The 72,089-nt window shown below is 37.5% G+C and overlaps 5 protein-coding genes, 1 long non-coding RNA gene and 1 pseudogene across 6 annotated transcripts in view; 1 reads left to right on the top strand and 6 right to left on the bottom strand.

The window, feature by feature from the left end:
* Positions 1-5,575: 5,575 nt before the first annotated feature.
* LOC111900533 (peroxisomal fatty acid beta-oxidation multifunctional protein AIM1-like) lies at positions 5,576-9,816 on the bottom strand (annotated as a pseudogene).
* An 8,345-nt stretch (positions 9,817-18,161) lies between these two features.
* On the bottom strand, positions 18,162-22,361 carry LOC111900507 (receptor-like protein 7). Its single transcript, XM_023896390.3, has 2 exons — positions 19,360-22,361; positions 18,162-18,448 (listed from the first exon to the last, which is right to left on the bottom strand). Exons 1-2 carry the CDS (start codon positions 22,244-22,246, stop codon positions 18,438-18,440), a joined length of 2,898 nt encoding a protein of 965 aa, XP_023752158.1. The 5' UTR covers positions 22,247-22,361; the 3' UTR covers positions 18,162-18,437.
* A 10,943-nt stretch (positions 22,362-33,304) lies between these two features.
* Positions 33,305-34,155, bottom strand: LOC128127069 (uncharacterized). Its single transcript, XR_008225123.1, has 2 exons — positions 34,018-34,155; positions 33,305-33,944 (listed from the first exon to the last, which is right to left on the bottom strand). It is a non-coding gene; the product is annotated as an uncharacterized LOC128127069 (long non-coding RNA).
* On the top strand, positions 33,938-35,503 carry LOC111900505 (uncharacterized). The gene is made up of 2 exons (XM_023896389.3): positions 33,938-34,480; positions 35,011-35,503. Exons 1-2 carry the CDS (start codon positions 34,311-34,313, stop codon positions 35,204-35,206), a joined length of 366 nt encoding a protein of 121 aa, XP_023752157.1. The 5' UTR covers positions 33,938-34,310; the 3' UTR covers positions 35,207-35,503.
* Positions 35,504-48,342: 12,839 nt separating this feature from the next.
* Positions 48,343-52,111, bottom strand: LOC111900532 (receptor-like protein 43). Its single transcript, XM_042896574.2, has one exon. The coding sequence runs from the start codon at positions 51,090-51,092 to the stop codon at positions 49,080-49,082; it is 2,013 nt and encodes a 670-aa protein (XP_042752508.1). The 5' UTR covers positions 51,093-52,111; the 3' UTR covers positions 48,343-49,079.
* A 16,815-nt stretch (positions 52,112-68,926) lies between these two features.
* On the bottom strand, positions 68,927-70,321 carry LOC122194367 (putative receptor like protein 25). The gene is made up of 2 exons (XM_052765859.1): positions 70,060-70,321; positions 68,927-69,546 (listed from the first exon to the last, which is right to left on the bottom strand). Exons 1-2 carry the CDS (start codon positions 70,319-70,321, stop codon positions 68,927-68,929), a joined length of 882 nt encoding a protein of 293 aa, XP_052621819.1.
* Positions 70,322-71,883: 1,562 nt separating this feature from the next.
* LOC128127378 (uncharacterized) overlaps positions 71,884-72,089 on the bottom strand; it is an 18,025-nt gene continuing 17,819 nt past the window's right edge. Inside the window, exon 6 of the mRNA XM_052765858.1 lies at positions 71,884-72,089. This exon is cut by the window's right edge and continues 52 nt beyond it. Within this exon, the coding sequence (XP_052621818.1) occupies positions 71,884-72,089 (206 nt within the window).

Here is a 72,089-nt window from a genome sequence, read left to right as displayed (position 1 = left end):
AACTGCTGCACCTCAATAATTGGCGCAAACACCACCCTGAACCTGGCCAAGAAATCGCTCCATGTCATCGCGTCCAACGCGGCATCATCCCCCAAAGCATGACTGATCTCCTCCCACAAATCCCTCGCTTTGTCCTTTAGAAGACAGGAAGCGAGTCTGACCTTGTCCCCCTCAGGACACCGGCTCGTACGGAATGCATTGGCAACATCAGCCAACCATATGTTGCTAGCGATGGGGTCCCTAGCCCCATGATAATCTGGTGCCCTGCAAGCCTGAACTCTCGAAATGTCAAGGTACGCGCTCCCATCAAAACCATCATCTCCGTACGGAAGGCTCCCAGCCTCTCATCCAAAATCTCCAATATACCCTCCTTGACCGTGCCAAAGATTACAGGAGTCTGATCTAAAATACTACGCGTAACCTCCACTGATATCAACTCCCTCATTCGCTCCTCGAGCTGCTCGGCTCCTGAACCCGAGCCTGATCCCTCTCCGGCGCCTGATCCGCCCGCTGGTCTCTCTCGCAACGTCACCATGCTGGAAATATACCATACCACTATCAGAATACTTATAGCTGTTGCGAGACCAAACACACACACTACCAGGTTCCCCGTCTTGTCTCGGCCTTTCCCGAATCAAGTACGAATCCTCTGCTTTCAGTAGTACGGGCCCATACTACCTCCCACATCTATCCGTACTTTCCTCAAGAATTGCTTCGACTCCACCAGCTCCCTTTTCCACTACTACTGCTCCCAGCACTATCTCATCCTAGGCTTACCCTAGGGAACCTCCGACTCAACTCAAACCAGTCCTCAGCTGCTGAAGGCCTCCTTGTGATGCCAATTAGCCATCACCTGAATACCATCACATGTGACGAGGCTCAGATAATCCTTTGAGTAAAAGACTCGTCCCTACAATGGTTGGACTCAGACAAGAGCTACGCAATAGGGCCAAATCCAATACTCTGAGATTATTCAACCCTGATCACATGTGACGTGACGTATTCACCTAATGGCTAACTCCCATCACTCAGGACCCCCACAATGCACAAAGCAAGCAGCATTCAGACAAGGGAAAATCTAACCATAACATACTCAAGCAATCATATCCACATAGCAAGAATCTGTACTAGCATGCAACACAAACTCATAAACTCAGGCATAACCTAAATAGGCTATCCTACTACTGTCTAATCAGCACTATCATGCAACTCGAAACACACATAATAGGCACATAAGGCATCCTCCCTAGATCCTTAGTCCTAATCTAGCATGCAATTCTACTAACTGATAATCATAACATAAACTTGTATGGGTATTTTGGGGTACTTACTTGAGCTCGGCTAATTTTATGCACCATACCCCTTTTCTCTTTTCAAAGTTCTTTTCTTTCTGAATTCTTTTTGTTTTTCTAAAACTGTTTTTCTTTCTCAAAACTCTTTTTACAAAACTGTCTTTCACTTTGAAAATTTCTATACCAATTCCTTAGTTTGAGTTCAGACACACCCGAGAGTGTGCCCGAATCCCTCAAATCAAGGCTCTAATACCAACTTGTAACATTCAAAAATTTCAGACTAATAATTTCTTTTAATAAAACATTACTTAAAGCAAATTCATCAATCTGAAACATAATCAGAGCATTAATTTCCAAAACACATGTTCATTATCAGAGTAAAACATTTTCAGGCTGTCTAATCTATGATGTGTGCCATGCGATCACCCTGAGCTCTTCCCTCCGCTACCGGAAGTACCTGAAACCAAAACTGAAAACCATAAGCACGAAGCTTAGTGAGTTCCCCACCCTACCACATACCATGCATAACCACATACTGTACATACTGTACCACGCCCGCTATCTTGGGCCTCGCCCGCTACAACGGCCCCACAGCTCCAGGCCCCGCCTGGCTTCGAGCCCCGCTCGGATACAGATCTGTTTCGCTTAGGCCTCGCCTGTCACTGGGCCTCGTCCGCCAACATATACTAACACATAACATATCACAACACATAAACTAATCATATGCTACCGAATCCTGCTCTAAAGGCCTCGCCTATCTTGGGCCTCGCCCATGTCCTGCAACTAGTGAGTCATGGAACCCCGTCCACACTCCTACTGGTAGTGAGATACGGGCCCAACCCACACTCACTCTTTCCCTAACTTGGGCCTCGCCCCTGTTCTGCTGCTAATGAGATGTGCAACACCATCCACCCTCTGCTATTAGTGACGTACGGGACCTCGCCCACACTCATCTCCTTACCAGGCACATACATGTATCACACAGACAACAAGTATAAAACTATCATATAAACCATTCCTTGGGCACCCGCCCGCTATCATTGGACCACGTCCTGAATATCATACTAGCATACTGTGCCTAGGGCTAACCCCCGGGTCTTCTACTCATAACTACATGGGCCGGCATTGTGGCTTTAGACCAATTCACACAAAGGGAAACTCACCTGCACTTGCTAATAACCCTCTCTAGTTGCTGCCCGGAAACTCTCTGAACTCCCGCTCCAGTAGCTTCCCGAGCTACCAATATCAATGCAACACTTAGTCTAACTGTCCCCCGAAAGTCGACTAACTCAACTCTGATCAAATTCAAAGTGCTGGTCAAGGTCAACCCTACTCACCGATTCAACCTACTGACTCGCCGTGTTCGTATGCTCAGAGTCCTTCCATTCGTGACTCGACTCGCCGAGTCTACTGATTTCCGAGTCCTGACCTGTCCAACTCACCAATTCTCCACTCGACTCACTGATTCAAGTCTCAACTCGAAGGGTTTGGGGTTTCACGTCCTGACTCGCCGAGTCCAAGAACAGACTCGCCGATTCCAAGGCAATCTTCATCCGACTCGACGAGTTGTTCATCCCACTCGTCGAGTTCCTCCTAATCTTCATGCTACTCACCGAGTCCACTCAAAGGATTCGCCGAGTCCATTTTGATCTTCATACATGCAGAGGGCTTTTGAGTCATGCATGGACTCCAAACTGTAGATCAACCCTTCCCAAGCCTATTCCTCACGTAAAGTTGCAAACTTTACATGTAGAGAAGGAGATTTAGGCTAAACACACCATGAACTAGGGTTTAAGGCAAGGAGGCTCTATAATCAACTCAAGGGCAGTTACTTTATGCTTCACAAGGCCAAAATATGCTTAGATCCGAAGTAGCAACCTCAGATCTGGTTTCTAACTCATATGAATATCTAAACATGGCTTAAAAAGCCCCAAAACTCACAACTAGAACAGATCTAAATGAAGGAAACGACTTAGTACCTTCAATAACTCAGAAAGGTTCCACAAACTCTGGATCTAAGGCCAACCCTTGAAGCTTCAATGATTTCCCCCTTCCTTCTTCCTTCAAATCACCCAAAAATGGCTTGGAAGCTTAAATGAGCAACAATGGGGCTTAGGGTTCGGTGTTCTGGGTGAGAGAGGCAGTAAAGGAACCCTAGGGGAGAGAATGAGACGTTTAAATAGGCCCCAAGTACCGGATTTAGGGTTTTCCTTGCTCAGACCAGACTCGCCGAGTCGGTCACTTACTCCTTGACCCGGATCCCGCTCGGACTCGCCGAGTTCCTCCTTAGACTCGACGAGTCGTCCCTTAAACTTAGGGTTTCCTTTCCTTTCTTGGCCGTCCTGACTTTAGGTGTTACAGAAGCGGTGGGTGAGAGTGGACACCCATTAAATGGCCATTTTATTATCCATAACCTTATACCCCCCTTATAGATCGGTTTCGTGAATGAGGCCTACTAACAGTAAGACTAGCATTTTAATTTGTATATATATATATATATATATATATATATATATATATATATATATATATATATATATATATATATATATATATTAATCTTGTAATAATATAATTGTATAGGATGAATTTTAAACTTGGAAAATTCTAGGGTTTGAAATTTAAATAATTTAAATTAAACTTTTAAGGCAAAAATTTAAATTTCAAAACTTGAAGACAAGTTTTGAACTTTTCAAAACATAAAGGACCAAATAGCAAATAATTCAAAATTAAACAATTAATTTAATGAGTATCTATATTTGACCTAATCCATTTTATTTGCAAGATAATTTACCAAATAATTTAAATAATCATCTTTTATCATATAAGGAATATATTATTCAAATAATTAGAAATTATCTTTTGTTTTGGCAAGGATAATCATAAATAAACAATAAAATTCGGATTTTATAAGTTAAAAACGATTTAGGTAATCATCCTTAAGCAAAAACAGCATAAAATCTCGAAATATCCTCTGACTCTCGGACTCGCCGAGTCACTATCTGGACTCGCCGAGTTGAGCTGACTCGCCGAGTCCAGATACTGACTCGCCGAGTCGGGTCGGGCAGAGGCCAGAAAAAATGATTTTCAGCAGATAAACAAGCATTGCATCACATACAACAGAAACCAATCAAGGCTCTGATACCACTGATGGGTTTTACACAAATAAACATCCTATATGCTCATGAAAACCCTAATGCTTCGATATAGGCTTCTCTATTGTACATGAAATGAATCCAAGACTTGCAAACTCTAGATCTAGTAGTATGAATTCGAAATTTAACATAACAAATCAGATCTAGATGATTACCTTTTGTTGATTGCTTGATTCCTTCTTGATTCTTCTTATCTTGGAGCTTAGAGTCACAAGTCTAACTCCTCTAATGGCTTACTAACACCAACTAGCAAGAAGGCAATTATGAGAGAGAAGAGAGGATGCTAAAATCGGCCCTACGGTTTCTCTTTGGATCAAGTGACTGAAAATTGCATATAGGGGTCTCTATTTATACTGCAGGCTGCTAGGGTTTCTGCTAAAACCCTAATGGACAACTTAATCACCAAGCAGCCCATGGAACCTTCTGGAATAGGGCCTATGGACGAAATTTTGATGGATCCCCAACATAATTTCGTTCCCCCTTTGATCCATAAGGTTTCCCAACCCTAAATCCAACTATCACACATTTGATAGTTTAACCCCCTTTATTTAATTAATCTCTTTTAGTCACCAAATTAATTCCTAATTAATTTATGAACAATATTAATCAAATAATATGATTTCTCTTTTAATATATTATTCTTATAATATATTAACAAATCGTAATATCTTCTCTCTCTCCATAAATTACCCTGTCAAGTTACTATGGTGAAGGCAACCAAAAAGGACCATGCACAACCGAGTCAAGTACTTACCAAATATAGTTACGGACTTAGACACTAATCCAACATGAGGTTCTTTACCCCATGGAAATATGGCGCACCACTGCCCCTGAAATCGTTAAAGGACAATGTGCATGATCCTGACTGGCTGGTCGCCATGTCACTTCTGAACGTCCTGAGGCGAACCTCCATAGCTCGATGATCCCTTCCTTCATCGACTCGAAGATGACCAGGGCCGTATCAAGGATGCCTCTTGTGATATCGGATGCGATGAACTCATGTAGCCTCTCATCCACCGGTTCGGATCCTGAACCCGAACCCGATCCCTCCCCTGAATTGCCAATTGCTGGCCTCGGACGTAGTACCACCATTTGAGTTTTTGCCATGTCCATCATTTGATTTTTAACTTATTTTTTAGTGTCTTTTTCTTCCATGGCTAACATCTCTTCTTTATCATCTTCTACCTGATTTTGAAATGCTAACACACTTAATTCCTTCCTCTTACAATAATGTCCTCGAAAGAACCTTTCATCACACCTATAACATAGGCTTTTAGACTTATTTTCTTGCAAATCTTAATCCAACGGTCTTCTATATGTGCCCAGATTATTTTCATTAGTAATGGTGTTTCCAGGAGTTATGGTATTCCTACTTTTTGACTCATTTACACTAAAAAATTCCAATTATTGTTCCCATTCTCTACACTTTCATATGCGTTTAGGATTTTATTTTTCTCTTCAATTTTACTTGCAATATCCATTGCATTGCATCGGACAGGTTTGTAGCGGATAAAATTCTTAATTCTGCCTTGATATTAGATGTTAATTCATTTACGAATTGACTTAAGAAAACCTCACCAGAGATACCTTCAAGTGGGGAAACCAATGACACAAATTTCCTATGATACTTTGTTATGGAACCTTCCTGCTTCAATGCTAGAAAATGAACAAAAAGAGAACATGTAGAAGTGGAACGGAATTGCCTCAACAGAAGGGATTTCATCTCCTCCCATCTTGTTATCGGTTTTCTCCTATTTTCCCACTGGTACCATCGAAGCACATCACCTTCAAAACAAATTACACCAACTTCAGTCTTCTCTACATTGTTGAGTCGATGCTAAACCACCAATCATATTTACTTACTCAAGGAAGGGCAAGAAAGAAAATAAACCATTACTCACTTATTCAAGAAAGGGAAAGAAAGGAAAGTAAATGTGAATAAGCAATTCGTGAGAAGCAGGGGCAATTAACTGATTTATTTTTCAGTTATGTTCTTTATATAGTCTGGAGCAGTTGTCTGGGGATCATTCAGTTAAGTTGTAGTTTATTTTCGTTGGGATACCCCTGGCATCTCGAACCACCAGAATTTCTATCTTTTTATGCAATATTTTGCACTACTAGAAAAACAGCCTTTTACGACACTCATTGCGCGTCGTAAAAGGCTCAGACGAAGCGCAAATGCGCGTCAAGGAAGGTTCTGTCATAAAGAGAGACGACGCGCTTTTGCGCGTCCTCTATAGATGATGCGCATTTATGACGCTCATTTACGATGCACGTTCACGACACGCAATGCGTATCAAGGAAGGCCTTATCATAAAGGAAGACGACACGCATTTATGTGTCGTAACCTTACGACGCGCGTGTTAATGACACGCAATGCGTATCAAGAAAGCCCCTGTCAAGGAAGGCCATGTCATAAATGAAGATGACACAAATTTTTGCTTATCATAATTTTAAATGTTTAAAAAAATATTATTTATAGATTTACTAATTTTCAAATTAACTAACACATTTAAAAGTCTCATAATGCAAAATAAAATACTTATATAACAAAACAATCCATTTCATGAAATAATTGTACTAATATTCAAAATAAATCACATTTAATTGTTATTTTATTAACATGAGTCAAACTAGAAAAACAAATCTTCCTAATCCAAATAACAACATACATAAAACACAAACTATTTTCGGAAAGGAGAAGGTAGAGAGACTGCTTCCATTCAATTATCCGTTTGACTGCAACACCACCTCATTTTTTCTCTGAGTTGAATGGGGATGCATAAATAACTGAACACTCTGACCTCACGACATCAAAATTCATTCCAAGCTACAATAATTATAGAAATGATTAGCATCACCTAAAAATAAAATCAAGGATAAAAAACAAGATTATATCCCCAACATATGAACCAAGATCTAACTAACCTTAACCCCCCATTGAAGTATGGCCTTCTCTGTTGGAGATCCAAAAACCTCAACATCTCTGCCTCCCTATTAATTAAGCACCAAACTAACATTGACATGTCTTTTATAAAGTTTACATTTTATGTGTTTTTAAAGATCACACCTCTATAACCATATCTACATCTTTAAATTGTGAGTAATCCAAAACCCCATTAACCAATGACAACGCCTTTTCACCTTGACCCTGTGGTAGCTTCTTCCTTATAACCAATCCTTTAACATTTGCTAAAAAAGTCATCAAATATATAACCAACAAGTCACATAAAAACTGGCTACAAAATATAAGAGATAACTAACTACCTTCTATTGTTTTTATTCCCTTTTGAAGAGACTCGGAGTTGACTTCCTTGAGAACAACTTTTATATTACAAAGGATAAGGGCAGTTGCTATTCCAGACCACATTAAACCTCCACCAATCACAACAACTTTCTTCACACTTCTTGGCTTTAGACCAACATCAGTAACTTTAGGTACCTGTAAATGTAAAATCAAAGAAAACCAAGTTTAGATTTGTAGAAATTTTGATATTTCAGAAGAAAAAAATAAGAGAAAAAGGTTTAAATTACCTTTGAGATTGCACGTTGTGCAAAGAATATATGAACAAGACCTTTCGACGTGTCTGAAACAACAAGCTCATTGAACACCTTCACCTCCTGAGGAACAAAATGTTTGCATTATTAGAAGTAATTGATAAACAAGTTAATAACAAAAATGGTCCCTCTGATTTCTGATTTAACCATGTTTGGTCCAAAAATGAAATCTTACTTCATTTTGGTCCTTTTTTCAAAGGTTCCAAGGACCAAAACCTTGAAAAAAGAATCGACATTGAAAAGGGTTTCACTTTTTGACTATACTAGGTAAATTTTTTAAGAAGAAAGTACAAGGACCATTTTGTAATTTACTCTAGATAAAATCAGGGTATATAAGTAACAGTTAGTATCAAATCACTTATCACTTTCAAAATACAAATCCAAACAGAAAAAAGAAGTAATAAAAATACCTTCAAAACGCCTGCATACCCTCCATGAACAATACCTTCCTCAATCACATCAAGGCAAGCTTGATGTTGGGGCAAATTGGGAAATGTATGTTTGACATGTTGTCTAGCAGCTTTAATAATCTCACGTGCTTATGAAAGGGACCTGATTTTATCTGTGTGACTAAGAGAGCAGGCCCACGGATTATAGGCCTCAGCAATGTCTAATGCCCATTTCTTAGCCACTTTCAACAATTCTTGAGGAGGGACAATAGCGTCAATTAGACATAACTTTTCCCTTCCTCAGAGAGTATTGGTTTAGATGTCTACAAACAACATTCATAAATTAATATCATCGCTTTGTTTAAATATTCATAATTAGTAGTATTTAAGGAGAGAGTAGAGAGGAGAGATGTACTCACCAACATCATATCAATTTCCTTTGATAATCCCAAAAGCCTAGGAAGTCTTTGGGTACCTTAAAAATCATATTTTCCATTATTTAGTGAAATCCCATTTGTATAATCATATTAACTAAGGTGCTGTGTTGTTATTTACCATCATTTCTAAACAGAAAGGCTAAAATGGTCAATTAATCAGGTTCGGATAACTGATTTAGTCTAAAAAAGAATCTGTCTTTGCATATACAATGTTTTATCCATACAGGACTTAATAGGGGAAAAAAGAAACATGTATTTCTTTTTTACTTGATGGATAAAAGAATGACTTGACAAAGAAAGTTAGAAAAATAAGGCTTTTCATGTCAAGTTTCAACCTGTTTACAACTTTTCCCTCATCCCCTAATTGATTTTTTTTCCTTTTCCTTTTTCCTCAAATGTGTTTTGAATTTCTCAGATATTTTTAAACATGATTCATTCAGACATACCTCCAAGGCCTAGCATAACTCCAAGAGAGAGTTCAGGTAAGCCAAGTTGAGCTCTTGGAGCTGTAACACATGCATGGCATCCCTACATTAATCAAATACATTAAAACACATTTACAATAACTAATTTTATTTAAATAATTTGACTCATAAAAACTACAAACCATTGCAAGTTCTAAGCCACCCCCGAGTGCAAGTCCTTGTACAGCAGCAACTATGGGTTTCTTGGCATCTAGGCATACCCAAAAAAGAAAAAAAAAGAAATTGTGTCAAGAAATGTAGACATAAATAGAAAATCTATAAGATAAATTGAAAGCAAAAACCTTCCATTGTGTTGGTCACAAGGGCAATAGATACATCAGGTAGTTGAGAAATGTCTCCTTCAATGACAATGGTTAAAGCTTCAACATGGATTTGAGGAACAGAATAGATTAGTAGCTTCTTGCATATATGATGGATAATGAAGTCATACCAATCTTGTGAACTTTCTGAAAAACATTGATGTCAAATCCACCTGAAAATCTTCTATTCTTGCCTTCATAAAGTAAGAGAAATGAAATTAAGTCATGGAATAGTTTGACTACAAATTTAGTAAATATATGCTTGTAACAGCCCGGGATTTCAAGTATTGTAATAATTATGTTTCTGGGGTGTTTTAAGAGGGGACTCGGCGAGTTGGAGCCTAGACTCGCCGAGTAGGATCGCAGACTTGGTCGCGGGTTCGCGACTGGACTCGACGAGTCCAGATATGGACTCGGCGAGTCTACGCTGTTCAGCGAAAACCCTAACCGTTCAGGTTGGGACGTATAAAAAAGACTCATTGGCCGTCATTGTTCATTTTAGCCTTCTGAGAAGAACCCTAAATCGATTGTGTGCATCTGGAGCAAGGATTATAGGCCATTGTTGATTATAGAAGAGTGGTTGTGCAAGGAAGAGAAGGGATTGGCTAAAGGAGCAGCAAGGGAGTCACATTCTGAGGATTGGGGACACAGAGAATACATCATCCAGGTAAGAATTCGAGTATACTCTGCTATGTTGATGTGTTTATGGAATTAGGGTTTGTGGAACCCTTTTGTGATTAGATTGAATGCTACCCTAGTCCCCCAAACGATTGTGACTCTGTATTGGGACCTTTGGAGGTCCAGAATGTCCCATGCCTGTACATTTCGGGAATTGATGAAGGTTTTGGATTGGAATCCTTATGCCTTAGGTCAATATGTATGTTATGAATCATGGGGTGTATCATGAGCACCAAAATGAGGACCTTACGTGATGGACTAGTCTAGGAAGGCCAGGCCTATGAATGGTCGGAGCAGTTCTGCCATTAGAAAGCAGTTTGAGCGGTTGCATGGCATGGACTCGCCGAGTCCGATGAACAGACTCGGCGAGTAGCTTGAAGATTTACTGGGACTCGTCGAGTTGTTCTTCAGACTCGGCGAGTTGAGTCGGGGTGGCCCCGCGATTCTTCCAGGAGGAACTCGTCGAGTAAAAAGGGGATACTCGACGTGTAGAAAGGGTGTGTTAAGGAATCGGTGAGTTAAGGGCGAGTGAACTCAGAGTCGTTGAACTCGACGAGTCTTGGGGTGACTCGGCGAGTTAGATCGCGGGTTGAGTGAAGTTCTGGGTATGGGGACTCGGCGAGTCATAGGGTTGACTCGGCGAGTAGGGTCAGTCAGGGGTTGACTTTGACCTTGTCTTTGACCAAGGATTTACCAGTGGTTCCAGGGGTATTTTGGTAATTGTTGTTATTGTTTGAGTTCAGTGCATTGGTGACTGTCCAGAGGTGGAGATCGTATTAGTGATCGGAGCAGCTTGAGCTATCTGTTCAGTCGGCAGTTTCGAGGTGAGTTATCCTCACTATATCGCTAGGGTTTATGGCACCAAGGCCGACCCTTTTTACCGGATGGAAATCCGGGTAGTTGTCATTATATGTTACAGGCCGGAAGGCATTATATGTTACAGGCCGGAAGGCATTACTATGTGGACCGGAAGGTCATGGCCTGGAAAGGCGTATGTATGCATTTAGTATGTTGACTGATTCATAGGGTAATGTTATGATAGTGACCGGCTAGACCGGTATCTTGTTAGAGTAATGCTATGATATGTAATCTGTTGATCGATTGTTGTCTATGAACTGCTATATGATTATTCGTTATGTTGTATATGCATTTTATGCTTATGGGCCGGAAGGCAATATGTTATGGGCCGAAAGGCAATATGTTATGGGCCGGAAGGCGATTATGTTGTGTGATGGACCGGAAGGTCGGCGTGGGTAGGACCAGAAGGTTTACCCAGCAGGGACGGAAGTCCCCTGAGACACATGGACCGGAAGGTCAGGGCCTGGAAAGGCGTATATGTGGTTGGTATTCTGGGGGTATCTCACTAAGTTTTCGGGCTTACAGTTGTGGTTTTATGTTTCAGGTTCTCAAGAGTCTGTGGCAAGGCAAGGGCGTGATCGTACCGTTCCACGCGTTGGTGTTTTATGATATGAACCTGGGAAATTACTCTGTTTAATAATGTATTGAAAACCTTTTTGCAACAATGTTAATAAAATGGGTGATTTTGAAAAGTTTTATTTGTTTTGAAATTTTGGATGTTACAATGCTCCTTGTAAATGCCTTCATAAAGTAAGAGAGATGAAATTTAAGTCACAGAGTCGTACGAGTTTGTCTACAAATTTAGTAAATATATGCTCCTTGTAAAGCAGAAGTAATGGATAGAAAACATTATTCTGCAAGAATTACAAGTGAGTAAAAATTAAAAATAAAAAAGAATTTAGGATATGTACCCACGATATGGTGAAGGGTGAACCTGGTTTTTTTGTGCTGTGACACAGGGGATGATTAGTAATCCTGGTGTCCTCCAACTTCTATAATATGAACCAATGCAGCGAGGGAGATCAAGGCCACTGACTGATCTATTATATTGGCACAATCTAACAACAAATTAAACAGTGGGGGCAGTATAAAACATACCTCGTGAAACAATAAACACATATTTTATAAATAAAAATAAAGTAGTTTTATGAAATTAAAGTAAATAAAAAACATATCTTTCTACATACCTTGTAAAAAGTATTGAAAAGGTTGCATAGCAACTCAAACAACACCTCTAGTGCATAGTTACTAACTTCGGGTCTCAGGTTAGATATCAAATCAGACAATCCAGACTACATTGGGATGATTTTCTAGACATCCCCTACTGTGACCTTTTTTCCTTCGTTCTTCCCATTCTGTCTGTTGGAGAGGTCGAACACCCAGATCAGTACACTTAATGATTTGAGTCGTTACTAGGAAATCACTCCCAAATGGGCGTGATGCAGGAAACAATGAAATTTGCTGCACAAAGTTATGGTTCCATTCAGGAGTTTAGAAACAAATTAACTTTTCATCACAAAAAATTTCAACAATCCCAGGATCTACTTCACCTGATTACCAAAAAAATGAAGTACATAATTTTTTAGACGTGGTATGGGAATAGGAGAAAAGAGAAACGAAATGGCTGATGCTGTTGGAGCAAAATTGAAGTACAAAATTGTTTAAATTAGAATCAACAAACAGAAACCAAAGACACATCCGGAACATTAAGATCATTCAGCTGGGACTTGTTTCGTATACCCAACGTGTAGGTTGTCAAGGTTTAAAAAAAAAATTTAAAAATAATAAACATGAGAAGGAAGGGTAGATAATTGAAAGGATATCTTCTATTGGAGCCATTAATTACCAGCAGATCTTTGACTTGTTCATTGTATATTTCAATCATTTGAACTCCAACCTCATACTTTATTACATCCATCCTTGCCTCTGTTAATTCAAACAGATCTTGTAGGGCTCTGTAGTTGACGCCCCATGTATCCTCTGTTGTCAAGTCAATGTGAGGGCCACTCTACACAATAAACAAGAGATATGTCTTCAAGGTCATCACCCATAGAGAAATCACCCACATCAGCCATGCCTCCCATGTCACCGAATTTCTGTATGAGGAGAAGTCATTATTTATATAAAAAGAAAGAAACTTCAGTAATAATATTTTAAGAAACTATTTTCTTACTAAGAAATCCATTCCTCCCATGGCAAGGTCAGCAACAAGACATAAAAAACATATTTAACTAAACTTCTGAATACAATATACATATAACATGATTAAATATAGAAATGGTGGGTAACAAAATTAGTAACAATCACCATACTTGCATCACCATCTTCATCAACCCATCACTTGCAAATGCAGGAAAATATCAAAAGTTTGAGGAGTAGATGCAGGAAAAATGGGAGGCATAAAGGAGAAATCGATAATACCATGTGAAATCTCAGCAGAGATGATGCAGATGCACAAAAAAAAATCAAAATCCTTTTTGCTTGATAGAGAAGATGAAGTTGAGGGATTAATGAGAAGTCGTGTTCCCCTTATTTGCTGAACGGATGAAGAAATAGGACCAAGGCTAGAAGCGCAACTGGACTAGGGTTTGTAAATGTGAGGAGTCGTTGTAGATGGAGTAGGGTAGAGGTGAAGAGGAGTTCAGTTACCAATTTTATGTTGAGATTATTGTGTCTAATTGTCGCCATAAAGATACGATCGAGAGAGATTGGTCCTCGATTTCTGGAAGGAAGCGAAGGTGTTACAGAGAGGGGGGGGGGGAGAATGAAGGTCGACCCATCAGGTGGAGATCTAAGGAAAGAGTGAGTGGGGTACTTCAAAATTTTGGGGGATTTTCCCCCTTTAGCTATTAATAAAGGATCAGAATCGCGTTCTTACAACACAGAACGAATCCAACATAAAACCATATTTCTGGTGGTGGCGGCTGCTAGGTTTTACAGAGAGAAGGAGGGGAGAAAATGAAGGTCATCAGCAGGTGGAGAGGAAAGAATGAGCGGGTCTTCCAAAATTTTGGGGATTTTGTTTCCTCCTTGTTTGCTAAGTCTCGCCTAAAAGGCGTGTTTCATTAAAAAAATTATAAAGCGACACCGTTACATGACGCACATTTTATGAAAGGCGCCCTCCGCATTTTTTTTTTCTAACACTAATTTTAGGGCACTCATAAATGCGTGTCTTCTATCCTTAAAATTTTGGAAAACTGACATCAATTTTTAGGGCACGTGCGAATGAGTGTCCTCTATCAGTGTGTGTCATTGTTTGCACGTCATTAAAGGCCTTTTTTCTAGGAGAATTGATTATCATTAATATGAAGTTAGTTTGTTGAATCCATAATTTTCTGTATTCCATCTTGATATTCTGTTTGATTAATTACAACAAGTAAGATCTTAGTAAATTGGTATCAGAGCAAATGGCTCTTGGACCCAGCAATACCCAGAGAATCGAAGAAGTAAAAGTAAATTTGGAAGGTATGAAGAACAACATTGAAGAATTGCAACAACAACTTTCCAGTCAATTCACAACATTGACAGCGAAAATGACAGAGGAATACGGAAAATTGAGGAGGTCGTTTGAGAATAGAGGGAAATCACCAATAAGAGATGAATCTGGTTATCACAGTGGCAATCGACCATCTCCCCCTCCAAAAAATGGTCAAGGAGGATCCAATTGGCATTTTAGGAAACTTAATATGCCCTTGTTTGACGGCACCAACCCCGATGCTTGGATCCTTAGAGCGGAAAGGTATTTCCAGTTTTATGGATTACAAGAAAAAGAGAAAATCGAAGCAGCAGTACTAGTAGCATTGGAGGGCGACACGTTGCTTTGGTACCAGTGGGAACATCGTAGAAGACCAATCCGTGACTGGGAAGACTTGAAGACGGTGGTTCTCCGACAATTCAATCAATAAAAGCAGGAACGTTGTACGAGCAGTGGTTATCCGTCACTCAAACAGGATTTGTTCTAGAATATCAACGGAATTTCATCGAATACTCAACACCATTAATTGGAGTAATAGAAGTTGTGGCAATGGGTCAGTTTTTTAATGGGCTGAAACACGAATTACAGGCTGAAGTTAGAATATTGGGCCCCAGAAGTTTGGATAAATTCAATCCTTTATACACCAAATCATCTACGTCGTCATATACAAAAAACACTCAATTATGGTCCAATCCTCAAAATCGAACTTCGTGTCTTCATCAACTCTTGGCTGTGCAATTACAGCAGCAAAACCTGTTATTACAACTTCATACCGTAAATTTGGAAGAGAGGTGAAACGACTATCGGAGAAAGAGTTACAAGAAAATAAGGATAAAGGGCTCTGCTTCAAATGTGATGAAAAATGGCGGGTAGGTCATCAATGTAAAAAGAAGGAACTCAGTATCATTTTAGCCCTAGATGAAGATGAGGATGAGGAAGACCATGAAGAAGAGGCAGAAATGAATAGCACCACAAAAGTATGTTTAAATTCTGTCTTAGGTATCACTAAACCTAAAACTATGAAGCTAAAAGGGATAATACAAAATAAGGAAGTAGTGGTCATGATAGACCCAGGAGCAACACACAATTTCATTGCTCTCAAGACTGTTGAACGATTGCAGATTCCTGTAACAAACACCGGAGGATTCGGAGTGGCTTTAGGGACAGGGGTTGCGGTTCAAGGGCAAGGAGTATGCCAAGGAGTAACTTTGCAGCTTTAAGAGTTGACTATCATTGAAGATTTTTTACCCCTAACACTTGGAAATTCAGATGTCATCCTAGGGGTCCAATGGATAGAAAAGTTAGGACCTGTTACGACTAACTGGAGGACTCAACTCATGCAATTCAAGGTGGATGGTAGAACAACAACTCTTCAAGGAGATCATTCATTAGAATGTTCCAAGGTGGCTTTAAAAAACATGATGAAGACATTACGCAACATTAAAGAAGGATATTTGATCCAATTGAACCAAGTGGAAAAACCGGATAACAATGAAAGAAGACAAATTCCAGAATTCATGACTGAATTATTGCACAGGCATCAGGATCTTTTTGAAATGCCCAAGGGGTTACCACTATCAAGAGGTTGGGAACATGCCATTCGGCTGCAAACAGGTACTAATCCTGTAAGTGTCAGACCCTATCATTATCCTCAAAGTCAAAAAAGAAGAGATTAGTAAATTGACGGGAGAAATGCTTCACGCCGGTATCATACAACCATCAATTAGTCCATTCTCGAGTCCGGTCTTACTAGTTATGAAAAAGAACGGGGGATGGCGTTTTTGTGTGGACTATAGAGCCTTGACAGTGGCAGATATTCAAATTATCGATGAATTATTAGATGAGTTGCACGGAGCCAAGATTTTCACAAAACTTGACCTTAAGTCCGGGTATCATCAGATCAGAGTCAATAAGGAGGATATCCCAAAAACAGCATTCCATACTCATGAAGGTCATTACGAGTTTTTGGTAATGCCTTTTGGCTTAACCAACGCTCCAGCCACGTTCCAATCATTGAGTAACGATGTTTTTCGACCATATTTACGTGAATTTGTGTTGGTCTTTTTTGATGACATTTTGATTTATAGCCGGTCGAAAGATCAACATTTGGAGCATGTGCAATGTGTTTTTAGCACACTCAGGGAAAATCAATTGTATGTCAATCGCGAGAAATGTAATTTTGGTCAAGAGGCTACCTACTTAGGGCATGTCATCTCCAGCCCGTTGACCCGGATAAAATACAAGCGATTATGAACTAGACTTCACCACAGAATGTGAGAGAATTAAGGGGGTTTCTTGGGCTTACCGGTTATTATCGAAATTTATATGGAGAGATGCTTCTTGGGCTTACCGGTTATTATCGTAAATTTATACACGTCCCTATGGTATACTGTTTTTTTTCAGTTTTTTATAAAGTCTTTTTTAAATAATAAGTTCTAGTCCTAATAGTAGCACATACAAATCTTTGATCATTTCCCTGTGTAGGAAAAAGCAGATTGAAAAGGTCATTAGTGTAACTTCCCCTTTTATTTACCAAGACAAAGGCATGACATCAATATCGATAATAACATCATTACAACAAAATTTTACAATGGAACAATATTCAACAACTATGGAACAATTTGAATTTTGGTTAGTGAAATGGTCCTTTTACTGTTTCAACATTGGAACAAAACTGAAACCTATTTATTAATCAAGCCATGATTGTTTTAACTTGACCGATTTACCCCTGGTGTACTGTTTAGAAAGAAATTGATTTACCTCAGGTTGAGAAGAAAATGAAAGAATGTTCCAATTATGGTCCCTAGAGTAGGGGTTCCAATTCCGGTTCCTTTGAGGTACTGCAATGCTAAAAACCAAAGTATTATTCTCCTATTCATACACATAATCAAGATAGGATTTTGATCAATATCAAGATTTTGAGCACTAGTATCCATGTCCTCCTCAAACTAAACACAGACGTACTAACTCACTTAACTATAATTTTAAACTTGTCCGATTCCGTCGGTAAACCGATGGAAGTTGTAACGGATTACTGACAGATTTAATTCTGTTGCAAAACCGTCGCAAAAGACGGCGCTAATATCCTAAAATCCATCGGAAACTGTCATTTTTTCCGATGGATTTTTTTCGTTGCTAAAATTTTGTCGCTATTGCTCTGTCTTCTAGTAATGAGACACCAGACTTGAATCAAAGCAATTGCAAGTGATCAGGGTAGCAATTGATAGATTTTTGTATCTGTCGGTGCTTTATCCGGATCGAAGTACAGAAGAAGATCGGTTGAGCAAGGAATGTGTATTGAATTGATGTCTTGGTTTGATATTGCTCAAAATTGGTGATAAAAGTATGGTTAATACTTAATAGTTAAGATATAACCGTTATCAAGCCTCAGAATCAACCCAAAAGAGATCAGATATTCGGAGTTTCTTGTTATAAGGGTTATTGTTGACTTAACGTAGAAATTGATGTTAGTTAAATGAGTAAAGCAAGCCATGAAGTTGTTTAGAAGCATGCAAGAAACACATTGACACAAAACTCGTCGAGAATATAGTCCAAGTTAGTATATCACATTTTAAAACAAGTATGCCTTTTATGTATCAAGGATACACATAAGCAACACAAGTCTTAGGTATATAAAAAATCTTACAACAAAAGTCTAACTCAAAGAAATATAATTGAAATACACATACTTAACAGTAAACAAACTAAAATCATAACTCAGAGAATTAGAACCGAAATCCACATACTTAACAATAATTAGACTAAAATCCCTTGACCTTATACATCTTCTCCTTGTCCTTCGAACTTGAAGCTATGATACTCCTGAGATACATGTTAAGGTAAGGATTATGATGGTAATTCATGGTTTCCTATCTATAGAAAATGTTGCATCCACACAGTCATGAAATGTGTACATGAGAAAATATGGTTATATAACAATATACTTTAAACATGTACCATACCATATATAACACATTCGACACAAACATGCCTTCATAAATACCATCATAAATGTACGGTAAAAGAATACCTTGTTGAAAATACAGACTAACATCACATAGTTGGACAGATAACGTATCCAAGTAAAAAATTAAAATTATTTTCCATAGTATTTTAAATTTAACATATGTAAATAATACAATCTTTGCTTAGATGCATATTTGGTTTGATATATAATTTAAGGGAAAACTTCAATAGAGAACCATTATAAATGGTTCTCCAAAGAACCAAACATTTTTTCAAGTTTTAGATCTTATTCTTTATCGAAAAAATAAAAAACTAAAAATATCTGCACAGATTCACACTGTGAATTTAACGAAACAAAAAATGTATATATTTTTTATCGAATTTGATATCATTGGAAATAGGATAAAAAGTTATGAATTCCTGTATTTTTAGTTTTTTTTATTGATTAAAAATATGCTCTTAAAGTTGTAAAAAAAGATTAGTTCCTTTGTTCCATGATTAATAATGGTTCTGTATTGAGTCTCACCCTATAGTTTAATAATGTTTTTTATAATGATGAAAACCTGAAAGTAACTGTTAACAAGACAATGTTAAGAAACATATCTCGGTTAATCTCACAAATATCTTGTAACGATTGCTTTCAAGTAACAAATGTAGTTTAAAAAAAATCCTTTTTAAAAGTATCAGAGTTTTGTAGATGACGCTCATATAATATTGTCTTGGAAAATAGCTTCAAAGTTGTAAGGTAATATAAAGGATTATTGTACCTTGGTTTCTCCTTGTGTTACGAAGTGGCCTTACCCATCTGTCCTTCCTCTTTGTGAACCGATCACTATACATTCCATATAGAAAGTTGCCAATAAAAATCCCAACAACCAGCCCACTTCCAACTCCACAGAATATGATGATCCAATCAATTCTTTCGCTTGGGAAGAGAGATCCGGACAAATTGGTTGGTGGTGGAAGTCTTGAAGCCTTTGAAATTTGACATTCCTCGGATAAAGGATGTCCACACAATCGAGAATTCCCCATGTAGGAGCTCTTGTCGAATGTATTGAACTGCTTTCCCTGGGGTATGCGCCCCTCAAGATTGTTGAATGACACATTGAAAATTGAAAGGAAGTTGAGTTGCACCAACTGTTGAGGAATTTCTCCAGATAATTTATTGTGGGAGAGATCCAAAGCTTCGACATTCTTTAGAGATTCTAGTGAGGGCAATATGCTTCCTGTAAAATGATTGTTGGAAAGATTGAGTGATTGAAGCCCTTGAAGATCTTGGAGTGATACTGGGATTTCTCCTTCAAAATGGTTACAAGAGAGATCAATAGCCATATCTATGGTTAAGATATGTTCGTACTGTGTATTGACAGTTTTGTGAATTACTCTTATTGTATAATCCCAAATGAAACCAGATGATTTGTCATTGACTTCCATAACAGATGATTTGCCAACAGATTTCATTGCATTCCAAGTTTGGAAGTACTTTTGGTCCAATTGACCACTAAAACCATTGTTAGAGAGGTCTATGATCCGCAGCTTAGAGAAGTGTGTGGAAACAGCTGTGGAACCTTGAATTGGACCATAAAGTTTGTTAGACCGCAAATCAAGAACTTGCAATTCCGGAAGAGTTCCCATCCAAAAAGGAAAGACGTCATCAAAAGAGTTAGCTCCAAGAGAGAGAACCTTTAAATTGGTACAATTTGTCAATGATCTTGGGAGCCGACCCGTAAATCTATTTTCACTCACATCAAAACTTTTCAACATGCATCCGTGCTTAAATGAATTCATAATTTTGCCATGAAAGTTGTTTCTGCTCAGATCCAAAAACGACAACGAATTGCTTAAGCTACCCAAACATGGAGGAAGTGTTCCACTTATGTTATTAGAAAACACATCCAACGATTGAAGAGATTTTAATTCACATATCATTGGTGGTATTTCTCCGTTCAGATTGTTATTTTCGGCTGCATAAACAACTGTGGTTTGTGGTGGAATTGGTAGCTGCCCTTGTACCTGATTATGACTGATGAAAAATAGTTGTAAACGTCTCCATGGGAGAAAACGAGGATGCTGATGAAAGCCAGTGATGGAGTTGTATGAAAGGACAATCTTCTGTAATGTTTCTTTGCTGTTATTCCAAATCCACACCGGTACCAGGCCATCAATTTTGTTGTCATTGAGACGTAAGTCTATCAATTTATCTTGGAAGCGCAAAAAGGAAGGAAATTCCTTCAAGTTGCATGATTCGAGGTTCAATTCAATTAGTTGTGGTAATGTGTTATTGGTGTAGTTGTTAGGGAGAAATAATGATATCTTGTTATCACCTAACCTGAGAGTATCAAGTTTGTTGAGGTGTAGGAACATGTCTATGTCTACCCTCCCTTCGAGATTATTCGAGAATAGGCTAACAAATTGAAGACTTTTGAATTTGGAAAATGAGCTTGAAATTGGTCCTTGCAATTGATTTTCTTGAAGTTGTATATATGTTAGTTTTGTGAGGTTGAAAAATGATGATGGTATATGACCAGTAAGGAAATTTCTTCCCATCACGACCACACCAAGCTCGGTTAGGTTTGCAAGAAAGGGTGGGATTTCACCTTTTATGTTCATACCAATTAGATGCAGTTCATTAAGTTTTGTTAGCTTGGCAAGCCAATTGGGCAAGCGTCCCTTTTTGAATTTGTTACCACTAAGATTCAAAACATTGAGTTTTAAAAGACTTGCCAATGAAGGAACAAAGCCTGTGAACTTATTGCCAGCAAGACTCAAGAAATTGAGTTGAGTCAAGTTAGAAAGCGAACCTGGAATGGTACCTGAGAAAGAGCAATCCGAAAGGCCCAATTTAAGCAAGCTGCTGTTATGAAATTCAGGAATGGAACCAATGAGGTTGGTATTTGATGCCACATCAAGTATTTCTAACTTTGGCATCTCAAGTATGGCTTTTGGGAATTCATTCTGAAGCAAACAATTATACAGCCCGATTGACCTCAAAGAAGAAAAGTTGGCCAAGAAATGAGGTACGGAAGAACTAATATCAACCCATGAGAGATCGAGTTCTTTGAGTCCTGTTAAGTTTTGCAGTAGATTCTCGAAGCCACTAGGAGTTTGAAGCTTTAGTAGATTCATCGACAGATCTAAGGAAGACAGTTGCATCAACTGTGAGATTTCGTTCGGGATTTGGCCACTAAACCCAGAATAAGAGAGATTGAGGCTTCTTAATTGCTTTAGATGAGCAATCTCAGATGGGATTTGAGATTCAACAAAGTTGTTCATGGCAAGGTTGAGGCTTTGAAGATGAACAAGGCTGAAGAGGGTGCTGGTAGAATTGATATGCCCGCAAAGAGAGCATTCGCTCAAGTCAAGGCCGATCACATGACCATTCTCATGGTCATTTCTGCACTCCACCCCATACCACGAACAACAATCAAAACCAGCATCCGATGCATTGCTAGTTGGCTTCCAAGACTGGAAGGTTTGAAACCATCTAGCATTGCAAAGCGCGTCATCTTGATGAATTAAGCTTTGCTTAAACTGAAACAAGGCTGAGCATTCCTCATCATGGCTAGGTGATGATCCTGTGCAGGTGAGTGTGAACAAAACGTATAAAAGGGAGATGGCTTGCAACAAGCTGAAGTGATTCATGTATGAAGCCATGAAAGAAAGTAGGTTTAATATTTTGATTGTCTATGGACGGGTAACGTTCATTATATAGACCTTCTCCAAGATTAACAACCATACCTAGATAACATGTCACGTGGTTAAGAGGGAGGGGAACCAATGAAATATTGTAGCTCAAGAATCAACTAATAAAGCTAAAAAAAGACGATAGAAGAGAAAATTATAGAATATAGACCAAATACAAGGAAAAAAGACTTTCGTTTATTTGCAAAAATTTAATAATAATCTAAAAATCTTGTATTAGTATCGTTTTTTCTGAAATCTATAAAAGTTGGAATGTTAAAAACAATTGATTTCTCTACTAATGTTTTCAGATAAATTAGTATATATTACTTTAATTTTTAGTTAAGTTGTTCCATTTGTCTAATTTTGTGCTAAATAATAACAATAATAATAATAATAATAATAATAATAATAATAACAACCTAGCATCTCTTTAGAAAAGGTTCTTAATTAACAAAAGTTCAAAATTTATTGTATGCTTAACTATTAATTATTTCATAAAAATTTTAAATGTCAATTCAAATTACAATTTACAACTGTGATGATTTAACAAATACACATGTCAAAGGTCATACGCATTAATTTCTTACCTAATAAATGATGAAAGTATTCAAAAGTTCAATATAGAATTAAAAATATATTACATTTGATGTAAAATAGTAATATAAATGTAAAATATAAATATTCTATATATAAATAAAGAGTTTGATACAAATAATAATACATATATCATATATGTATTTATTGATTATATATTTATTAATATTGATATATATACATATATGATATATTTATATATAACAATATACATAAATAATATATACCCTTAAGGATATATAAGCTTAAATACTCAAACTCACTATACTACTACGTTTTATATATATATATATATATATATATATATATATATATATATATATATATATATATATATATATATATATATATATATATATATATAAAACGACGTAGTATAGTGAGTTTTGAGTATTTAAGCTTATATATCCTTAAGGGTATATATTATTTATGTGTGTATATATATATATATATATATATATATATATATATATATATATAAAACGACGTAGTATAGTGAGTTTGAGTATTTAAGCTTATATATCCTTAAGGGTATATATTATTTATGTATATTGTTATATATAAATATATCATATATGTATATATATCAATATTAATAAATATATAATCAATAAATACATATATATATATATATATATATATATATATATATATATATATATATATATATATATATATATATATATTGTAATTGTTCAATGTTCTTATAATTCAACTTCTAACTTGATTTATTTCCACGATTTTTATAAATTTTACATTTATCTTTCTCTTATATAATTTTTATTTTCAACTATAATATATATAACCAAGTAGCTGTTCAACAAAAAGATGTGATGTAAGAAGAAGATAATAATGAAATTTCGAAAATCTTGAAAGTAAATCAAGTTAGGATTGAAGTTTAAGAACATTATAATGAATATATCAAACAAAACAATAATGAGTTTGGGTACCAAGCTTATATACCCTTTAGGGTATATTTTCTTTTCCCATATAATCAATAAATAAATAATTAAACTATATAAAAAAAATATATTTTTGAAATGGATGGCAGTCATGCGTGGCACATTTGGTAAGTGAAAGAGAGCAACAAAAACAGAAGTCTTACAAATATTTGTAAAATAGAACTGATCCATGGATCTTTTGGCGACTTGCTAGGATCTTTTTATTAATACTCGTTTTCTTCAAATTCTTTTATTAATTCGTTCTTTTACAATAAACCTAAAAAATTATCTATAGTAAAAAAAAAAAATTAAAAAATAGCCAAGTAGTAAGTCAACTATAGATGACTTCATGAAAGTCTTCTTTTTGTCCTTTTAGAATGTAGCATAGACAGGCACTAATGAGATGGAGCCCTCGACACAGGCCTCACAACGTCCCTAATTAATGTGTTGGTTTTTTTTCTTATTTTATTATTATTATTATTATTATTATTATTATTATTATTATTATATATATATATATATATATATATATATATATATATATATATATATATATATATATAGGCTGAGGTTAATAGAGAATCATAATTAACGAAGAAACCAATGAACCAATCGTGAAAGTCGTAAATTATAACGATCAACGGCCAAGGAAATATGTACACTTTTACATTGGACGCACATACACCGGATTATAGCAAAAAATCCACCCTTTAAAAAAAACTCACCACTTTTTTTCGTTTAAAAATTTTTTAGGCCATGTTTTTTATCGAAAAAACCGAATATACCGTTGTTCATAATTTTTCGTCATCTTTCCATAGAGATCCATGATAATATATAAAAAACGAACTTATTTTTTTCTAAAAAACTCACTTCATTTTCTTTGATGAAAAAAATTAAGGTCTATTTTTTTATAAAAAAAAAATTAATAAATATATCAAAATTCATATTTTATTGTACTTTTTAAACAAATATTCATATTCATGTTTAAAAAAATGATATTTTAGTTCTGATTCATATTGTGAACATGTTCAGATTCATATTGTAAACATGTTTAGATTCACAGTGTGCATAATAATAAGTCAGATTTACAGTGTGAATCTGAACTTATCGGAGTTTTTTCACACTGTGAATGTTAAAATTTGAAATATTTACAATTTAGATTCACAGTGTGAATCTACACTGATCGAGGTTTTTTTTGTGAATCTTCTCAGATTTACAGTGTGCATAATAGTAATTCAAATTCACAACGTGAATCTGACAGTACTAGAAACATAGGTTTTAGAGACGGATGAGTCCGTCGCTATTCCGTCGCTAAAGAGCGTTTGCGACAGATCAGCGACAAATTTACTCTATAGCCAATTAGAGTGTGGCTAATGCCGATTTTTTTTGCGACGACTATAGCAACGGAATGTCCATCGCAAATTGGTCACTTAATATGGTTACTTAGGACACTAGCGACAAAACGTAATACAATATTCCGTCGCAAATCCCTTGCAAAGCTCTATTTTTTTCGTCGCTAATCCCTCAAAAATTTAAGATGCGATTTTTTTTTTCATTCTATAGCTAATCCCTCGCAAATTTAGGATGTGATTTTTTTTTTCTTTCCCTAGCTAATCACTCGCAAATATATAATATGATATTTTGTTTTGGTTACTAATGTAAAGCAAAAATGACAAAAACATCAAATAATTATAAAATCTCAAACTAAACATTAACATTCAAATACCAAACACATCCAAAAATTATACAGTACAAAAATTAACATTAAAATACCAAAAGCATCTGTCAAAGTTTAACATTGATTAAGTTTTGATTTCAAAGTATAAGGTACCATAATTCTTAATTTCATCTCATATTTTGCATTTCCATATACATCTTCTCCATTTCTTGATATCTTGCGTCCAAAAGAAGGATTGGAATGGAACTGGGTTCCGATTCCAGTTTAGACCCACATAAATAGGACCACATGCTACTTACTTTGATGTCTTCCAGCTTTTTTCTAGATCAGGGATCTTTGTTGGAAGCAAATGCAGGACACGAATGGAATTAAATTCCGATTTTGACCAAAAAGTAAAAGAGGAAGGAAATACGTTGTTTGTCGATTGGTCTTCATATTTGATTTTTTGAACATTTGTGTTGAGTCTTACGGACTATCTACCACACAAAAATTAACAACACATTTAACATTTTTATAAAAAAAGGATGCAATATTTTGAATTAGGAAGGAAATTACAAAACTAACCTTTGTGGTCTTTAGGTCATGCCATGTGCCCTTCTCTAATTGCATACAACCGCCTTTATCAGCAAAATTTTATACCACCGGGAACTCTGAAAGTTGATTCCTCAGAAATAGGGAAAAAATGCACACATTATTTAAAGTTTATATCCATGACAGATTATTTTATAAAACTTAAAAAAAGTACCTACCATCGATCATTTCGAGGAGTTGGAAATACATTAAACCTCATAAACAGTATAAGTGACAAATAACTCATTTTTATTCCAATTATCTTCTTTCATTTCAAAAGTCAGTTGTTGACTTAAGTAGGAAGAAGTGGAAGTGGTTGTCTTGAATCAGAATCTACACAATGACAGCCTGAATAAAATTAAAAACAAGTGTTATAGATTTCATATACAAGTACATGTTGTTGCTTTTAACAGGTTCCAATTCCAACACTGTGTTTTCTTCATCCTTAACTTTTGAAAGAGGGGAAAAGAACTGGATATACAAAAAGAAGCAAAAGTTTGTAGAATGTTTATGAAAGAAATGGAATCTATTAAAGGAACTGGAATCTCCAATTCCAACTCCACCGGAATCCACAAACCATTTACCTGGTGCATTAAAATGAAAACAATAGAAATTCCTAACATGGAATTTATAGTCAAAGTATGACCATACAAAGCAGCAGATGCAAAGCTTGTGAAGATTGTTGTAACAATTTATGAATATTTTTTTTTAAATTGTATCTGCATCACACAAACAAATAGTATTATTACTAAAAAATAAATAAGTTATATTTTGGGGTTTTGTACAAGAAATATAATTTACTTATTTTACCTGCATATTTGAAGAAAAATGAGGATAAAACTCGTTGCCCTGCATTGTTTATAATCAAAAGCATGGTAGCTTTTGAATGTCCATGCAAAATATCAAAGCTTTCAGGCCCTAAAAAATAAAAAAAAATAGGACATAAATTAATTGTTTTGCATTCTTTTGTTGTTCAAAAATAGGACATAAATTCTGGTTAGTAGATTACATGTAAATAGAGTTATCGATTAGTCAGCTCAACCATTTTTTTATATGTAAATGGAGTTCTCTTTTAGGTCAAAATATAGGAAGGATTTGACAGTGTTCCACAAAAGCCTAAACTCGGACCATAAACTGATTCGGTATATGAAGTTATCTCAAATCTGCATATGCATAGCCTAATTCAGTATATAAAAAAATGAAAGTGAAAAAAAAAAACATAAACTAGTGTAAAGAAGCAGAATAAAGTGTCTTACAACTGATTATTTATGTTGATTCACTGGAGAGATCACATATTCACATACCCTCCAAAGGTATAATTACCACCAATGTTTATGTAGATATAATAATCCATCAAAACCTACATTTAACACAAGCTCTCATAAAGCCTTTTTGAATCACACTACCCTTCTGAAAATAGAAGTCCCATCTGCAAGAATAAAAGAATTGACACTTTAAAGTGCTTAAAGAATTACAATTTAAAATGGAGACGTCGATTTTTGTGAGCGATTGGCGAGGGCCAAGAAAAAAAGACATGCGATTTTTAGTAATCTCTCGTTCTTCCATCGCTAAGAGCTTTTAATTTGTGACAAATTAGTGAGGGAATATTTTTTTGTCTATAAATTCTTACAAATCCATTGTTGGTCTCTCGGTAATGCCTCTCTAAAATTCTATAATTATTGTTGTTGAAATATTTGTGCATTCCCTCGCTGATCTCTCGCTAAGCCGTCATTGAATAGCTACAGACAAAATCCGTCACTGATTCCGTAGCTAAAGGTCATATTTCTAGTAGTGTGAACTGTTCGAGATTTTTCATATTATGAAAGTTAAAAACTGAAATATTTACGGTTTAGATTCACAGTGTGAATCTACACTGTTTGAGGGTTTTTTTTTAAAAAATCGGTGTTGATGTTTATTAATAGAGTACAAAAAATTAATTTTTTGTATAATTAGTTTTTTTTTGGATAACAATAAACTTAAATATTGAAAAAACTAAAAAAAAAAAAAAAATTAAGTGAGTTTTTTTCGAAAAAAAAATGTTAGTTTTTTATATATCATCATTGATCTCTATGGAAAGAAGACGAAAAATCGTGAACAACGGTATATTCGGTTTTTTTTTTTTCGATAAAAGACTTAGCCTAAAAGTAATTTTAAATGAAAAAAGAAAGTGAGTTTTGTTATATCCCGGTACACGTGGGTCCACTATAAAAGTTTACAATCCTTCCTTTTGTCGTTGATAGCTTTAAATTCTGACGCTTTGGATTGGTTCCGTGGTTCCTTGATTAATAATGGTTCCTTGATTAGCTTCCACAAATAATCCCTATAATCTTGCTAGCATTCAATTTTAACCTAATTTATTTTCTTATATACAACCAATGTCTTCCATAAAAAAGAATGAACTGAAACGAAAAAGAAGGGTTTTATTTCCCCGTGTTCATCACCTGGCTAACAGATCGGGCAAAGATCGGGGAGAAGCATCGGGGTATTCCGATTTGACTATAAATCATTCATCTAGATTTGGAATACAAGCTTTGTTTATATCGCCGAGGGGGTACAAAGCGCAAAACCCTAATTTGCTTACTAATACTCAGTCCCGTGAATTTACTCTCAAATCTTAATCTGTTCTGATTCTATATGTTTCATCGAATTCTTCCTATGACGATCGCTTTGTGTTATCATCATCTATACTATGGCTGTGAAAGAGAAAAAATCACCAAAATCAAGCCTCAAACTTCATAGCAGCCACGTTTCTCCTCTAAAGTTTGAGAAATTATTTGATCCAGAAGCTTTTTGGGACAAGGTTTGCTTTCTGAATTCAATCTATTTTCGTATTTCTCATAAATTTATGTATCAAATATGATCGTCACAATGTATTTCCATCCTTGATCATGTTACGTTGTGGTAAAATTTCACATGTCAACCTTCGTCTATAGGAGAATTTGATTTGCGATTTATTTCTAGGTTCCATGTTCTGTTGGTTTCCATGAATAAAATTTATGACACCTTATTAATTATGGTTAATTGTATCTGCAAACCAGACAAGTGGCATCTCGCCGAGAATCGTAGTCAAATTGGATAATGGGCATAGACAAGTGAACGCTAGAATCTAGATGCAAGATTATGACACCTAATTAATATAGGGTTTAATGTTTGCGCTAATAAATTTATATGGTTATTCTGGTACATAACAAATTGAGAAGGAAAATAAGATGATCATAACTATGAGTACGAATAGGAGTTGCATGAAGCTTCTTTATGGAAATTAAAAAGCAAAAATTTTGTCACACCCCCGAACTGTCAGAAAAACAACGGCGGAAACGTCCGGGGGCGGCGACGTCATACGTAGTATCACAACAATCATATCATAGCAATCAAAGTAAACACAACCATTACATTACAATATAAATATTTACATATGTTTGAAAACATAGTTTGTACATAACATTATATAACAAAAGATAAAGACGAGACTCCAAAAATGCTCCGTCTTCTCCAAAAGCTGGTGTGGTACCTGTCCATCGTTGCCCTGAGAATACAAGCGGTTCTGAAAACATATCAGCATAAAGCTGGTGAGTTCATAAGTATGTTTTTGTATTGAAAACTAGTCACTGAATTTGTATAAGTGTTTTCTTTCCATTATAAGTAAATATCGTTTGTATCGAAAACCATTGTTACCGAGTTCTGAAGTATGTATACATGCTTACCAAGAAAATCCAATATTTTCTAACATGTTTGTTGGTTTATGTATGAAAAGTACGTTCTGTTCGAAAACCCTGGCTACCACCAGTGTGTAATGTATGATTGTTCGTAAAACCCTGGAATACCATCCAAAATGTATGGTAGTTTTATTACTTGAAATAAAAATATAGAAGAATGAAATCTCGTAAACCATGATTAGTTTATACTTATTATGAGTCGTATAACCATACTAATTTGACCCGTGACCTCCTTGACGTTCTTCAGGCGTCGTACGGTTTACAAAAATTTTCACCCCAGGCGTGCCCGCCTAACGGTAGCTAGCAGTTTAGGTGTGGGATTGTCGGTCCCGAATAGATCTATCCACAAATTTCACGCTCTCCCTCCAGGAGACTTTGGTTATACTACCGGTGAGGATTTATTGGTACCCCGAGGGGCAAAACGAAGATAGTCTCACAATCCTGTATTAACTCATTTACGTTTTTGTTCGGTTGTTCTCGAGTTCGAAGTCGTTTGTAACAGTGTAGAGTATAAATAATTATACATAAAATAATTATTTAGAATAATACTCTAGTTTTGTATTCGTAGTAACGGATAAACTAAATCTAACATAGTTTATATGTTGACTTGTATGAACTTTGAATCTGTAAGACTGGTAATGAAATCCCAAACTATACCTATTATAGTTTGATGGTTTGTTACGTTCACATAAGGTTTTGAAACCATGCAATAATAAATTGAAAATACCCCTTATGCTCCGCATAATACAAAAGGGATAATTGTATCTATACGTTTAATATAAAATCATTGTAATTGCATCAGTTTTTTTTAAGTTATGAAAATCTTTATGTTTAGCTTGTATTCCCCCCCCCCCCCCCTGAAAACATGAAAAACTCGAAAAAGTGTAGGGGTATGAACTCACCTGCAGTGAGTGGAACGGATGGAAGTGTCGGGTAGGATGCTAGGTGTCAAGTGAGGACTTGAACACACACTCGGATCCAATGAAGTGATACATAATGGTATCTCATTAGTTATTTAATCACTAATTAAGTAAGTAAGGACACTTTGATGCCTAAAAACACTTTGATTCAAGTGTTAGGAGTGTTAGGAGTTGCATCTAAGGAGATTATAGCTTCACTTTGGAGTTTACTCTTCAAATGGTAGCCCTTAGGGGTGTTTACGGTTTTTGAACCATTCCCCCATGAGTTTACGGCCCTAAACTCATGGCTATGGTGTGTTTGTGTGCTTCAAGGTCTTATATCACTTAAGGAAGTAAGCTAGACTCAAATCTAGGGCATAGGAAATGACTAGGGCTCCAAATGGACCCTTTTATGGAGTTTACGAGCGAAGGACCATTTCCTTTTCGGTTTACGGCTGTAAACTCTAAGAGGACTTGGTTTCTTTGATGTTTAAGGTCCCTACTTCAATGGTGGTTGGTTCTAGGTTGAGTTCTGGGCATAAGGAAGGAAGAAAGGTAACTTTGCACCCTTAAAGGGAGTTTACGGCCCAAGAACATCCCTTGCCGTAAACTCTCATTCATCCTTGTTTCTTGATGTTTTCTAAGCCTTAAACATGCTAAACCTAGTGTACAATGAGTTAGGATATGAGTACTTACGATCTAGGAGCTTGAATGGTTGTTTTTGGCCAACTAAGAACACTTGAAGATCAACCCAACTAGAATGATTTCATGGATGGAATGATGTAAGATTACTAAATTAAGTGTTGTAAGAACGAATTTAGGGAGAAAACACTTACATTTTTTATGCTTCTTGATCAAAAATTGGAATTTAGTAGAGAGAGAGAGTTTCTAGAGTGTGAAAAAGGGAGAAAGGAAGGCTGCTCAATCCTTATATAGGGTGAGTTTACTGCCCAAGAGCTTACTGCCCAAAAGAGTTTACCGCCCAAGAGAGTTTACCGCCCAAAAGAGTTTACTGCCGTAAACTCCATGTTTACGGCCGTAAACTCCATCTTATGGAGTTTATGGTATGATTTTGGTGTTAGGGCTATAGTGGTTGCTTTCTAACACTTGTTCCTTAAGTGTACTGGCATCGGAATACTCAAATAGACCTTAATAAAGCTAAATGGTAACAGAAATGAATTTGACTTTCAATGAAGCGTTAGACTGTAGAAATTATACATACGAAAAATTTGGGTTCTCACAAATTTGCTATCAAGTATCAATGTTAGTTGACTCTACTTTGGCTAGTATCTATTTATATGCCTTCAATTTAACCTGAGTTACCTTATAAGCACTAACTGTCTATCAATCTTGGTATGAATGAATGAGAGGATATATCGGGGATAGATTTTTGGGAAAATGGCAAAAAATAGCAACATTCTTTTTTTTAATCCATGATAGCAACATACTTATATTAATGTTTATCAATAACAGACTTGCTTTATTAATTACTTATATTCATGTTTATCAATAACAGTCTTGCTCTATTGGAATGGAATCACGAATTCCAATTCTATTGGAATGGAAAGACGAATTCCAATTCTGTTGGAATCACAAATGTTGATGTTTGAAGAACAGACCACAAAAATGAAACGGACCACATTATTCTTTTAGAATGTATTAGTCGTTGTTAGATTTTGATGTTTTCTTTCCCGTTTTGATTGTTTTTTAGTTTTATTCCTTAACAGTAAATGTAATTCTTAACAATTATTACCCGTATTCTATAAGAAATAATGTGTTTTTTGTTTTTATTCTTCAATTGATTATTCAAGGATTTGTTATTCTACAAGAAGTTTTTAAATTCATGATCAAGAAATAGGTTCAAGAATATTTTTATTATTTATGGTTCAAGAATATTTTTATTTTTGAATATAATCATAAACATATTCTGTCAGAATGTCAGAATTAAAAAAATTATAATACGTAAAATCGGATTTTTAAAATTAATAAAATCTATGATCCCTTAAAAAATGCAATTTTCCTTTATTAAATTAATTGACTAAATTACCCTTGTAATTAATTAAGATGATATTTTCAATTATATTTAATTCAATAATATATATTAATCACTTTCTATAAAAAGTAAATTTGATTGACCCACATTTATGCATACAATAACACAATAATTACTTTGAATAGAATAACCTAGGCCTATATATATATATATATATATATATATATATATATATATATATATATATATATATATATATATATATATATATATATATATATATAGGTTCTATAGTAAACAAAAAACCCTAAAAATCATAAAAATGCATATTTATCAACATACAAAGTTAATCGAGCACAACCGATTATAGAGAAACATATAACACGTATTGAATTCCAACATTTGCTTATACCCTTACAGACTCATGGTGAGCAGTTGGCACCTGAAGCTGTCCTATTTGCCTAAAATTGTGAAATCGGAATCAAACGTAAATAGTCAAGTTTTAATATTCTGAAAGACAAAACTGTAAAATTAGTCCTTGTGGTTTCCTAAAAACTTTGGATAGGGCCCAAAACGTTTTTAACTTGCATGGAAGGTCCAAAATCAAGAAATTCCTGCGATTTTAGTCCAAAAAAACTTGAAAAGACGGTTATACCCTTATTTATTTACTTTTATATTTTTTTACATTTTATTAACATTTCAATAACAAAAATATTAATAATAATAAAAAGAAAATAAGTAAAACTCTCCTCTCTATCTTATCTCTCTCTCTCTCTCTCTCTCACACAAACACATACTCGCAGGCGATCAAACCCAAAAGGCTAGAACATCTTCGGCGTATCCCATCCTTCGATGTATGTTATCGTTAACCCCTCCCTTTCTCTTCAAAACCCACAGACATATTTCACACACAGACACTAGTTTCTTCGTTTTTTTATATTTGTGATTGTATATGAAACCAGTTTCAAATTTCAATCTGAAGCCTGAAAATTACACATACATACGCACCGTTGGTAACTCCTCAAAACTCGAGGTTTCTCTAATAATCTTGCATCCGGTCTCATCCTAATACCTCCCTTATCAGCAAAAGAACGAAGGAAAACTAACTCCATAACCTCTACTCAGTTGACTTGTGTGGTATTAGAATACAATGGTTGGTGGTTTTTGACACCGGTGAACATAACCCACCGTTGGTAACTCCTCAAAACTCGAGCACCATTGACCGATCCGATCTTTGCTTCCCTCTCTCCCCACCGCTCAATCACCCTACCTGGAATCTATTTTCCAGTTTCAAAATTGGAATCCGCAAAACCCAAAACACATTGCATCTGATTTCAAATCGAAACTTACCTCTTTTTCTCTGTAACACACATCAAATTTCTTTTTCTTTTGATCCAATGTGACCATCTCAGTTCTCTATGCAAATTATATTTTCACTGAACCTGAAAAACTTCTCCAGAAAGGCGATACATAGTTCAAAGTTTAATTTGACCTCCTGAAGGGGAAGGGGGTTTCATTGGAGTTGTGTTTAGGAAACCTGCAGTGGGGTTCACTCATCAGGAGGTTGCACAATTAACAAGAGGATGCCGACAATGGGGTTGGGAGGTAGATTCTTGAAGATGAAATGACAAAAAAACTTGTAGATGTCTGACAATTGGGTTTTACCATCGAGGTTTCGTGATGGCAGGTTTCAATCATCAAGAGGTGAATCCATTGGTTCAAGAAGGAGAGGGGGAATAGAGGCGATGAGAAGTAAGATACTTACCGGCGATGAAGGGTGGCGAGAAATATGGGCGGCTTCTCGACGGGAAAGGTGAGTGAGAATGGAGAGCAATTTTGACGCCGATGACTTTTTGATGAGTGAGAGAGGGAGAAAGAAATGAGTCGGGGTGTTGTAGCTTGTAGGGCCCATTTCTTTATTATTATTATTATTATTATTATTATTATTATTATTATTATTATTATTATTATTATAAAACAATTAAAATAAATAAAGAAAATTTTAAAAAGAAATTAAAAGGGCATAAAAGTCATTTCAACTCTTTTAGGGACTAAACCAAAGAAAATTTTTGATTTTGGACCTTCAATGCAACTTGAAAACTTTTTGGACTCTATCCAAAGTTTTTAGAAAACTACAGGGACCAATTTTACAGTTTTGTCTTCTGAAAACTATAAGAGGGATATTGAAGAGTATAAGTATTTATCTTTATTTGTTATTCATTTATTTTCAAATCAAGGGTTAATACCTGAACTTCACTTTAATAAGAACTCCGTCATGTTCATCTGTGAAAACACAAAAATCAAATCAATAAAGTCGCTGATGAATGTATCATAAAATTCCAGGGGTATTTTGAAGATGAACAAGGCTGATGAGGGTGCTGGTAGAATTGATGTGCCCACAAAGAGAGCATTCGCTCAAGTCAAGGCCAATCACATGACCATTCTCATGGTCATTGCTGCACTCCACCCATACCACGAACAACAATCAAAACCAGCGTCCGATGCAATGCTTCTGGGCTTCCAAGATTGGAACGTTTGAAACCAACCAGTAGCACAAAACTCATCATCTTGATGAATTAAGCTTTGCTTGAATAGATACAAGGTGGAACATTCCTCATCATGGGTTAGTGATGATCCACTGCAAATGAGGGTGACCAAAAAGTAGAAAAGGGAGATTGTTTGCAACAAGCTGAAGTGATTCAAGTATGAAGCCATGGAAAAAGGGTTTGAAATATTTTAATTGTCTGTGGACGTGCAATCTTCTTTATATAGACCATTTGTATGTTGTTCAACCATAAATGAATAAGACATGCACTATCTAGAGAGGAATGAAGCATGACTCGCCATAGTGGAAAGATAATAAACATATTGCTTTTGCTTTAGCTAGGTAAATGAAGAATCAACTGCTAAGCCAAAGAAAAAAACTGGGGAAAGAAAATATGGACCAAATACATGAAATGATGATATATTATTATTTATTTTGGTTATTATAAAAATATGTTTTTAAGCATTTGGTATTTTTTTTTTCTTAAACTTTAACAAAATTTTCTTTTTCAGCAATTCGTGGCCTAGCTTTAATAATTGCATTTATGGATAATGTCATTAAATAGTAACCAAGTTTTAAATTTGTTCCACCTAAGCACATCAAATCTTTTCTTGAACTAGCTTAATTAACCACCCAAGTTTTTTAATTCCACTGTTATGAACCAGTATACCTTTTTGTTTCATTTCTATGTAGTTTGAAAATAGAAATACCAGCTACCTTTCTTATGGATCTTGTTTCACAATGGTCCTATTCACTTTCTTAGGGATGAGAAATAAAGGTTCACATTGGTAAAATGAAGCACAAATAGTGGAGAAAACTTTTCCATTTAGTTTTTATGTGTTGATAGTTCCTTGATTCTAGCTTGTACGCTTTAGCTATTTATAGATTTTATATGTAATGTTCAGGGTTAGGAGTAAGTAGAGGGTTATAAGAAGGGGATCAATTATTCTGGTACTGAATGTTGCTCATCCGGCTCTTAAAGAAGGTACTTTTGACTTTTTGTTACTATTTCATGACATAGTTGCTTGTTTTTATTATAGCATGGGTTGGCCTAATCTGATTGTGGACATTAATTATTTGGCCTTTTGACATATAATTCTAAAGGGGAAAATCAACTTTCCCCTTTTTTTGAACAACAAAAAACAGCTATTAAAAAAAGCCTCTACCGGTTTGTTGTTTACATTTGGGTTTTTGTTTTGGATGAAAATTATTTGATTCACCGGAAACCCCCGAACAACACCCCTATATATTCATGACCATTCTTTGACAGATGAGGAAAGCTGGTTGGACAAATGTGACTTTATACACTCGGTGTACATTCAAAGATGGATGAAATTGCTTCTTACCCTTATTTTTATGTAGGTTGGGCTGCTTTTGCTATCTTTTCTTTTCCATTTTTAAAATATAAACTTAAATTAATCCCCCTATTATTACTATTATTATTATTATTATTATTAATCTCTTATGAATTTGATATTATTTTGATTTTTAACTTTTCTTCCTAGAATATATTTTAACCCAAAACACTTAGAAGTCAAGAACATATTACACACGTGTGAACACCATTATTCTGGTTTACCATCATAGTCAATCCACTTGTAGTGTGAACTTTAATGGCGGTCCACAAACCAAGAAAACAAGATACAATGGTCATGTATTGTTTTCCTCCAAGTGTTCTTGCTAGAGCTACAGGAACAACCACATGCAAACCGTTGAACTTTAGAGGTATTAACAAAAAAAAAAAAAAAAAAAAAAAAAAAAAAAATTTGCTCCAGTCTTCTGGACGAATAAATCGGGACCAGTACGGCAGGCGTCTACAATTACTCATTTTTTTCAAAAACTTTTCCCAAAAACAAACCAAATAAGCTTTATGTTTTTTCCAAAAATTCATATATTTTTTTCAAACATCTATTTTTAACTTTTTTGTTGTTAATTGTATAAAAACAAGCTAGTTCTAACATTAATCCATCCGGTTCCAACACTAATATGAGTCCACATGCTCACCAAGTATATTAAATTCTTCATTCATCATTACCCCATAAACTCATGAGATTCCACAACTCAATTGAAGTTTTTGTGGCCCTAAGCATAATAATGCAAAATTTAATATTATATTTGAAGCATCAACTTCTGAAGTATGATCTTTATATAAATAAATAAATAACACATTTCAGAACATGTGAAAAATCTAAAAATATAAATATTTGGACCAACTGATTATATTGATCTATATATTTACTAACTAAGTATTTTAACTATTTTTTTATAAGAATAAAAATAGAACTAAAATCAATAATATTCAATAGTCATATTATTTTGAGAAAAAACATCATAAATGGTCCCTGTGGTTACCCAAAATCTGAAGTTTAGTCCTCGTGGTTTAAAAACCTCATAAATGGTCACTGTGCTTTCAAAACTTTTGACGATTGGTCCTTATTGCTAACTTCATTAAATTTTGTCTGTTAACTGAAGGGCATTTTCGTCATTTCACTACCACAGGGACGATTTATGATGTTTTCACTTATTTTTTTTAAAAAAGAGAATAATATGCAGATGGTCCTCTCTCTCTCTCTCTCACACACACACACACACTTTCTCTCTCTCTAGTAAACCAACCCACCCACCTTTGTCTTTCTCCCTCATCTCCAAGAAATGACGAAGAGGATGAAGAAATGACGAAGAGGAGGAAGAAAGGAGATTAGACTATGATTTAAGCTGATTTGAGATGATTTGAGCAGATTTGGAGAGTTTAGCCCCATTAGAGGATGGTTATATGGAGTAATTGGTCCCTTCTCGTGTTGGTGCTGTAGATCTGTACCCAAAGAGGTCCAGAGACCCTTTTCCCTTGAGCTTTATGGGTATTAATGGAGGTTATGAACTTAGGATGTCATTTTAGAGGCCATATCTTCAAATAAGGCTTTTGAGCATTTGCATGTGCACCAAGATGTTAGATTTACGTGATTATAATGCTTTGGGAAGCTGGATCTATGGTTTAGAGGAGCGGATCTGACCTCAAGTGGTCAGTTCAGCTTGAGCATGGCATGAACTCGCCGAGTCCTTTAGCCGACTCGACGAGTAGGACGAGGGTTTTCCCGATAATCACATAGTTGGTGACTCACTGAGTTGGGGAAACGACTCGGTGAGTCAGAGGGAATCTAGAGGACAGAGTGCGCGATGGTACTCGCCGAGTCAGGAGCCGGACTCGGCGAGTTGGGTCGAGACATTTCACAGATTGTGATCAGTGATGACTTGCAGAGTTGAGGTTGACTCGGTGAGTCGAATGAGGACTAGGAGAGTAAAGAGCATGTGGGGACTCGCCGAGTCACAGTTGCACACTCGGCGAGTTTGGCCAAGGTTGACCGTTGACTTCGTTGATTTTTAGGGATTAGTCAACGTTTGGACTTTAGAGTCATCGGAAGGGTAGGATAGTCTTTTACCCTTCCTAGAGGATGTATTGAGAGGAAGAGATTAGCCTAGCCCTGAGAGTCGTATTAATTAGAGTATTTATTTCATGTGATTAGGCAGGGGCTAGACCAGAGTTACCGTGTCAGAAATTTACTGAGATATCTGAGGTGAGTCTTCTCAATATACTTTACATTGAGTAGGTAAACAGAGTTATGTGATACAGTGTTTGTATGCTATATATATATATATATATATATATATATATATATATATATATATATATATATATATATATGTTATGTGTTGCACTGCATTCTTCTATGTGATTTATGTTGTGCATGCTTGCAGAGTTAGAACCTGAGGGTTCATAGAGTTTGGGTGCACGGACACACAGAGTTATAGCCTCGAGTGGCTAATATGTGTTATATGTGGTATTTTGGGGAACTCACTAAGCTTTGTGCTTACAGTGTTCTGTGTTATGTGTTTCAAGTACTAGTGAGGATCGCGGGAAGGCGCCGGCTTGATCAGTACACACACGGGATTTTTATGCTATGAGATCTTGGGATTGTTTTGTGTTATGAATTGAGTTTTCAAACAAAGATGTTTTTATGAATAATAAATGAATTATGTTTTATAAAATGCGAAAAAATGTTTTGGAAATTTACGTTGTTACAAGTTGGTATCAGAGCCTTGGTTTAAGGAATTCGAGTACACTTTCGAGCGTATTTGAACTCAAACTGAGGATTTGAAAAATATTTCAAAAGAGAACCAAGTTTTCTAAAAAGAGTAAAAGATCTTTAGAAAACGCAGAGCAGAGTCGTGTGTACGATCAGTCCGCGCCCGAACGATGATTTCCCGAAATACTCTTATGTTATATGTTATGAGATTGATATGATGTATTCTCGTGCTAGAGTGGGCTAGGTATTCCTATTAGGACTAGAGTGGCCTGATTTGTGATGCCTTAGCCTAGGGGGAGGTGAGCTGCTATGAGATGCTTGAGAGTGAGTAGGTAGCAGTGAGGAGCTTATGAGAGATCTGTAGAGAGTGGATTATGCATAATAGAGTACTTGGGACTTGGGATCCTAAGAGGAGGACTTGGGGTGTATACTGATACGGTGCGGACAGTAGTATTGGGCCCGTACTACTGAAAATACCGGGGCGGTGTACAGTTCAAGTAAGAATCTTCAGGATGCCAGGGATCAAGGAGGGATGAGTTATCGAGTGCGAGTATGCTCGAGTGAGTTTCTAATATATCGTATGTTGTATTTCAGAGGCATATCATGGTGAGGACACGTCATATGCCAGAGAGCAGCGAGACTAGTGATGAGGAGATCCGCCGGATCATCCATGAGGAGGTGGCTGCGGCCATCAGGGCAGAGATACCAGAGATGTTCGGGTCTATTAAGACCACATTGATTGAGACTTTTGACGAGCGTTATGCCGCTCTTTCTGAGGTTGCTGTTGCAGTGGCCACTGCAGCCGTCGCTGCTGCTAGGCCGCAGGGGGGTGACTCGTTGTTGTTCAAGGAGTTCAGCATCACGAAGCCACCAGAGTTTGATGGGACACAGGATCTGATTGCAGCGATGAAATGGGTATATGACATTGAGGGGTGTTTCTATACTTGCTCGTGCCCAGAGCACTTGAGGGTTCGGTTTGCGCTGAACCAGCTTCCCCTGGGGGCGAAGGACTGGTGGAAGTTCGCGACAGCACACTATTCTCCAGCAGAGCTTGTTGCGGTGACCTGGGAGAGGTTCACCACCATGTTTCGTGATGAGTACGTTCCCTCGGTGGAACGAGATCGGTTGGCACAGGAGTTTTTGACCCTCAAGCAGGGTACGGAGTGTGTTACGGTTATTACCAGGATGTTTCATGAGAGGGCGATGTTCTGCCCTGAGCACGTGTCTTCTGAGCAGGCACGTATGAGCCGTTATTTGAGTATTTTGAGGAGAGACATTCGGGAGTTCGTGGCGAACTCCTCGTACCGGACCTTTGCCGAGCTTCAGGCAAATGCCCGGAAGAGGGAGATCGAGCTAGATACTCAGGCTAGGGAGGAGGCGGAGTCTCAGGGGAGGGATCGACGACCGGCACAATCCCAGCCGGAGCCAAGCGGGCCAAGCCCGCCGATTCCAAAGCAGGGAGCCAGAAGGGCCGCACTTGTGGAAAGTGCGGCAAGGGTCATGATGGAGTTTGTAGAGCGGGATCTTGCTACAAGTGTGGCAAGGAGGGGCATATGACCAAGGACTGCCCCAAGGGGTTTGTAGTGTGTTTTCACTGCAACCAGACCGGACACCAGAAGGCCGAGTGTCCGCTGTTGCGAGGGACAACACAGGGAGCTTCTCAGGGGTCTGCCCCTGCTACTGTTAGAGCTTTTAATAGTCGGCCGGTGAAGTCTGAGACACCGAAGGCTCGGGGGAGACCCTTCCAGTTGACTGCGGAAGAGGTCCGCGCAGCGCCCGATGTCGTGGCTGGTATGTATTCTTTTATGTATTTATTTTATGTTTGAGATTTTGTGCTTATATTATGATATGCGTAGGTACTTTTCTTGTGAGTTCTGTACCTGCTTTGGTGTTATTTGACTCGGGTGCGAGTCGATCTTTTATATCGTTGGCTTTTAGTCAGCACATCAGTATTAGTCGAGAGGCATTGAGTCGACCTCTGAGAGTCTCCATCGCCGACGAGAGAGCAGTGTATGCCACGGAGGTGATTCGAGGATGTGTACTCGAGATTTTCGGTGTAGAGTTTCCTATTGATTTGGTCCCGATTGCGATGGGGGTCGTCTGTGTCATCGTAGGCATGGATTGGTTGAGCAAATTTGGAGCAGTTATCGACTACAAGCGGCAGCTGGTGACTATACGAGACCCAAGTGGGGGAGTTCTTACGGTGTACGGCGAGGGTACCCGTCCCGATTCAGCGTTTTGTTCGGCTGCTAGAGCGAGGCAGAGTCTACAGTAGGGTTGTAGTGGTTTTGTAGCGTATGTGATGGATTCGAGAGTTGGTGCAGAGAGACCGAGTACGGTTGAGGAGGTCCCGATAGTGCGTGAATTCCCGGATGTTTTTCCCGAGGAGTTACCGGGTGTGCCTCCCGAGAGGCAGGTTGAGTTTCGCATTGATTTGATTCCAGGGGCAGCACCTATTGCCAAGGCGTCCTATCGCCTTGCACCTCCAAAGATGCAGGAGCTATCCTCGCAGCTTCAAGAGCTGCTGGGGAAAGGGTTTATACGGCCGAGCAGCTCGCCGTGGGGAGCACCGATCCTCTTTGTGAAGAAAAAGGATGGTTCGCGCCGAATGTGCATAGATTATCGAGAGCTGAATAAGTTAACGGTCAAGAACCGTTATCCTTTGCCGAGGATCGACGATTTGTTCGATCAGCTGCAGGGAGCATCTTGGTTTTCCAAGATTGATCTGAGATCTGGATATCATCAGATGAGGGTGCGCGAGGAGGATATCCAGAAGACCGCATTCAGGACTCGTTATGGGCATTACGAGTTCGTGGTGATGCCATTCGGGCTCACCAATGCGCCTGCAGCGTTCATGGATCTCATGAACAGGGTATGCATACCGATGCTGGATCGATCAGTGATTGTGTTCATTGACGACATTTTGGTGTATTCGAAGTCCAGGGAGCAGCATGAGGAGCATTTGCGAGAGATCCTCAGCATGCTGAGATCGGAGAGGTTTTACGCCAAATTCTCCAAGTGCGATTTTTGGTTACGAGAGGTGCAGTTTCTTGGTCACCTCGTTAACCAAAAGGGGATTTTGGTCGATCCGGCCAAGATCGAGGCGGTGATGAGTTGGGAGGTGCCGAAATCTCCTTCTGAGATCAGGAGTTTTCTAGGGTTGGCCGGCTATTATTTGAGGTTCATCAGGGATTTCTCTAAGATTGTTGTTCCTCTCACCAGGTTGACCCGGAAGGGTGTGGTGTTCAACTGGGGCCCAGAGCAGCAGGCCTCATTTGAGACTCTTCGCCAGAGATTGTGCGAAGCCCCGGTGTTGACTCTTCCAGAGGGGATGGAGGATTTCGTGGTGTATTGTGACGCATCGATATCTGGGTTGGGCGCGGTGTTGATGCAGAGGGGGCATGTGATCGCGTACGCATCGAGGCAGATGAAGCCCCATGAGGCAAGGTATCCCATCCACGATCTAGAGTTGGGGGTTGTGGTGTTCGCCCACAAGATTTGGCGCCATTATCTGTATGGGGTTCGGTGTACGATATACACAGACCACAAGAGTTTGAAGTATTTGATGGATCAGCCAAACCTGAATATGCGTCAGAGGAGATGGTTGGATGTGGTAAAGGATTATGATTGCGAGATCCTGTACCACCCGGGCAAGGCTAATGTGGTAGCCGACTCCCTGATTCGTAGAGCAGAGAGCGCCCCGATTCGGGATATTTGTATGAGATTGACGGTGATGACTCCGATGTTGGACACCATCAGAGGGGCTCAGACTGAGGCAGTGAGACCGGAGAACCGCAAGAGAGAGCGAGTTATCGGACAGGTGTCGGAGTTCGTGACCGATAGCAGAGGGCTTATAACCTTCCAGGGTCGGATTTGGGTACCGTTTGTTGGAGGAACACGTACCATCTTGATGGAGGAGGCACATAGATCGAGATTCTCGATCCATCCCGGGGCCACTAAGATGTTTTTGGATCTTAAAATGGAGTATTGGTGGCCCTGTATGAAGAGAGATGTAGCATGGTTTGTTAAGAGGTGCCTAACCTGTCGTAGGGTTAAGGCTGAACATCAGAGACCGCAAGGTAAGTTGCAGCCACTAGAAGTCCCAGAGTGGAAATGGGAACAGTTATCCATGGATTTTATCACCAAATTGCCGAGAACGACGAGGGGTGTCGATGCAATTTGGGTGATAGTAGACCGCTTAACAAAGAGCGCTCACTTTCTCGCCATTAATGAGAGTTCTTCTGCGGAGAAGTTGGCAGAGATATATGTGAGAGAGGTGGTATCGCGGCATGGGGTGCCGATCTCGATTGTGTCAGATCGAGATGTGCGTTTCACTTCCAGATTTTGGAAGAAATTTCATGAGGAGTTGGGTACGAGGCTGCATTTTAGTACCGCATACCACCCACAGACTGACGGACAGAGCGAGCGGACGATTTAGACGCTCGAGGACATGCTCCGAGCATGTGTGTTGGATTTTGGCAGAAGTTGGGACACTTATTTTCCCTTAGCAGAGTTCTCCTACAAAAACAGCCATCATTTGAGCATTGGTATGCCACCCTTTGAGCTGTTGTATGAGAAGAGGTGTCGGACTCCCATTTGTTAGGGAGAGGTAGGGCAATGAGTGATGGGTAGCACGGAGATCATGCTTCAGACGACAGAGCAGATACAGCAGGTCAGGCAGAGGTTGTTGACCGCTCAGAGTCGCCAAAAGAGTTATGCGGATAGGCGACGATCCGAGCTTGAGTTCCAGGTCGGTGATTATGTTCTCCTGAAGGTATCTCCTTGGAAAGGAGTGATTCGATTCAGGAAGAGGGGCAAGCTAGGGCCCCGGTATATTGGGCCGTTTAGAGTGATCGAGAGGGTGGGCAGGGTAGCGTATCACTTGGAGCTACCTGCAGAATTGGAGCGGATTCATAATACCTTCCAGGTGTCTCAGTTGAGGAAGTGTATAGCCGACGATTCGGCGGTAGTGCCGTTAGAGGACATTTAGGTGGATGCGAGCCTGAACTACGTGGAGAGACCAGTGGCGATTATGGATCGGAAGATCAAGGTTCTGAGGAACAAGGAGGTGCCGCTGGTGCAGGTTCAATGGCAACATCGGAGAGGATCCGAGTTGACTTGGGAACCAGAGCGGGAGATGCGTGAGCAGCATCCGGAGCTATTTTAGGGATGAGACTTCGAGGGCGAAGTCTGATTCAAGTGGGGAGAACTGTAACATCCGGAATTTCAAGTATTATATTTATTCGATTTAATTTCTAGATTTGTGGAAGAACTCGGCGAGTTGATGCGTAGACTCGCCGAGTAGAGACGCGAATCATTATCCGGGTGGACGGCTGGACTCGGCGAGTCGCCCCAAGGACTCGGCGAGCCCACGTTGTTTAATGAAACCCTAATTCCTCGGGTTTGGGGCCTATTTAAAGGGCCTTATGGCCGTTATTTGCGGCTACCAGACCCCAGAGAGAAACCCTAAGTGAGCTAGAACGTTTGTGAGAGGAAAGAAGCTATTTCTTGATCTTTGTTGGCGTTTTTGCAAATATAAGAGGACCAAGACAAGAGGAGGCTGAATAAGGTGCTAATCTAGTGATTCCAGGGCTCAGAGACTTAATTTTGAGGTATTCATTCGACCCCTCCTTCAGTTTATGGTGTAATTCTTAGAGTTAGGGATTTTTAGCCCCATTAGAGGATGGTTATATGGAGTAATTGGTCCCTTCTCGTGTTGGTGCTGTAGATCTGTACCCAAAGAGGTCCAGAGACCCTTTTCCCTTGAGCTTTATGGGTATTAATGGAGGTTATGAACTTAGGATGTCATTTTAGAGGCCATATCTTCAAATAAGGCCTTTGAGCCTTTGCATGTGCACCAAGATGTTAGATTTACGTGATTATAATGCTTTGGGAAGCTGGATCTATGGTTTAGAGGAGCGGATCTGACCTCAAGTGGTCAGTTCATCTTGAGCATGGCATGAACTCGCCGAGTCCTTTAGCCGACTCGACGAGTAGGACGAGGGTTTTCCCGATAATCACACAGTTGGTGACTCACTGAGTTGGGGAAACGACTCGGTGAGTCATAGGGAATCTAGAGGACAGAGTGCGCGATGGTACTCGCCGAGTCAGAAGCCGGACTCGGCGAGTTGGGTCGAGACATTTCACAGATTGTGATCAGTGATGACTTGCAGAGTTGAGGTTGACTCGGTGAGTCGAATGAGGACTAGGAGAGTAAAGAGCATGTGGGGACTCGCCGAGTCACAGTTGCACACTCGGCGAGTTTGGCCAAGGTTGACCGTTGACTTCGTTGATTTTTAGGGATTAGTCAACGTTTGGACTTTAGAGTCATCGGAAGGGTAGGATAGTCTTTTACCCTTCCTAGAGGATGTATTGAGAGGAAGAGATTAGCCTAGCCCTGAGAGTCGTATTAATTAGAGTATTTATTTCATGTGATTAGGCAGGGGCTAGACCAGAGTTACCGTGTCAAAAATTTACTGAGATATCCGAGGTGAGTCTTCTCAATATACTTTACATTGAGTAGGTAAACAGAGTTATGTGATACAGTGTTTGTATGCTATATATATATATATATATATATATATATATATATATATATATATATATATATATATATATGTTATGTGTTGCACTGCATTCTTCTATGTGATTTATGTTGTGCATGCTTGCAGAGTTAGAACCTGAGGTTTCACAGAGTTTGGGTGCACGGACCCACAGAGTTATAGCCTCGAGTGGCTAATATGTGTTATATGTGGTATTTTGGGGAACTCACTAAGCTTTGTGCTTACAGTGTTCTGTATTATGTGTTTCAGGTACTAGTGAGGATCGCGGGAAGGCGCCGGCTTGATCAGTACACACACGGGATTTTTATGCTATGAGATCTTGGGATTGTTCTATGTTATGAATTGAGTTTTCAAACAAAGATGTTTTTATGAATAATAAATGAATTATGTTTTATAAAATGCGAAAAATTGTTTTGGAAATTTACGTTGTTACACGAAGCCCCTAAACGAACGGGGGTCCGGGGGAAGCCCCCCTGGGAGCGGGGTCCAAGGGGCGGCAGCCCCTGGCGGGGTCCAAGGGGCGGCAGCCCCTGGCGGGGACTTCGTTTTAACCCTTTTTAATGATCCGGTTTTAGTGATAGTTTGTGACTGTTATAAACCGTTTTGACAGTTGGAGTAGTTTTTGGACAAAGAAAACTGCCTTGACAGTTTTCAGACAAATGATATACATAATCATTCTTTGGTCATTATTTTCCTGGTACAAGAACAATCACGAAATCATAACTTCATATTCTCTATTCTAGAAACTCTTCTGAGTCTTATCCGATTAAAGGTTGGGAGTACCACCCAAATACTTTAATCTGAAAGTGTTTAACACGATTCTCAGGATTTCCAAGTCTTTCCATACCCTAATTTTATAACAGGTTTGTAGGGAATAAAAGTCTTAATTCCACCTTGATATTAGATATTAATTCATTTATGAATTGATTTAAGAAAACCTCACCAGAGATACCTTCAAGTGGGGCAACCAATGACACAAATTTCCTGTGATACTATGTTATGGAACCTTCCTGCTTCAATGCTAGAAACTGTTCAAAAAGATAACATGTAGAAGTGGAACGGAATTGCCTCAACAGAAGGGATTTCATCTCCTACCATCTTGTTATCGGTTTTCTCCTATTTTCCCACTGGTACCATCGAAGCACATCACCTTCAAAAGAAATTACACCAACTTCAATCTTCTCTACATTGTTAAGTCGATTCAAACTGAAGCAAACCTTAGAAACCATCCATCGGGATCGGAACTGCCAAACATCGGAATCACATCAACTTTCATGGACCTATGGACCGTGTGATCCCTAGTCTATAAATAGGGATGCCTGTTAGTTATTTATTTGTACCTTGATATCTAGTCAGTAGGTCAATCTTTGTTAAATTGTACTTATAATCTCTATTTGAAAACTCTCGAATAAGATCACTCCCTCCTACCGTGGAAGTAGGTCACCTTGACCAAACCACATAAATACTCTGTCTTCGTGTATGTGGTGTAGGAGTTATCCACTTTACTTCCTAGCAAGTGGTATTGGAGCTTGGCGGGATATGTTGATGAATTGTACTTGTAATCTCTGTTTGATTCCTAGCAATTGTGTTGATGAAAATTGCAAATAAAATGTTATATTGGTATATTATATTTTTCAACTTAGGTATTAAAATATGTATTTTTTGGAAGATAAATACCAAAACCATACTCTTTAAAGTGTGTATGGTTAAATGAAAAACGGGTGAAAGTATGTTTCATTTGCATGCATTTTTCCTTGAGCCAAACAACGTAATGAAAAAGATAGTTTTTATTGGCCATCTTTATTTATTTATTTTTTAAAACAGATATATACAGTGCACATATATCTTATATTGTCACACCCTGAAATCTGCTAATAGCTTACATAACAGTCCATCAGGGGCGGAACACGAACAAATAAGCTAGGGGGCCAAAAGAAAACTATATATAACTTTATTTTGATTCTAAATTATGACATTTTAAAATTTTAAACAATAAAAGATTGTTTTTTATGTTAATTTATATTTATATCATATAACAAAATAAACTAACAACTACAAGATAAATTTAAATATCACCTAATAAAAGCAGAGTTTTAAAATAACAGATTATCATATACATACACATAAAATAAATAAAATAGCTATAAAATATTCTAATTTCTACATCTGACATAGTTATCATATACATATAGAGACCTAGAGATATCCACAGTGTCATAGTCAGAACACATTATCACAACTTAAAAGAATCTTGATATTGACAATGCTACACGTTAAAGAGACAGCCTAAAGTTCTAATTAATAATATTCATTTTAGTTTCATTAGTAGAGAAAGCCATAGAGCCAAAATGAGAGACAGCTAAAGCCGGAGAAAGAAAAATAGAGTGAGATTGTAAGAAGAGAGTGAGGCGGAATACATACAATGACAGACTGAGTTACCGTCGAAGAAGTGTAACGGAAGTGGCTAGACGGAGAGGGGCGGAGATGAAGAAACGAGTACATAAGCGACGGAAAGAATCAGACCCAGTGAGCCCATGAACGGCGGGCAACAACTTCCTGTGGGTTTGAGATTACTTAATTTTTGTTCTTTTTGAGATCCAGATGATACTTTGAAACTTTTTATGTATTTGATTGTTATATTATTTGATGCGATCTCTCATTCCCATTTATTCCTCTTTGATGTTATCTTTCTTTCTTTTAGGCATATCTTTTAGTTTTTAGAAATAGTCTTCATAATTTTTTTTTTAAATTTTTAGACATAATCTTCTAGAAAGTAAATTTGTTTCCTTTATTTATCCTCACACCTAATTAGTAGAGTTTGTGGAGAATACATACTTAATTATTTTGTTCAAATGAAACTTTAATTGTTGAAAAACTAGTAGTAAATAAGGTAAAAAGCAGGGGGGCCATGGCCCCTCCTGGCCCCCATTACGTTCCGCCCCTGCAGTCCATGATCGATAATGCCACCATAAACGATGAACATAAACATTGGAGATCTTACTAAATGATATATCAAAAATCTTACAATGAAACAATTGAAAACAACATAGTCTTAACATAAATATACACATACCTAAAGGTAATACAGAGTAAAATCCCTTGAAAGTCTTATGTACCTTCTCCATGCCCGTCGAACTTTAAGCTATAGCACGTCCTGAAATACATGCTAAGGTAAGGTTTATGTTTTTATGTTCACATTTTTATCTATAGAAAATAATGCATTCACGATCGTAAAACGTGCATTTCTGGAAACCTTGTACGTGCGTTTCTCCTCGTGTTACGAAGTGGCCTTACCCATCTGTCCTTCCTCTTTCTGAACATATTATAATACTTTGTATATAGAAAGTTTCCTAAAACAATGCCAACAACCATCCAACTTCCAACTCCATAGATGATGATCCAATCAATTCTTTCACATGGGAGGAGAGAAACAACCTCAGATGTATTGCTTGCCGGTGGAAGTATTGATGCCTTTGAATCTTGACATTCCTTGGATAAAGGATGTCCACACAACCGTGGATTCCCCTTGTAGGAGCTGTAGTCAAATGTATCAAACTGTTTCCCTTGGGGTATGCGTCCATCAATATGGTTCATTGACACGTTGAAAATGGAAAGAAAGCCTAGCTGCACCAACTGTTGAGGAATTTCTCCGGATAGCTCATTTTGGGAGAGATCCAATGATTCAAGATTCTTCAGGTACCCTAACGATGGAAAGATATGCCCGGTAAAATGATTGTTGGAAAGATTGAGTGATTCAATCCCTTGAAGATCTTGGAGTGATAGGGGGATTTCTCCTTCAAAATGGTTGCAAGAGAGATCAACAGCAGTGAATATGGTTAAAATCTCTTCGTACTCTCTTTTGACACCTTTGTATATTAATGTCATCGTGTATGGCGACATTGTTGTTTCCTGAACAAATGATTCTCCAATTGATTTTATAGCTAAACACGTGTGGAAGAACTTATGGTGCAATCGACCACTAAAACCGTTGTTAGAAAGGTCTATGATCCGCAACTTAGGGAACTGTGAGCAAGCAGTTGTTGAACCTGGAATTGGACCATGAAATTTGTTGGACCGCAAAACAAGAACTTGAAGCTTGGGGAGAATTCCCAGCCAAGAAGGAAAAATGTCATCGAAAGAGTTGTCTCCAAGAGAGAGAACCTCTAGATTGGTACAATTTGTCGGTGACCGTGGTAGCTGACCCACAAATCTATTCTCACTCAAATCAATACTTTCCAACAGGCTTCCATGCCTAAATGCATTCATCATTATGCCATGAAAATTATTTCGTCTCAAATTTAATTCCGCCAACGAATTGCTTAAGTTGCCTAAACATGAAGGAAGTGTTCCACTCATGTTATTAGAAGACAAATCCAACTCTCGTAGACATTTCAATTCACATAACCATGGTGCTATTTCTCCAGTCAGATTATTGTTTGAGACACCATAAAGAACTGTGGTTTGTGGTGGAAGTGGTAACTGCCCCTGTACCTGATTATACGAGATGTAAAATCCTTGTAAACATTTCCATGGGAGAAAATGAGGATGCTGATGAAAGCCAGTGATGGAGTTGTACGAAAGGCTAATCAGTTGTAACGTTTCTTGGCTGTTGTTCCATATCCACACAGGTACCATGCCATGAATTTTGTTGTGTCCGTGAAGTAAAATCCTCAATTTTTGTTGGAATCTCAAAAAGGAAGGGAATTCCTTCAAGTTGCAAGATTGAAGTTCTACGTCTTTCAATTCTGGTAAGGTGCTATTCGAGTAGTTCTTGGTAGCCACTAAAGATATCCTGTTAAAACCCAATGCGAGAGTTTCGAGCTTCTTAAGTCGTAGGAACATGTCTAAGTCTACCTTACCGCTGAAATCGTTCCACTGTAGACGAAGATGTTGAAGACTTTTGAAGTTCGAAAATGAGCTTGAAATTGGTCCTTGCAATTGGTTTTCTTGAAGGCTTAAAATTCTTAGTTGGCTGATGTTGAACAACGAGGATGGTATATGACCAGTAAGAACATTTTTTCCCATTTGGAGCACACTAAGTTTGGTTAGGTTTGCAAGAAAGGGTGGGATTTCACCGTTTATGTTCATATCAGCTATATAAAGTTCATTAAGTGTAGTCAGCTTGCCAAGCCAACTAGGCCAGTATCCCTTCTCAAATTTGTTACCTGTAAGTTCCAAAATATTGAGTTTCGAATGACTTATCAATGAAGGAACTAAACCTGTGAACTTATTCATACCTAAACCTAAGTAAGTGAGTTGTGTCAAGTTAGAGAGTGAAGTTGGAATGTGCCCTGAGAAAGAGCATTTGGTTAGGCGCAAGATTATCAAATGATTTAGTTTGCTTATGGAATTTGGTACAATCCCAAAGAAGCCTGTCAAACCTAGATTCACATATTCAAGTAAGCTGTTGTTATGAAATTCATGAAAGGAACCAAAGAGGTTAGGATTGGATGCCACGTCAAGAATTTTCAACTTTGGTAGCTGAAATATTGCTTCAGGAAATTTATTCCTAACGAGCAGTTTTTTAGCTTGATTGATCTTAAAGAAGAAAAGTTTGTCAATAAATGAGGTACAGAAGAACTAATGTCAACCCCCGAGAGATGGAGTTCTTTGAGCCCTGTCATGTTTTGCACTAGATCCTTGAGGCCACTAGGACTTTGTAGCTTTAGTGGATTCTGTGATAGATCTAAAGAAGACAACTGCATCAGCTGTGAGATTTCATTTGGGATTCGGCCAATAAACCCAGAATCAGAGAGATTGAGACTTCTCAATTGCTTTAGACAAGCAATCTCAGATGGGATTTGAGATTCATAAAAGTGGTTAAGTGCAAGGTTGAGATTCTGAAGATGAACAAGGCTGAAGAGGGTGCTGTTAAAAAAATTGCATTGCTTCTGGGCTTCTAAGATTGGAACGTTTGAAACCCAAGAACAGCAAGCTGGATCATCCTGATGAGTCATGCTTTGCTTAAACTGAAACAAGGCTGAACATTCATCATCATGGCTAATTACTGATGATCCTGTGCATGTGACTATTACAAACACCTATAGAAGGGAGATGACTCTAAACATGTTGAAGTGATTCAAATATTTAACCATGAAGGGATGGTTTAGTATATTAATTGTTTGTGACATGTTATAACATAATATAGACCATCTATGAGTTTAACATTCAGCCATATAACTAGATTAGAAATGAACATTCTGGACATGGAGATGAATTATGAGTCACCAATATCAATCATATAAAAATGGCTGTGTAAGGTGACAAAGAAACATGATGACTAACAAGAGGAAAAAGAAGGATAAATAGAAGGCAGATGAAGAATCAACAAATAAAGCCAAGAAAGAAAGACTTTGACTAAGAAATGTTGACTAAATATAACAAAACAACAATATATCATTCAATTGGTTGAATTTCCGTTGTTTGTATGCCTAGGATCATTTAATAATTAAGATAATCAAAGAAGTACCTTTCAAAGTTCAATTTACGTGATATGATGGTTTAGATCAACATTTATATTTGAAACTATTAATTAGACTATGTAATTATCTTGTGGATATCACTGTAATCCTACAGAAACTTTCACAAGATTTTAGTTGTTGTAACCTGAACCGATGGTTGGTTGTTGTTTATTCTGCCCCTCTTTTTGGTATTAATTTCAGGGAAGAGCCTATTTACCCATTCCACTATTTTGCAATTTGAAGATTAAATGCAGCACAAAATTCAGGCTATCAAAGCCCAACTTATCAATACTTCTGCAGAAGGGCAGAGGAATTTGGTGATCAAATTCAGTGGTTTCTTTAGAGATACAAATTAATGTGAATATATTCTTCCATTAAAATTGAGTTTTATATTGATTGCCATTGTTGAATTTGAATATTCTTCCATGAATGTTGTCTACTTTAATACTTTTGATGGTGAGAAAAGATACAATCAACACAACTTCAATGTGCATGTTGTTGCGCACTTTGTTTTCTATTTTCATACAAGTTTTTTGGTTTGAGTAACTAGGGTAAAGCACATTGAAATCTTTCAAGAACCTCTCCTATCAGTTTTTTGGTGTTGGTGTTGGTATTGGTGTATGTTTGTGTGTTTGTGGGGGTGGGCTTGGGAGTGGGTGGGTGTGGGTAGGTAGGGGTGTGGTGGGTTGGAGGTATATAGAGGTGAGAGTGGATGTGTTTATATTTTAGAAAAAATTTGGAATTAGAAAAATATGAAAAATAATGATTCTTGGAATTAGAAAGTTTATATATTATATATGAAGATATTACTGATTTTAGTTGGTTTAATAAAGTATAAGAGAGGGAGAGATACATATCTCCCCAATTTGGTGGAACTCATAGGCGGATCCATTATAGATCACAGGGTATCCCGGGATACCCCTAAAAAAATTTAGTAGTCTTAATTTTTTAGGAAAAATTTGTTTTATGTTACGGTTTTATATTGGGAAAAAAGTTGGGTCGCCCTCAAAAATTCCAGGTTATTTCTAAATAGTCCAAAATACAAACTAGCCCAAATGGTCCAAAATTTTTAAGCCCACACCAATTAGTTTATTGAAACAAATAGGTATTAAGCCCAATAGTTTAATGAAAAAAAATCGGATGTAAATCTAATGGTCGACTTCTCGATTGTCGACAGTCAACTCGACGAATCGTTTTCTGTTTCTCATCCGATCGTCGACATTGCAGCCTTACTCGTCTCAATTGTCGTTGTCTGTGGCCTGCTGAAGGGAGAATTCCGGCTACCTCCTCCTCTTCCATCACAATGAAACAAGTTAGTATAACCAATATACTCAATCTTATTGTGTATATAGGTTAAATCCAATTCCAATTTTTTGTCATTATGTTCTAGAAATTAACAATTAGATTTCTATTTGCTCATTTGTTGTTGAAACTTGGAATCAAGCTAAGTTTATAGTTGATATATCTTGATAATTGCTGCTAAGTTTATAGTTGATATATCTTGATAATTGCTAATTTGATTGTATGTTGTTATTTGTTGACTGTTGTTGAAACTTGAAAATTGAAATCAAGTTCATAGTTCATATATTTTGAATGTAGGTTTCTATTAAAAGTTTTTTCAAAAGACATTTAGATGTTGGAGACAACAATGGTGAAGGAACTTCCAAAAAAATAGGGCTAATGAAAGCAATAAAGTTCCACAAACCAATCAACATATGCCAAAATCACAAGAAACACAATCTAATGAACCTACTCACACACCAAAAGTGACACAATCTTTTGATTTGAACGATCTCCCTTCGGACTCGGGGGATAGGCTAAAGATTACATCTTATAATCCTAATCAAATGGATGAAATAAGGAGGGCATATTTGATTAAAGGGTCTTGTCAACCAAAGGGGCATAGTTTTGAATATAACTTATTTGTAATAAGCCAAGAAGTTTTGTTGTACAATGGTTTACTGATTTTGCATGGTTGGAGTATAGCATAAACTATAAGAAGGCATATTGTTTTTGTTGCTACTTGTTTGGGAGACGTGGTAGGGGAACAAGGTGGAAGAATTCTTTAAACATGATGATGTTGTGGCGGATGCGAAGAAACATGATGATGTTGAAGAATTCTTTGAACAAGTAGCTTTGGTGGTTATTATCGTTTGTGGGTCTTGTAAGAGAAAGATATGACAGGAGAGATGCAAAAAGAAAGAGTGGCAGCTGAAATTGGTATTGGTGAAACTGAAACATGAAGAGGGTTGATCAAGAGATTTCTCTTGTTCGAGCTGGAGATACTAGATGGGGTTCATATTTTAGAACAATTCTAAGTTTAGTGAATTTGTTTGGAGAAGTTGTTGCGGTACTTAAATATGTTAAAGAGGAAGGGTCTATTTTATTTAACCGTAATCAAGCAAAGGTTATTTTGTCGTATTTCAAAACACTTGATTTCGTGTTTCTTTTAGACTTGATGTTGGAAATTCTATGCCTCACAGATACATTATCAAAGCATCTTCAAAAAAAAAGATTAAAATATTTTGGAAGCGGTTTCGTTAGTAAAAACAATGTGTTGAAAACCGGACCGGACATCGAACCGCATGTTTTACCGGTTCGATGGTTCAACTGATCCGACCGGTTGGACCGGTCCTAAAAACCGGAAAAACCGTATATATATATATATATATATATATATATATATATATATATATATATATATATATATATATATATATATATATATATATATATATATATATATATATATATATATATATATATATAAACAAAAGAATTTGGGATAATAACTTTTTATTAGAAATTCAGATATTTATTGTTAAGTTCATACATGAAAGTGTGAGTTGTATTATGTGTAAAAGAATAAATTATATATGTGTATATGTATCTAATATAATAAATGAAAGTTTTTTGATACATGTCATACTCTCATTCAATTTGCCAAATATAATTTTGTAGTTATTTTGAATTAATTTTTTTTCCACATGTCATTTTATGAGTTTTTTTATTTTATTAAAATTCACATAATACTTTAATACAATAATTGCAATAAATATAGTAATAAATTGATATCAATTTCATTAATGAAATTTCTTTTTAATTTCCAAATTTACAAATTAAAGTTCATTAGTTTATTTTGTTTATTTATTTCAATAATTTGTTTAAATTTAAAAGATAAAAAACATTTCAATTGTAGTAATTTATTATTTTTCTTATTTTCTTATAAATTTAAAGTTGTTAAATATTTTGATCTTTATATTAATTTTTTGTTTTAAATTTACCCATGTAATACATAGGTCTTACAACTAGTATTGAATATATGTAGTGTGTGTTTGTGTTTTATATATGTATATATTAAGTTGTCGTGTAAGAAAAAAAAAAACTAAGTAAAGATATATAATATATATTTAAGATGTGTGTTGTGTAAATTGTAAAGGAGATTGTAGATGAAGTTGTATATTTAGTGTAAAGGAATATGGAAGAGTTACATTTGAAGAATCAATCCTACATCGATGGGTGAGAGAAATAGAAGGCAAAGTGAGTAAATAAAAAGAAGCATTATCAGAATTTAGTGGAACAAACGAAGTATCATCGGCGAGCTCTTTTTGGGCCGGCTAGCTCTTTTGTGTTGGATACCAGAATTTTTTTTCACTAATCCATTTTTAGAGCCGGTTTAACCAAGCAGGTTTTTTACGGTTTATAAGTAAACATGTGGTTTTTATGGTTTGGATTACAAGTGGTTTTTGGGGGATAAAAAACCAGTAACCTTGCCGATTCTCGGTTGAACCGGTCCAACCGGCCGGTCCGGTCTGGTTTTCAAAAACACTGGGTAAAAGGGACAAAAAAAGTATTACTAATTTTTAGAAAAGATTGGTTTCCAAAATTTTGGAAGGTATGTGCTTTTTGTGAAAATCATATTTGGGTTACAGTAAAACCTCTCACCATTATGGTGAAACTTGTTCCAAATGTCCTTGTTCTTCAGCTATATGTTCTGAAACCTACCTGAAACCTTTTAGACATATATCTTTATCATATTAAAGTTCAGGAAAATGTTAGAACCCATGTAGGGGTATTTTTTCATTTATTGACTTTTATACATGTTGCATAGGTGGTGTTTGAGAGTATGACTCCAAGGAAAGGAACTAGAAAAGGACTAGCTAACCTTCTTGTAACATCCCAAAAATCCTGACCAAAAATTTCTTTTTAAAACACTACTAAACCATAGTATTAAATCATTTCAAACATGCTAAAATGGTTATACAACCAATCAGAATATCTTTTCAACGCACTTATTCATTTTATCAGAGTAAAGATCACAGCTAAACTTCTCGGTGTGTGTATGCCATTCAATCATTCCGAGCTCTTCCCTCCCGTACTGGAAAATACCTGAAACCAAAACTGAAAACTGTAAGCACGAAGCATAGTGAGTTCCCCAACCTACCACATACCATACATATCAACTGATCCATACACGCCATACATAACCAAGAACATATAACCACATATTGGGCCCCCGTCGCTGCATCGGACCTCGCCCGGCATTAGGCCCCGCCTGGCATTGAGCCCTGCTCGGTTTACAAATCTGTCTCTCTTAGGCCCTGCCTGTCTCGGGGCCTCGCCCCTACACACATATATACAATCAAATATAACATACTAGAACATACATACACATACTCTAACTGTACCCTAATCTAAGACATCGCCTAACTTGGGCCTTGCCCCTAGTCTGCTACTGAAGCAGTGGAACCCCATCCATACTCCTACTAGTAATGAGATACGACCCTCGCCCACACTCACATCCTTCCTATCGCGGGCCTCACCCCTGATCAGCTAATATTGAGATATGGAACCCCATCCATACTCAGCTAGTGATGAGATATGGGACCTCGCCCACACTCACCTCCCTACCAGGTACATACAAGTATCATGTAAACAACCAGTATAATCTAACATTCGACATAAGAATCTTCCTCGGGATTTACCCGACATCGGGCTCCCGGTTCGGAAACATACTATCATCTAACATACTTCGGGCTCACCCCGATAACAGACCTTCGGTTCGGAACCTATCATACCGATACATGCAAAAATCACAAAGACCTCTAGCATCCTAACATTCCTCGGGCCTCGCCCAGCATCAAGTCGTAACCCGGAACATATTACACTAGTTGCCTAGGGCTAACCCCCGGGTCTTCCTTCTGTACATAATCACAAACATAAACATAATGGGCCGACATTGTGGCCGTAGACCCATGCACACGGTGAGGAGACTCACCTCGTATTGCTGAAGACTAGCAGAACACTTCTGACTGCTATTTGGCAACTTCTGAACCGTTGACCCTTCGGCCACCCGAACTATCAATACCCAAAATAACATTTAGACCACAATAATCCAAAAGTCAACCTCCAGTTGACTTGACTCGCCGAGTTGGTCTACCAACTCATCGAGTCCATACTCTTCCAACCCAATATAACCCTCGACTCTACTCGTCGAGTCTAGCATGAACTCGACGGTATCTAGCAAGAATGAGATGCTTAAATAGGGTACCAAGTCCGAATTTAGGGTTTTCCCAAAACCTGACCAACTCGCTGAGTTAGTCTTCTGACTCGTCGAGTAGGTCACTTAACCCGCGATCCAATTCGCGATCCTAATCGTTGAGTCACTCCATCTACTCGACGAGTCACTTCCTCATTTTGAGGTTTTCTTTCCTTTCAAGGTCTTCTGAATTCGGGGTGTTACAACTCTCCCCCATTTAAACTAGACTTCGTCCTTGAAGTCCGCCACGGTCAACTACCTTACAATCCACTTACAACTTTACCACTAGCTACACACTTCGCCCATTCAGTCCAATCCTTGAAAAATATCATCTTCAGAATAATCCGATCATTACTATCCTCGAGTACAACACTCTTACTCAACCGGTAACCCTACCGGTACTTCCAGTACACTTACACTTGATACCCAAGGGGTTCACCCCTTTACCCCGCACTGTCACTGACCTTTCCAAGGCAAATTTCCACAATCAACAACTTTTCCAAGCTCCATCAAGGACAAATCCTTTGTTGAAACTGCAATCCCGGCCATTCCCAGTACGGGCCATTACACCAATACTCACGGAATAATTCCCTCAGTTGCTCTCAACGACTTCTGAAGATACTGCGACTACCTGAAATGCTCCACACTCCGCTAACTAAGCTGTTGATGAATGCTATAGCTTACCCGCAATCTTACAATACTTCCATCACTGACTCGTTGCTGAGGAATGATGAGGCTTTCCCGTAGCCTTATATCCCGACTAATCTCGCACCTTACCAGAAGCTCTCCGACCTTGTTTCCCAAACCAGTCATCAACTCAACGCGTATACACGAACTCATGGTTGGAAAGTTTCCCTAACTCCCGACTTACCTGCTCCTCAATCCAAGCAGCTACTTAAGCTACCTTCTTCCTCACCAAGACTGCGAATCCACACCAGTCTTGCACTTACTTCTGTCCCTAGCCATAGGGTGGCTCTCCCCCACTTTGACTTGACTAGCTCCTCATAGCCCAGGACTTGGAAGAATTCCCAATTCTCTCTACCATCCTCTGGCCGCATTATGGTCAACCCACAATTATCATAGCTGATGATCTAACCGATCTATTCCCAAACGATACCTTCCCGAACTATTGAGGCACTACCGAGCCCCACACACGCATGCTACAGTTACTGCATCCTAAGTAACATGCTCTAAAGAAGACGACCTCCAACTATCATTCTAAAATCCAAGGTATGCAGATGGCATATAACTCAATCACAAGCAGGCCACAAAATTCCGAAATATCATAACCAATATGGATGCAGAACCATAATAATAAAATCATAACATAAGTTGATAGAGAAATAAAAGATACGCACCTGACACATCGGGCTGCTCACGCCTCCTTTGAAACCAACTGATACGCCCTACTCCTTGCTGCAGGCGCCTCCGCCCGGCCCTGACGGTCATTGGTGATCCTCAAGGTTGCAAGGGAAGGTGCTATCACCTGTCCCACTAAATGCAAATTCGGACATTGGGCCTTCTTGTGACCCCTCTGACTGCAATGGAAACATATCAGGTCTGCTCCCTGGGTGGTGGTAGCAATACAATCCCTGCTAAAATGACCAATTCGGTTGCACTTGAAGCAACCAGAATCACCATCGCTGCCACTCCTACACGCACCCTCGTGCATCCTGCCGCACTTGCTACAGCGGCCTCGGTCCTGAGGACCTCTCAATCTAGAATCTGATGTCTTAGGCCTCTTGCTTGATCCCATAGATATCTGAACCTCTGCTAACTTTCTCTTCTTTTCAGTCTCAAGATCAATCTCTCTTTCTCTGGCTCGAGCGATCATGTCTTCCAGCGTCTTGCAGCTGGACCAACTCACAAACTGACTGATATCGCTCCTCAACATCTCGTGGTACCAAGCCTTCTTCAGTTCCTCGTCCGCCACATACTGCAGAACCAGAAGGGCTCTCTCCCTAAACTTGGCAGTGATCTCTGCCACTGTGTCTGTAGTCTGCTTCTATTCCTGGAACTCCCAGGCTAACTATTGCACCTCAATCACCGGTGCAAACTCGGCCTTGAACCTGGCCAAGAAATCGCTCCATGTCATCGCGTCCAATGCGATATCATCCCTGATAGCATGACCAACCTCCTCCCACCAATCCCGTGCTCTGTCCTTCAGAAGATAGGAGGTGAGTCGAACCTTGTCCCCCTCGGGACACTGGCTAGAACGAAAAGCGTTGGCGACATCAACCAACCATCTGCTGCTAGCAATGGGGTCCCTAGCCCCATGGTAATCTGGAGCTCCACAAGCTCTGAACTCTCGAAATGTCAATGTACGCACCCCCATCATAGCCATCATCTCAGTGCGGAAGGCTCAAAGCTTCTCATCCAAAATCTCCAATATGCCCTTCTTGACCGTGCCAAAGATCACAGGAGTCTGGTCTAGAATACTGCGTATAATCTCAGTTGATACAAACTCCCTCATCCACTCCTCGAGCTGCTCGGTCCCTGAACCTGAGCTTGATCCCTCTTCGGCACCTGATACATCCACTGGTCTCTCACGCAACGTCACCATGTTGAAACATGCCATAACAATCATCAGAACACATATCACTGCTGAGGGATCACACACACACACTACAAGTTCCCTGGTTTTATCTCGGCCCCTCTTGAATCGAGTACAGATCCTATGCTTTCAGTAGTACGGGCCCATACTACCTTCGATATCTATCTATACATTCCTCAATAGTTAACTCGACTCCACCAAGTCCCCTTCACTACTACTGCTGCTCCCAACACTAAACTCATCCTAGGATTACCCTAAGGAAATCTCCGACCCAAACCAGTCCTCGGCTGCTGAAGGTCTCTTCGTAATGCCAATTAGCCATCACCTGAATACCACCACATGTAACGAGGCTCGGATAATCCTTCGTGTAAGGACTTATCCCTACAACGGTTAAGACTCAGACAAGAGCTGCGCAATAGGGTCAAATCCAGCACTCTGAGATTATTCAACCATGATTACATGTGACTTAACGTATTCACCTTATAACTAACTCCCATCACTCAGAGTCCCACAAAGCACAGAACAAGCAGCATTCAGACAAAAGGAAAATCTAACCGTAACATAATTGAGAAATCATATTCATATATCAAGAATTTGTACTAGCGTGCGATTCTAAGCTCATATAATCAGGCATAACCTAAACAGGCTATCCTACCACTGTCTATCCAATACTAGCACGCAGTTCAAAAAACAAATATAACCGGCATATAAGGCATCCTCCTAGATCCTTAGCCCTAAATCTAGCATGTTGATCACATAATCATATCATAACATAAACTTGTATGGGTAATTTGGGAGAACTTACTTGAGCTCGGCTGATTGCATGCACCACACCCTTTTCTCTTTTTCAACTTCTTATTCTCTTTTCGAAATCCTTTTTCCTTTCAAAGCTCTTTTATAAAAACGATTTTCCTTTGAAATTTTTTTTACCAAGCCCTTAGTTTGAGTTCAGTCACACTCAAGAGTGTGCCCGAATCCCTCAAACCAAGGCTCTAATACCAACTTGTAACATCCCAAAAATCATGACCAAAAATTTCTTTTTAAAACATTACTAAACCATAGTATTAAATCATTTCAAACATGCTAAAAGGGTAATTCAACCAATCAAAATATCTTTTCAAAACACATATTCATTTTATCAGAGTAAACATCCCAAGCTAAACTTTTCGGTGTGTATGTGCCATGCGATCATCCCGCGCTCTTCTCTCCGCTACCGAAAGTACCTGAAACCAAAACTGAAAACCGTAAGCACAAAGCTTAGTGAGTTCCCCAACCTACCACATACCGTGCATATCAAATGATCCATACATGCCATACAAAACCAAGAACATATAACCACATACTGGGCCCCCGCCCGCTGCATCGGACCTTGCCCGGCATCGGGCCCCGCCCGGCATCAGGCCCTGCCTGGCATCGAGCCCCGCTTGGTATACAGATCTGTCTCTCTTAGGATCTGCCTATCTTGGGGCCTCACCCCCTACACACATAAATACAATCAAATATAACGTACTAGAACATACATAAACATACTCTAACTGTACCCTGATCTAAGCCCTCGCCTAACTTGGGCCGTGCCCCTAGTCTGCTACTGAAGTAGTGGAACCCCGTCCATACTCCTACTAGTAAGGAGATACGGCCCTTGCCCACACTCACATCCTTCCTATCGCGGGTCTTGCCCCTGCTCGGCTAATATCGAGATATGGAACCCCATCCATACTCAGCTAGTGATGAGATACGGGACCTCTCGCACACTCACCTCCCTACCAGGTACATACAAGTATCACGTAGAAAACAAGTATAATCTAAGATTCAACATAAGAATCTTCCTCGGGATTTACCCAGCATCGGACTCCCAGTCCGGAAACATACTATCATCAAACATACTTCGGGCTTACCCCGATAACAGACCCTCGATCCGGAACCTATCATACCGACACATGCAAAAATTACAAAGACCTCTAGCATCCTAACATTCCTCAGGCCTCGCCCAGCATCAGGTCGTAACCCGGAACATATTACACTAGTTTCCTAGGGTTAACCCCTAGGTCTTCTTTTTGTACATAATCACAAACATAAACATAATGGGCCGACATTGTGGCCGTAGACCCATGCACACGGTGAGGAGACTCACCTCGTACTACTGAAGACTAGCTGAACACTTCTGACTGCTATCCGGCAACTTCTGAACCGCTGACCCTTAGGCCACCCGAACTATCAATACCCAAAATAACATTTAGACCACAATAATCTAAAAGTCAACATGGTCAAAGTCAACCTCCAGTTGACTTGACTCGCCGAGTTGGTCTACCAACTCGTCGAGTCCATACTTTTCCAACCCAATACAACCCCCGACTCTACTTGTCGAGTCTAGCAAGAACTCGAGGGTATCTACTCCAATCATACAATCGGGACTATCTTCAACCAACTCGTCGAGTTCGTCCTTGAACTCGTCAAGTTCATCTCCCTTATATGAATGTGTCCAGTCTATGACTCACCGAGTTGTATGAACAACTCGTCGAGTCCATCTCCATAAACTAAGGAGATGCCTTGGACTCACCGAGTTCCTCCTTGAACTCGTCGAGTACGAAGATCTTCATGTCCACTATGGACCCACACTGGTTGAGTCCCTAACCAACTCAACTCATACCCTTTACAGAAGGGTTTTGGGGCAAGAAACTGGCCTGACTCGCCGAGTCCCTCAATGTCCAATTCTATTCAGACAATTTCAGTCAAGCACAAGGCATCTAAGACCCAAATCTAACCTCCTAGGGTCGGAATAACATGCAAAGCTACTACCTTTTCATCCATGCATGGCCCTTTTTGCTAAAAAGGCCATAACAACCTCTTAACCTTTTCGTGGGGGGTTCTAATGGCATAAAGCTTCCACCTTTATGCCTTAACCACTCTAAATGCTCTCAGATCTGAAAGGATCTATGCTTGGGACGTCCAAATCCCCCAAGCAATCATTCTTGGTCCAAAAACTTCATAAAAAGGACGATAAAGAGATCAAACAAACTAGAAGTCAAGATGAAGACTTGATTACCAAGAATGCAGCAAATGGAGTGCATCTTCTGGATCTACTTCTTCCTTCTTGAACCTCCAACCTTCTCCTTGTTCTTCCAAGCTTCAAGATTGCTCAAAGTCTCACAAAATGGCTCACAAACTCAAGGGAGGCTCTAGGGTTTCGTGGGTAAGGGTTTGGGGTCTGGTGGCTGATGATGAGGCTGAGGAAATGAGAATGAGATGCTTAAATAGGGTACCAAGTCTGAATTTAGGGTTTTCTCAAAACCTGACTAACTCGCCGAGTCAGTCTTCTCACTCGTCGAGTAGGTCCCTTAACCCGCGACCCAATTCACGATCCTACTCGTCGAATCAGTCCATCTACTCGATGAGTCACTTCCTTATTTTGAGGTTTTCTTCCCTTTCAAGGTCTTCTGCATTCGGGGTGTTACACTTCTTGTGATTGAGGTGAGTACATGTTGGTATTTTCCTACTTCAGGGTTAATAGCAAAATGATATATATGATAATGAAATACCAATGCTTTCATATATGAAATCTTTTGAAATGAAAGTATTAACATGATTTCCAAAAGAATGTTTTGAAATAATGCCTTGAAGGAAAGAACATTTTTGAAAGTTAAAGATGTCTTTGAAAGAATGTATTAAAGGTAAGAATGTTTTTGAAAGTAATGAATGTATTGAAGAAGCAAATGTTTTGGTAATGTGTGCGGAAATGTTTTGAAAATATATGTGCTTTACTTTTGAAATAAGTATTTTGATACTAATGCATAGAAGGTGTAAAGCATGGAAGGAAAATATAATAATGTATTAAATATGTAAAGCATGGAATGTAATAAAATGAATATATTACTCAAGCCATGATGTCCACGTAACGAGATATAGTGGAATCTATCGGGGTGGCGCCTACCCTTCATGATATAGATGTCCTAATAGAATTGATGTCTTGGTGGACTGATTTTGATCTTTGCACCTTGGTATAAACTTAGGGATATTGCTAGGCCCTAAGTATAAAAATGACAACAATTCAAACACCAAGATTAGCCCTTAATGAAAAAAGGAATGGAATGTGAAAAGAAATGTGTATTGAATTATTTTTATGACTAATGAAATGTTTTGATATAGAATGGAATGTGGAAAATGTATATTTGAAACTTGTTTCGCAAAGATGAAATGATTATGATGAAAATGTGAGAAATGTTTTGGGTCACAAACCCACGTAGCTCACGAGACAATATTATATTACGCATCTCTTTGTAATGCCATGTATCCCAAGTTGTACTTATAAGGAGAAAATGTAATAGATGGAAGTTAGAAGTTAAGAGAAAGAGAATGGAGGGAGCTTATCAAGTTCCTTTTTAATGATATTGATGAAATTCATATTTGCACACTATGGTTGTATTGACGTTTAATGGTAACATCCAATATTTTAATTTGTAAATGTTTTTTTTTGTGGGATCGGATTTTGTTAAATGTGGGTTAACACCCAAAATGATTTTATAACCTTAGCTTTGAAAAAGTCTTAAAATTTTGAAAACTTTGGGGTGTTACAGTAGTCTTTTTCCATGAGGTAGGAATAGAACAATGTAATGTGTTGTGCTCAATAACATATGTAGGTTTTGAATAAAAAATGATAGATAGGAGAGACAAGCCCATCATAACAGCTTTATGATATATTAAGGAGTACTTAATGAAAATAATCGCTAATTCCCAACAAAGTGATTGAGAAGTCAAATGGACCACTAACTCCATAAGCCAAAAAATTAATAGGGAACATCAAAACGGGAACTGCAAAGTATAATGTGTTTTAGAATGGGGGAGATAATCAGATAAGTATGAAGTTGGTGGTCCATGACTTGAATAATATGTAGTAGATATGCACGGAAAGAATTGGTCACATAGAAGATAGGAAGTGATATGAAGTGTCTTATTTTTTTGCAACATTTTGTAAACTTTGATGATGACAATGTTAGTGTCTTTGATAATGTACATGCATATGCCTTGTTTTGTGAATCCTGTATTTTAAAATGAATTTGAGTGTTCAATGTTTTGTTTCCAAGTGCAGCAATGGCCATGACAAGGAGTATGAGTAGACACCAGAATCATGATGATGCACCTTCACCTACCAAGAAGAGGTTTAACAAGGGTTAATCGGCAGCTTAGTCAGACCTTAATCATGATTTGCTTTTTTTATCATGATGAGACTGGGAATCGTTGATTTTGTTTCATTTAGTGGAGTTTGCAATTCTTGGAGGTCACTTGCACTCTCTAACTGGAACATGTTTATGGCATCCAGACAACCCCTGTTGATATAGATTACTAGTCGACCTTATAAGAAATAATGCTTCTTAGAGGAGTCCGAAGGAAGAAAGTTAACCATAAGAGTATTATCCTATGTTCATGTGATTTTGTGTCTTTTGCTTTTGTATGTGTGGCTAATGCAAAATTGGTTGGTCTTTTGGGATTAAAGTTAGAACCATTACAATGGAAACATACATACTGCGAGATTGTTAAACGTATGTATGACAAATCAAATTGTACATTTATATGTGTTGAGTAACGTTATAATTCAAAAGCCTGTACACCCAAACAAAGGCAATCTGGTTTCATCTTCTTAATTGTGTATCATAGTATGTGTGTATGTGATCTCATAGTATGGTGCTAGGAACTTATGCTCATGGTCTTAATTGTGAATGATAAGAATTGGAAATAATTACTTGCATTTTGGTCTTAATATGATCAACATCATGCTTTATTTTTGTTAATTAGTTGTTTCCTGCCTTTATTTTTACTTTATGTTGATCAGGAATGGAGATAATAAGAACTCCATTAAATTAAGGAATTTTTTACATGTTTGCAAGTTAATTTTTATTGTTTGGATGGTAAATTTGATTGGAGGGAAGTTTCAAATAACTAAGTTTTGATAGGCTTGCCACCGGTCAAAAAAGTTCTTTCAATCAAATTCACTGGAGGGGAGTATTAAATAACTAAGTGTTTATAGCTTGGCCAATATGGACAATGTACTTTGTTCATTAGTAATAATAGGATTATACTTACATTTTGCTGTAAATATAATCATAGTACCTAATTGTTGTATATCACTATTTTTGGTAAACAATTGTTAGTGCACGGTTACTATGTAAAATAAGATGCAAAGTACATTGTTATGGATTACATATTTAAAAAATGTAAGCATATTGCTATTATATATAAATGTATGCAAGTAACTGCTAATACGGGTAAAAATAAAATATATCACCTATGTTTGTAAAAGGAGTAAAGTACATTGCTATTTCCTGCAATTGGCCATTACTTGTTAAACCATAGAGTAGACGCTTAAAAGGAGAGCATTTTTTAGATGGACATGCCTTTTTTTCCATGTGAAGCGACCTCAGGAAAATAGGCGATGAAATACTTTGCAAATGAGAAGTATTAAGATATGTGTGTTGAGCTTTGAACAATGGAATCTAACCATCTATCGTTCATAAACCCTTATTAATAGCCATAACCTATGTCAGGTTGGGTTGCTTACTATTCCCCACAAGAGGCCCTCAGAAATTGCAACTACTTGGAATACTAAAAGGCCTTACTTCTACTTGAAAGTTATAATCCTTTTGAGACAAAATATTCATTTATGTCTTCATATTGATAACCTCAAGTAGATATGTTTTAGTTGCTTCATAGCCAACAAGTACATAAGAATTTTAAACCCTGCTGAATTTCAAAGCATTATCTTTTGGAATAAGCATATAAGTAACGAAGTATATAAAAGATTAGCTGGATTTATGTAATTTGTTAAAAATACGGAAAATCAGTGGTCGACTTGATTATGTGTGAATACTAATTGGGATATTAAGTAATAACATAAAAAGTGTTAGGGTTTAATTGAATGAAATTCAAATTGGAGGACTAATGTGTAATTTGTTGAAGTGCAAAAGTATAAATATCTAATGTAAGAATTTAACCTCGCAATTCTTTCATATATTTCCAATGATGAAGGGAGGTTAACACCAGTATGCATCGGACTTGAATTGAGGAGAGAAACGAAGATATGGGAGAATACTCGGGAATTCGAAGTAAATAGGTCAGCAATCAACCTATTTTGTATCAGTTTTAATGCTTGATCTGGGTCACAATGCAATAGTCGGTTGAGCAGGGTATGTATTGCGATTTAATTTTTCAAAATTGATGATATAAGTATGGTAATAGTTAGCATATAACCAAAATCATGCCTTGGAATCAACCCAAAATAGATTAGGATGTCGCTAAATATTTGACCTAGAATTTGTCAGATTTTGGGAGTTCTTTGACATATGGGTAAATGTTGGTTTGATGTAGAAATTGATGTTGTGAAACGAATTTAGCACCTTGTAGGAATTAATGCTCATGAAGTTTTTTAAAACCATGAAAGAACATGGATGAAACACATTGAATTCCCTGCTATAACTTTAAAAGGTATGTGTACCTGTTGCCTGTTAATTCAGTTGAAATCCTTGAGAAATATTTGCTAATTGATGCCATTTGAGTTGGTATATAACTATATAAGTTGATAGCTGATAAGCTTGAAGTAGAATTTTGTGAATTTGGCCTCAAAATGAAGAAATGAGACAACTTTACCGCTAGTTAAATGTTATAGTTGATATTTAATTGATCTAGTATCTGTGTATATGCTAATTGTTATGATCAATGTAATCAAGTTTCACTATAAATAGTTCTATGTTTTTCAAAAGTTTGTTATAACATAAATTAATTGTGAGAGTCCAAGGTCACGCGATAAACAAAACAATGGATTCTTAATTAATGATATAGCAATGAAAATTGAACTCGCATAAATTTAGCAATCTTAAACCTAAAACACACATGGAGCTTAATGGTAAATCAAACTCAAATCCCTTGAATTGAATCTCTTCTACATCTTCTCCTTTCCCTCTGAACGTGAAGATATGATACCTCCTGAGATACATGATTATGTAAGTTTTATGCGGATAAATTCACGGGTTTTATCTATACAAAATACCACACCCACAGGCATAAAATGTGTTTCAGAAAATATGGTTATATTATTGATTTCTACAAAATACTGTCAACATGTACTATACTAGAATATTTTTAAAACAAACATGGCTTTCATAAACATCATGATAAACAGATTGTAAACAAATAACATGGTGGAACATAGATCGATTTCACATAACTAGATACATAACAAATCTAACTTAAAATACAAAATATATTTTTTTTAGTATCTTATACTTAAAATATTTAATAATACTTTCATTGCTAAAATGCCTATATGGTTTGAGAATAAAGTTTTTAAGACAAATTTGAGAAACATATGTATCTAAGAAAATATCACAGTTATCTTGTAAAGGTTGCTTTAAAGCAAACAATAAAAATAAAAAAATATGTATATTTTAAGAGTATTATATTTTTCCAAATGACTTTTAACACACAACAAAAATCAAATTAGATTGAGGGGTTGAGAACAGATGCACGTCTAAGGAATTGTACCTTGGTATTTCCTTGTGTAACTAAGTGACCTCACCCATATGTCCCTCCTCTTTGTGAACCGATCATTATATCTTTCATATAAAATGTTTCCAATAACAACCCCAACAACCAGTCCACTTCCAACTCCACAGAATACAAAGATCCAATCAATTGTTTTGTTTGGGAGGAGAGAGTCAGACTCATACATACTGCTTACTGGTGGAACCGTTGTCGCCTTTGAACCTTGACATTCTTTGGATAGAGGTTCTCCGCACAATCGTGGATTGCCCATGTAGGAGTCATTCTCAAATGTATCAAATTGCTTCCCTTTTGGTATGCACCCATCAAGATGGTTGAATGACATATTGAAAATGGAAAGAAAGTTGAGTTTACCAATTGCCGAGGAATTTCTCCAGATAGCTCGTTTTGGGAAAGATCCAAATTCAAGATTCTTTAGGAACCCCAAAGATGGCAAGACACATCCACTAAAATGATAGTTGGAAAGATTGAGTGATTCATGGCCTCGAAGATCTTGGAGTGATGGTGGGATTTCTCCTTCAAAATGGTTACAAGAGAGTTCAATAGCCGTGAATATGGTTAGAATCTTTTCATACTCTGTTCTGACACCTTTGTGTATTATTGTCATACGGTAACTTAAATATACCCGTTACGTATGTATCATTTGTACCAGATGGTTTGATGGACATTTCTGATTCAATAACAAATGATTCACCACCATAAACTGATCTCATGGCATTCCAAGTTTGGAAGTAGTTTCGATGCAGTTGACCACTAAAACCATTGTTAGAGAGGTCTATGATCTGCAACTTAGGGAACTGTGGCTAAACAGTTGTCGAATATTGAATTGGGCCATAAAATTTGTTAGACCTCAATACAAGAACTTGCGGGTTGGGAAAATTTCCCAAACAAGAAGGAAAGACGTCATGGAACGTGTTTTCTGCAAGATCGAGAACCTCTAAATTGATACAATTTGTCAATGATCTTGGTAGCTGACCCGTAAATTGATTTTTGTTCAAATAAATATATTGCAATTGGCTTCATGCATAAACACATTCATCATTATGCTGTGAAAGTTATTTATGCTGAGATCCAAAAGCACCAACGAGTTGGTTAAGTTACCAACAAACGGAGGAAGAGTTCCACTCATGTTGTTAAACGCCAAAGCTAAGACTCGAAGAGATTTCACTTCACATATCAATGGCGGTATTTCTCCTGTCAGGTTGTTACTTAAGGCAATATAAACAACTGTGGTCTGTGGTGGAATTAGTAGCTGCCCTTGTAACAGATTATTGTCGATGCTAAATTCTTCTAAACGTTTCCATGGGAGAAATTGAGGTTGCTGATGAAATTCAGTGATGTAGTTGTTGGAAAGGTTAATCATCTCTAATGTATCTCTGCTGTTGTTCTAGATCCACACTGGTACCATGCCATCAATCTTGTTGCTGTCGAGAAATAAGAGTTCCATTTTATTTTGGAACTGCAAAAAGGTCGGGAATTCCTTCAAGTTGCATGTCTACAGTCCTAGGATTTTGAGTTCTTGTAAGGTGCTACTGGTGTAGTTGTTGGTTGCCACTAGTGATATATTGTTATGACCTAAGTCTGAGAGTTTCTCGTTTATTGAGTCCTAGGAACATGTCTATGTCTAGACTCCTTCTAAAAATATTATAACTAAGCTGAAGAAGTTAAAGACTTTAAAGTTGGAAAATGAACTTGAAATTGGTCCTTGTAGTTGGTTTCATTGAAGGTTTATAAATGATAGTTGGGTGAGGTTGAAAAACCAGGATGGTATATGACCAATGAAGAAATTTATTCCCATTGCGAAAAGACTAAGTTTAGTTAGGTTTGCAAGAAAAGGCGGTATTTCACCGTTTATGTCACTACAAGAAAAACGCAATTTTGCTAGGGAAGGTCGCTATGGAACGTGCTTTCATTGTTAATCTACAATGAATCGTGCTATAGAATGTTGTTCGATAGCAATGTTGCTACCACATTGTCTACGGATTTTATTTCTGGTAGCGAGAATGGGATTTGCTAGGGAAAATGCTACCGACTCCATATTCGTTGGTATTATGCTACCGATATTTCTAAGGAACAAAAATTTGTAGCAATTTTCCAGTGACAGTTGTTACGAAATCACTTTCTGTTGTACTGCTGCTATGAAATTAATTATCGTGGTTACTATACAACGGAGTTTGTGACGGAAACCAATTTCATAGTTGATTTGCTATTGAAGTGTCATTCGTAGGTATTTGCTAGGGAATTCTGTTATGGAATTTGATTTCGTTTGCTTGTTGTGCTATGGAACAATAAGCCTAGCTAATTTGTGACGGCATTTGTTATGAAAGTATATGCCATAGCAACGTTGATAAGGAGTAGTTCAATTTCATAGATATTTACCTTTGGAAATTTGCACCGTCAATAAAACCCATGGAATCATCAAGTTCATGATGGTATGTATGTATGGTTTTTTTCTTTGTTGGGATCGTGTATGCTTAATTAATTTTCTTATTCTATGGATGAATTATTATTATGATCAATGAAATTTGTAAGATATGGTTTGAATGATATGTTTTTGAATTGGTAATATATTTTTTTATTTTATTGTATTTTATATGTATTTAATAATAGGAAAGAAAAAACATTTGCTATTATATATGTTTATGTTATCTTGAATATTCTTTTAGCATTTCAATGTAAAAAAACTTGATTATAACATGAACAATTACTTAACTGGATATTTAATGAAAATATTGTACATACAAATATCTCAAAAACACATATCCCCTTTTAGTAAATGCTCAGTGTACCAAAGAATAATAAAATTTCATTTTATTTAATTAATTATCATGAAGGGCACTAATACATAACATCACATTTACCAATTCGCATGCAAAACTAAAAATTATACAATGTAATCATCCTTTTGTAAAGAAACAACAACATCTAGTCATTATCTTCTTCCTCCTCTTCTTCTTCATCATCTTCTTCTTCATTGCTCGATGTACTATACTCATAACTACCCTCGCTGTCAGGAATAACATCATTGTCGTCCTCATGAATTTCACCTTCTTCATTAATGTTATTTTCATTACCTGAACCACTGCTTGACATGTCGTGATCATCATAATTGTCAGTATCGGCTGTACTTG

Source organism: Lactuca sativa, chromosome 7 (genome assembly GCF_002870075.4).
Source record: "Lactuca sativa cultivar Salinas chromosome 7, Lsat_Salinas_v11, whole genome shotgun sequence".
NCBI classification, from domain to species: domain Eukaryota; kingdom Viridiplantae; phylum Streptophyta; class Magnoliopsida; order Asterales; family Asteraceae; genus Lactuca; species Lactuca sativa.
Note: the sequence above shows the minus strand (reverse complement) of the source record. Positions and strands in the feature narration are given on the sequence as shown.

Excerpts from the sequence above, each read along its gene's own strand:
- LOC111900507 (XM_023896390.3), bottom strand. The coding sequence starts at position 22,246 with ATGGCTTCATACATGAATCACTTCAGCTTGTTGCAAGCCATCTCCCTT.
- LOC111900505 (XM_023896389.3), top strand. The coding sequence starts at position 34,311 with ATGTCTGACAATTGGGTTTTACCATCGAGGTTTCGTGATGGCAGGTTT. Across the intron at positions 34,481-35,010 it reads GCGGCTTCTCGACGGGAAAG|GGGTATTTTGAAGATGAACA; the intron begins GTGAGTGAGAAT and ends ATAAAATTCCAG.
- LOC111900532 (XM_042896574.2), bottom strand. The coding sequence starts at position 51,092 with ATGAATAAGTTCACAGGTTTAGTTCCTTCATTGATAAGTCATTCGAAA.
- LOC122194367 (XM_052765859.1), bottom strand. The coding sequence starts at position 70,321 with ATGATTAACCTTTCCAACAACTACATCACTGAATTTCATCAGCAACCT. Across the intron at positions 69,547-70,059 it reads AACTCTTCCTCCGTTTGTTG|GTGTCAGAACAGAGTATGAA; the intron begins GTAACTTAACCA and ends TAATACACAAAG.